Source organism: Rhyacophila brunnea, unplaced genomic scaffold (assembly GCF_057557595.1).
Source record: "Rhyacophila brunnea isolate RB1 unplaced genomic scaffold, BYU_Rbru_1.0 scaffold_24, whole genome shotgun sequence".
NCBI lineage: Eukaryota > Metazoa > Arthropoda > Insecta > Trichoptera > Rhyacophilidae > Rhyacophila > Rhyacophila brunnea.
Window position 1 is genome coordinate 22,516,737 of NW_028232904.1, and position 72,089 is coordinate 22,588,825.

The following is a 72,089-nucleotide window of genomic DNA, read 5'->3' on the forward strand; positions in this document are numbered from 1 at the left end:
GCCTACCTCCACCTTTTACTACCAACACATTCTATTTATTATATAATTATTTCCATCTAAAATACATTTTTTATATAATATTAGCAATTATTTTGACGACAGAAAAAACTTTAAAACTGTACGATTCTTCCAATTATGTATTATAGGTATATAGTCAACATTTATTTTATTTTATAGCTGACAGCGAGTTCTTAGCCAAGCAGAAGAAGGTATATGATCTGTTGAACCATATCACCCAACAAGACTTCAGCGAAGAGCAAGTGAAAATCGAAAAAGCGTGGAAATGGGAAGAACATCCAGAGAGTTACACGGTGAGTTTTCCTACCAGTTTTTACATAAAATATAATTGTTTTACACGCATAGAATATTAATATAGTTTTATTTTTTTTAAACTAATGTTTCATAATTATCTATTACAGAAACCCGAAGTGGTCAAGGACTTCTTTAGATTCTACCAGAAAGGCTTACTGCCGAAACACAAGATCTTCACTCTGACGTACGACCAGTACAGAGAAGAAGCCATCGCTCTTTTCCATATGTTCTACTACGCTAAGGACTTCGAAACCTTCTACAAGACTGCTGCTTGGGCCCGTGGACACGTGAACGAAGGTCTCTACGTCTACGCCCTCACCGTAGCCGTCATCCACCGTACTGACTGCCAAGGAATCGTTCTTCCTGCCCCTTACGAAATTTACCCCTTCTATTTCGTCAGCGCTGACGTCATGGATAAGGTCAATTATGTCAAGACCCAGGGACACCTCATGGACAAGGAATTGGCTCATCAGGAAGGAATCTATGAAACCGACAAACACGTGTACGCTATCCACAACAACTACAGCGTCGGTTACGATTACAACGACGTTGAACAAAAGCTGTCATACTTCACCAACGATATCGGTCTGAACACATACTACTACTATTTCCACATCGATTATCCATTCTGGATGGCAGGTCAAGACTTCGGTCTTAACAAGGACAGACGTGGAGAGCTGTACTACTATGTTCACCAACAGTTGATGGCTCGTTACTACCTCGAGAGATTGTCCAATGGACTTGGAGAGATCCCAACATTCTCATGGTACTTGCCAATCAAGACCGGTTTCAACCCCCACATGAAATACCACAACGGACATGCCATGCCAATGAGGTCTCAGGACTTCGTCTTAGACAACGAATACAACGTTTACCACCTTCAAGAAGTTGATGATTACGAAAGGCGTATCCGTACCGCTATCAACCTTGGATTCATTACTTTGGTAAATATTTTTTTATATCAAAGATGAATTAATTATATGAAATCCATCTGTGAAGAAAGTAAAAACATAATTCGAATATATTTTTTAGTACGATGGCACTAAACTGTCACTGAAGAGCTACGAAGACATCGAGTCTCTGGGTCGCTTCGTTCAAGGAAACAAGGATCTAGGAGACATCAAGTTCTACGACTATCTTTCCGTCATCTCCAAGTTTCTTTTGGGAGGTGGAGTTAACACCTACAAAGAGTAAGTGGATAATTTTTTTTTATTTCAGTTACAGTGATATAAATTATATTAGCTCTCATCACGAACAAAAAAATTGTCGTTGCGTTTTAATTACACAAAAATATATTTTTGTTAAATAAAACTATTCATACTCTCCCACGATCGTTGAGTGGCTAACGTGCCGACTTATAATGTTGTGGGTCCCAGGTTCGAAACCTGGGTCTGGCAAAAACATGCATATTGTTTTTAAATGTGAGATTGGAGTCCAAGTATGGACCTAATAGGTATTGAGCAAGTGGCTAACATTTGTTTCTCGGCCTATAGCATTCTTGGAATCGAGCATGGTAAAAAAATATATATGATAGATTATGTGAACTAATCGATTTATTTTTTTATTTATAGGGCCAACTATGTGCCATCAGCCATTGAGCAGTTCCAGACCACCATGCGTGATCCCATGTTCTACCAGTTGTACACACGCTTCATGAGGTACTTCTTCCACTTCAAGGATCATCTTCCTTCTTACACCAAGAAGGATCTCTTCTTCGAAGGTGTCAAGGTTGAAAATGTTGCCTTCACTCCTCTTACCACCTACATGGAATCATTCGACTTCGACATCACCACCGGCTCCATCCAGAACCAGGAGGAAATCAAAGCCAATAAGGAGAAATACGTGTTCTACGCCCGCCAGTACCGTCTTAATCACAAGACATTCTCAGCCAACTACGATATCACTTCAGCCAAGGACAGTAAAGTGACCGTCAGAGTCTTCTTGGGACCCAAATACGACGAGTTTTGGCGCGCAATCAGCGTGGATGACAACAAGTACAACTTCGTCGAACTTGACTATTTCATCTACAACTTGAAGTCTGGAAAGAACGCCATCACCCGCGACCATACCGATTTCATTAGGACCGTCGATGATAGCACCCACACCCGATACAATTACAAGAAGGTTGTAAGCGCACTTGCCGGAAATGGTGAATTCTACCTCGACCAGAGCGAAGCCCACAACGGATGGCCACGCAGACTTCTCTTGCCCAAGGGCAGAGTTGGAGGTATGAAGTTCCAAGTTTACGTCATCGTCACTCCCTTCGATGAGGCTAAGGTGCCGTATGGAACTGGATACCCTTACCAATACACTGCCGGAATCGGAAGCGGAGCTCGTTATTACGAAAATAAGCCTTTCGGCTTCCCTCTGGATCGTCCTATTGATGAGGCCCATTACTACTACCCCAACATGTTCTGGACCGATGTCACCATCCACCACAGCCACGACTATGCTAAGCACAACGTTGCTGGAGAGTACGTCCACCAGCATTAAGAGTTGATTAGAAAGTTTACCATCATTTTCATTTTAGGATGTGTTAATATTGACAAGAAGGATTTCTTATTTGTTACCTGGCTATTTTTAATGGTTTACGATTGATTTTTATTTAAGTATAATATTTAATAAAATATTCTATGAACAAAGTCCAAGTATTTTTTTTTGAATATTCCCTTTTTAACATAATATATATAATATTTAAAAATATGAATGATATTGGAGGCGCCTTATGTTGTCTATTTTATTTCAAACTGAAAAGCGGATATGAGCAAAGAAGACGAAAATCCATTATATATTATAATATTAGAGTCTATGGTCATAATAATTTCGTTATCATGTGAGATTTTGAATGACTATCTGAAATATGCTAAATACGAGTATTATAATCTACAAACATTGTTTAATATGTAACTACTTTGTTTAAAATATTTGAAGGAGTCATGTATGATATGTCTTCAATCCAAGACAGTGGCTGCAGGGCCGCGCCAATGGTAGTTGCTACCTTGGTGCCAATCCAAAATTGCAGCCGCCATTAAATATAAAAATACTTTTAAAATGGAAATAGTCTAAATCATTATCTTATTTTTGTAAAAATATTTATATTTTGACCAACTATATTGTCATTACTAGGGCCCGGATTTATATGCTAGTGCATGGTTTGTTAGGGAGTATGCACAGCTATGAGAGGTGCACAGATATTTAATTTGAATGACACAGAATCCAAAAATAAAATTTTATTATGCATATAAATGCATATTTGAGACGTTAGAGCATATTTGAGATATTAGTGGATATTTCATAAATAAATGCATATTTTAGAGCTTTTTAATTTATAATTTTAGTTTTTTTTTTTAATTATTTTATCGAAATATAACTAAGATAGGAAAGTAGATAGTTTAGATGCACTTAGATTTTTAATGCCATCTCCGAGCTGTGGATTTATCAGAAAAAGTGAAGTCAACTGGGGCACTTTTATTAAAAGTTGACGTTGAGAGGTCGTTTTCCGCATATAAACAAAATACTGACAGATACATATGCGGAAAAATTTAATGCCAGAGCATATTGAAAAAAATAATGTATTTTTTTTGGGAAAAAAACAGAAAATAGTATTTAGCGATATAGTTAAGTGTGTCGTTTTTGTTTTTTAAGTTATGTTTGGTTTACATTGCATTTATTATTCAATTATTTGTAGGTAGCTACTTGTTAAAAAAAACTATTTTGAATATTGTATTTGATTAACTTTATGTTCATTTTTGTGTTTTTTTTGTTCTGCTATCGTATTATGTTGAAAAATTATGATAATCGAATAAACTAGTTATTCGATTTTTTGTCAGTTTTTGTCAATTTTAAGCATTTTTCATGCATATTGGGTAAAATGGGTATTTATAATGTTTCCTACAAAAATGTCAATTTTTAACTGCATATTTCTTCGGTTTTAGTGCATATTTTATTTATTTTAAGTGCATACATGCATGCATATAATCATGTTTTTTGTTGCATATAAATCTGCTCCCTGGTCATTACTAATTTACTATTAAACTTAAAAACTGGTAATCATTCTGAAGGTCAATGGTATAGAAGTTAATGACCGTATCAAACCACAGCCGCCCTACACCACACCCAGTCTTAATCGGGCGTATCACGGGACCATACGTTTGGATTTTTTGTAATTGTGAATGTCTAAGGAGCAATTTTATTGACAATATAATAAATTAAGTATTTTTTTTAACAAATCTTGCTAATACCTACCTACCTACCTTTGTATTTTTAGAGAAACAGTGATTGACCAAATACATAGCAGTCAATTTACCGTTGTTTATGTTCGCTCCAAAGATGAGTATATGATAATTATTGGGAATCGAAAATTGAAGGCTATATTATTATTATGAGATAATTCTTATTAACCATTCGTACAAGCCACTGTTTTTTTGCATTAGACTAAGCACACACAGTGACGTCCATAGCCAAAATGCCGCCCGTAGGCAGTCCCAAAATGCCACCCCATTTTTTTATACAGTATTTTTTATCATCCTTCCATGACTCCAATATCTAAGAAATGTGTTGTATGGATACATTCAGGGAACTCAGAAATAATGGGAACTGAAATACACAACGGGTAAGGCGATAGCAGGTAACCGACTCGAGTAAGGAAGAATCCGGGTTAAACTTACACACGTGTCAATAATACGCTTTACGTCGAATACTGAAAATTACTTTCGGTTTATGCATTTACGCTCATTTAATGTTGGTGTATTACACACACTATTGCACGTGCATAATGCGTGCTTCATTTTCGTAGGACACTCACACATTCAAAAGCCTGCTTCACCATGCGGCGTATTGAATATAGCCTATCGGTATTCTATTTATTAACTGTTCTGTGGATACATTACTAACAAAATATATACCACTAAATCTATACAAAAATATATACACTTAAATGCCATCTTTACTTCAATAGAGAATATTGTGAGTCCACGGTTTTCAGATACATTTAAATATACACCTGACAACTTTCAAAACTCACGAATGACTGGCAAAAATATTTGGATAAATTAATTAGGTAAGTATAGGAGGGCTCTCGTGGTGCAGTGGGTAAGGCGCTGGCCTTCCATCCGAGAGTTCTGGGTTCAATTCCCGGTCATGACAAAAACATTTATGTGTTTTTCTCAAAACCTGGATGTTTATGATTGTTCAAAATTACTAACAACCACCTTGTACGAAAAAGCAAGGACATGGTTATTAATAATTCTAAAAAAAAAAAAAATAGGTAAGTATGTACCTACCGATAATTCAAATATAATTCTCAAATCTGCACGTGTCATTGCTGGTCATCAAAGATGTGACGTCCATGGACAACGGAAGTAAACTAGACATCGCAAACCCGACAAAGACACACTCCGGTTAAACATTCTATGTTAATTAATACATTTTGTTTCCAACCAGTGAGCTGAATTTTTTATTGAAGAGATTTCCACGATTATTAAGTTTAGGTACCTATTTCTATATATATATATATATATATATAGAATAGAATATAATGATTCTTCTCGATTTGCCGCCCTTCGAGTAACTGCCGCCCCCAAGCGACGCTCAATCTGCCTACCCCCACGGGACGTCACTGAGCACCCATTGAAAAACAATATACCTACTCACTTTATCTGCCCAGATGCAGATTTAATCCCGTGGACAATGGCTTCACAGACTATCCAATAATAACTATTATTAAAAAGAAGCCTATCAATTTGACCTCCACCTTAATTATAACGACTCTAATATTATTATTAATTATCATCTATGTACGTTTTGTGATTTACTCATTATGATAATAATAATTATGATCATGGTTTACAATAATAGTGATAACTGATAATACTGATAACTATTTGAGTGACCAATAACAAAATGATGATTAACAAAAAAAAAATTAACATCGTAATTTCATATTACATAATATATGAGGGGGTCAGAAGCATAGGCAGCTTTCTGCAAAAAAAAATGACTTTTTAACCTATGAAGGCAGAATCATAGAGCTAAAAATTCTACACGTTGTAAGCTGATGTTTTACCAGCAAACTCGGCTTTTTTCAATAGAAAATCGTTGTTAAAAATTAGCTTCAGAAGCAAACCCAGCTTTCTTCACTCGTAATGTTTTGTCCACAGAACAGATGATAAATAGAATACCGATAGCTATATTCAATACGCCGCATCTTGATGCAGGGTTTTGAATGTGTGAGTGTCCTACGAAAATGAAGCACGCATTATGCACGTGAAATAGTGTGTGTAATACACCAACATTAAATGAGCGTAAATGCATAAACCGAGAGCAGTTTTTAGTATTCGACGTAAAACGTATTCTTAACACGTGTGTAAGTTTAACCCGGATTCTTCCTTACTCGAGTCGGTTACCTGCTTCGCCTTACCCGTTATGTATTTCAGTTCCCTGGTTTCGTCCCATAAAAAAGTCACGTGACAAAATGGCGGCTCAGTACATTTTGGCGGTTGCCGTTTGAGTTTTTGCTGCGGCTTATAATCGTGATTATTGTGCTAAAATTGTGAATCTAAGTGTTAAATTACAAAATTTTGAAAGATGGAAAGTCACACTTTGGAAATAGCTTCAAATAAAGCTAGGAAATATTCAAGATGTCCAGAAAACTGGAGGAGAAATATGAGTAAAATTTTGAGCTATAAGACTAAGACAAGCATCAAAACTTTTTTTTGAACAATGTAATTCTTACAATTATTTAACAAACAAAAAATCCTTTCCATTATAAGTAATATTATTAAGTTTATCTTATAATTAGAAATAAATGACTTTACAAAATTTGTTTTTTTTTGTGTGCAGGTAAAGATTTTTTCATTTATTCAAGTAACAATGTTTGTCTTTGAGTATTTTTATAATAAAAAACATGGCTGACAAGTTAAAAACTAAGAAGCAAACATGGCTTTCTTTCAAGTTGTCAAAAGCAAATTCAGACTTCTTGATGGGTGAGAAGCAAATGCACCCTTCTTGAAATTTATTATGCATATATCTTAGTCATGTAATAAAATTAATGAGTTCAAAAAGTTAAATTGACTTTGAAACACAATATTCTACTATATTGTATAGCTCACATAGATTAAATTAAATTGTAAGACTTGTTATCGGTTTTTGACGTTTTTCTCAAAACTACTCACGCGGTAGAAAGCTGCCTTTACTTTTAGGCACCTCATATGTAGGTATTTAATAAATTCTTTGTTTATATTGTTAATGTTCAAAGAAATATAAATCTGTCAGTTTGGAGCCCCTATATGTAACTGGGTACTCCTATATTTCGGTTTTGTTTTGTAAAAAAAATGTCATTCAGTTGCAGATATAACTCTGTTGATCACATATTTCGGAAAAAAATAAAGTTTTAACCAGGGTTACTAGGTAATTATTTGACCAAATCAGGATTTTTACTTTTTCTTATTGCGCCATCCCCTAGCGGAGGTTGGCCACCATCAAGGCGATCTTGCCTTTGTCGTCTGCTACCCGGAACAGTTCAGTGGAGCTGCTCTCGTACAAATTACCGAGGTTCTTAAGCCACGAAATGCGGCGCCGTCCTCTGCTACGCTTCCCATTGATCTTTCCTTGAATGACAAGTTGGTGAATGCTGTATTTTTGTCCTTTCATAATGTGGCCGAGGTACTGTAGTTTCCTGGTTTTGATACAACGTAGAACTTCTCGATCCTTCCCCATTCGATTGAGAACTTCAAAATTTGTCACCCGGTCAGTCCAAGGAATTTTGAGGATGCGTCTTTACAGCCACATCTCGAAAGCTTCAAGTCTCCGTGACATCTCTTGGTTTAGCGTCCATACTTCCATACTATAGAAAAGGATTGAGAGAACATAACAACGTACCATACGCAGTCTCAGACCTAGGTTAAGATCTCGATTGCTAAGGAGGCGTCTCATTTTTGAAAAAGGCGATCCTTGCGATCTTAATTCTAGTTTTTATTTCCTGAGACTGATCCCATTTCTAATTGACCCATGTACCTAAATATTTATAATGGGTCACACGTTTGATTGGTTTGCTGTTAATGACATAAATGTGAAATAAAAAAAAATCGTGATTTAGGAGCAAAAAGCGGGACGACATAAAATTTCAATATTTGTAATGTTTATTTCTATAATTTAAATCATAAACGATAAAACACGAACTACGAAACTCTTTAACTATCGAAATATTAAGATTAAACATTTTTTTTTCCCGACACTCAACCAGATTTTATCAACTCATCAAAACATCCATTTCTTTCATCTTACCATTTTAAATTCATCTGAGAAATTACCCGTTCGGTATATTTAATATAAATAAAAATAGTTTGAAAACATTCTTAGTCTCTTTTTTTCAGGAATCATAGCTGATGCCATTTCTGTGCTGCCAAGTCTTTCAATTTTTTCGCAATCACTTCAATAGAAGGTTTTTGCGAGTTAAATTCTTATTTGTATCTGTTGAATAAGCCTAAATTTAGCTATCCCGCTGAGGACAATCTATTTTACAACGTTTTTATTAGCTCGTATTCTTGTTTGTCCGGTGGTTGTTTGTCCAATACAAATCTTGCAATCGATTTTTAACTAACTTTCCGACTAGCAAAACATTTTAAACTTTTAGAAAATATCAGAACGCGATGCACAATGCATTCTTTTAATACTTTTGGCCATCTTTAAGTAGAATTGAATTCATTTTCAGTTAATTCTGTTTTGCATGAAAAGTTATTTTGGAAGAAATCCGTAATCCAATCCACTATTATTGGTTGCTAAGTAGGTGGACTTGCAACTAAATTATTAATATATACGTACGTTACTATGGAAATCAAAATGATATTTCAGTATTCTATATTTGTTTGTTTGTTGCAAAATAGCAAAAAAATGATTTGTTGCCAATAGTTGCCTTATTTGTCCTAAATTATTAATGCATAGAATTGTCAAGCTTATATGATTCAACGGAAAATTTAAAAACGTGGTATATAAAAGTTCTTTTTATCTTGAACTTATTTCCGTAAAAAACGTGACATCCCGTAAAATTCGGGAGTCTGACAACGCTGGTTTTAACTGACATCGTCTTAGGTACCTCAAAATCTTCTAACCGACTGACACAGTATCAATGCAATGTAATGTATATCAGAGCAATGTATTTTGTCCAGATTGAAAGTCGATAGCTCTATTAATCTCTTCTATCCAACATATTTTTTATGGGATATTTAAGGTTCGTCGAGTTTTTTTGGAAATTAGAGAATTTCCGTTAATTGGTTAGTTTTTATAAAAAAAATATATATTATGAATCACGATCAAGTAAGCTTCAACCAGAATCCCGGAGAAGAGCTTATATTCCGGGATAGTTGGCAACCCTATTGTGAACTGATATCAGTTATTCATTTAATTAAATTAATTAAAAATATTTGATGGAAGAAAGGTTATTATCTATTATAATCAATTAGACAGAGAAGTATGTACCGTCATTCCACCCGAGAGTTCTTGGTTCGATTCCCGATGAGGACACAACAATTTATGTGATTTTCTCAAAGCCTGTGATTGTTCAAAATTACTAACAACCACCTTGTACGAAGAAGCAAGGACATGGTTATTAATAATTCAAAAAAAAACATTACCTAAATACCTACAAAAAGGATGCGGTATAGTGTTAGGTATACTGTGTATGTAATGAATATAATATACTTATCGGGTGCTTTCATACACTTAAATAGCACCCGATACAATAAAATTAGGTTATTATTAATAATAAAGTAATCGTAGTTATCATCATCATCAGGAGCGCGACAACCCGGTGTGGGTCTTGGCTTCCTCCAACAGCTCCCTTCACCTGTCCCTATCCAGTGTGGCTGCTTTCCAATTCGGTACCCCCAGAATACTGCAGTCACTGGCAGCTTCATCCAACCAGCGAATCTTTGGCCTGCATATTCTTCTACGCCCTATTGGATTGCTGGACATCACTTTCTTTGCCGGTTCATTGCCATTCATACGGTGCACATGACCTAGCCATTGCAGTCTCCCAAGCTTACAATATAAGAAGAGAAAGTGTTGAGGTTTTAAAGACCGTACACAGTTTCTGACAGTTGGTACGAAAATCGTAACCGTTAATTGGTCGGCGTTATTGGTATTAGGCGGTATGCAATCAGTAAGGTGTCAACTGAGTAGTATGGAGCGATTTTCAGCCGATGAAATTTTTATATGGCTATAATGCATGTGAGCCCAAACTTAACGCTTTCGCTGCTGAAGAGATAATGAGATTTTAATTGCCCCCTTTAAAATGCACGTTAATTACATCGATCGGCCGCCTGGTCATTACGCGCCGTGTGCGTCTTCCGCGTCCAAAGTATTAACATAACTCTATAAGATTTCCATTCATAAAGGCGTATCCATGAGCGTGGCAACTTTGTACAGAACTAAATGGAGGCGGATGTTGAAGAAGGCCAATACCCACTTTGGATTATAGCGCCAGGCTAGAAAACGATGAAAGTTATTATTAACTGAACTGCGCTGCAATCGTCGAACAGTAGAGGTTAGGATTATATCTTCTCCTCCAATTGGTGCCGTTCCTGATCGGTCCATATATACGGCGGAGAATTTTTATTTCAAAAATATTTAAGGCTCATTCACTTCGCAGAGTTAATGTCCAGGTTTCCGATGCGTAGGTGAGCACTAGCTTTACAAGTGTCTTGTAAAGAGTGCTTTTATTTCGGCGAGATAGTATGCGGGACTTGAAATGTCTTAACACGCCAAAGTAGCATTTACTTTCAGACATGATTCTCTTGTTGATTTCTTCTGTAATATCATTATGCCGAGTTACAAGAGAACCAAGGTATATGAAACTGTCAACCGTGTCAAGTAACCGTAGTTAATTAACAATATTTCATGCCTAGAAAAATACAATTTTGTGTATTAATATTAGATTAGGTAAGGATCTTTTTGTGACGAGGGAAAAACGTAATTCAATTATTTTAAAAACAAATGTGACACTCTATTATAAAGTGACAGATACTTTAATCTGATGTTTGCATCTGACTGTTCTCTATATATACATTATTCCTATAGTTAGTGATAGCGCTTGTCTTTCTCTATGTAGACTACGAATATTTATACAGAATGAAGAATTGGTGGACTGATTTGGTTTCAGCTTTTTTTTTTTTTTAAATCAATGAGGTATAAAGTGTAAGTCGTTCTAATTTCCCATCAATGAAACTGAGAACGAGAATGAGAAATCGGATCAGTCTCAAAAAATAAAAATAATTACAAGATAAAAATAACTTTTTATATACAACGTTATAATTTTTTTTGTTGAATTATTAAGATCGATATGCTCAAACTCCTACTTGATATGAAGTAAATAAAAAACAAACAAATATAGAATACTGAAATGTAATTATGACATTTCATTTTGATTTCCATGGTAACGCACGTATATATTAATAATTTAGTTGCTAGGACCACCCACTTAGCAACCGATAATAGTATTTTACTTTTTACGGATTTTTCTGAAATAACTTTCCATACAAAACAGAATTAACGGAAAATGAATTCAATTCTGCTTAAAAATGGCTAAATGTATTAAGAGAATGCATTGGCATCGTGTTCTGATATATTCTAAAAGTTTCAAATGTCTAGCTAGTTGGGAAGTTAGTTAAAAATCGGTTGCAAGATTTGTACTGGACAAACAACCACTGGACAAACAAGAATACGAGCTAATGAAAACGTTGTAATAAGTATTGAGGTAAGAATGGCTAAAGGCCCAATTACTTAGATTTTCACGCCATTTTGGATCGTTCACTGGAGTCGTGGGTAAAATAGAATAATTACTATTTTTATCCTACAAGGCCATAACCTAACTAAAGATTGAAAATTACCAACAGTATACGGTAATAATAAAATTGTTCATCTAACTATCACTGATCTTCGATTGAGTCGTCTGTGAAGAATAGGAATTTTTGCATTTTTGCGACGACTTCCGTGAACGATCTAAATTGACATTTCATGATCAGCGCATCTATTCTACACAAACCTGCTATCGAAGGTAGTTTATCATATTTTGTATTGAGGTATTATAATTGCTACAATAAGCTAGCCGTCTAAACTGTCCAGTAACGTCCCGTAGGGGTAGGCAGACTGAGCGTCGCTTGGGGGCGGCAGTTACTTGAAGGGCGGCAAATCGAGGAAAATCATTTGGAATATATAAACATATCTACGTAAACTTAGTTATAATGAAAAAATCTAATTAAATTTTCAATTTAATTCTTAATTTATTAATTTGACAAACTACCGTCGATAGCCGCCGATAGCAGCCTTGTTTATAGAATATAATATGCGCAGGAGCCAATGACATATTAATATAAATGTCATTGGCAGGAGCAATCGACGCAGATGAAAGGAGGGACGATCGTGGTAAACGATCGTGTGAGAATATCCCAATATAATTTGAGCTGGAGAGTGGTTTTCTCAAAATAAAACATCTTATTAACAATCGAAACTTCAACCTAGTAGATAGTTTAGTAGTTAGATAGTTAGTTTTAAAAAAAATAATTAAACCTTAAACACTGGACAAAACGGGTGACGGCCAAAAACACAGTCCAAGTGTGACTTCAGTGTTGCATTTTGTAAGATACGTACAAATGTATTCCATGGTGAAATGTTCAACGAAGAACTCGTCATTTGATAAAATGTTATACGAACTCACCTACTGTGGCGCACGAATAAGTGTCCCACGATGAACTGCGTACATACAACTTACATGTAATCCTTTTTGCTTATTTTTTTTTTCCATCATGTCCGATCCTGATAGGATCATATGGGCCTCCACAGAGTGGAGGTTTGTATTGACAGATTTTGTTTTTTTACGAGAAATGGATGTCAGCCACTTGCTCAACCTATTAGATCCATACCCTGACACACACAAATTGAAAAACAATATGTGTACTTGCCAGATCCAGGATTCGAACCTGGGACCCACATAGCTTAGAGCAAAAATGACTAATTAGGACATCCACTCTTCAAGCTCTAAAGTATAAGTGGTCGTTTTAGAAGTAGGTATTTTGAAAACCATATGACATTGGACTCCCAAATTTTCAGCATTAACAAAACGTGAATAAACATTTAAATCTGCATACCTACTTAGCTCAAAAACGATAAAATGTGACTTCCGCACTTTCAGCTCTAAGGTACAGATATTACGTTCTCTTTTTACAACGTTTTATTAGCTCGTATTCTTGTTTGTCCGGTGGTTGTTTGTCCAGTACAAATCTTACAATCGATTTTTAACTAACTTCCCGACTAGCCAGACATTTGAAACTTTTGGATAATATCAGAACACGATGCCAATGCATTTTTTTTAACCATCTTTAAGCAGAATTGAATTAATTTTCAGTTAATTCTGTTTTGTATGGAAAGTTATTTCAGAAAAATCCGTAAAATGTAAAAGACTATTATTAGTTGCTAAGGGGGTGGTCCTAGCAACTAAATTATTAAAGTATACGTGCGTTACTATAGAAATCAAAATGACATTTCAGTATTCTATATTTTTTTGTTTTTTATTTACTTCATTTCAAGTACAAGTTTGAGCATATTGAGCATAATAATTCAACAGAAAATTTAAAAACGTTGTATATAGAAAGTTTTTTTTATCTTGTAATTATTATATTTTAATTTTTATTCCTTTATTACTTTCATTTTCTTTCTTCTTTATAATACCGTTTCATGTAATGTTGTGAACGTATTAAACTTATAATTTGAAATCTCCACAATATTTAAAATAAATAAGCTGAATTGAATAGATTTAAACAAGCTGGTGATGATACACTTAACAAGTCGTTATGTAACATGTTTTTTTTTTAATTTACAGAAATAGTTTTATCGCTAATTTTATTGACTACGAAAAGATAGTTACTAGTCAAAATCTGTACAGTATTTTATTATTGGGGGACAATAAACTGCGATAAGACTTTGATATCACGATGTTATTTTAGTATAAAAGGCGAGAAAATTATCAAATATTCACAGTTGAGTACTGCAAGCTTCGACCATGAAGTTCTTCGCCGTATTCTTTGTTGTGGCCCTGTTTGGCTTTGTGTCGGCAAATGTTTTGAAGACGGAAGAGAGCTACAAAACTGGTAAGAAAACAATTAATTATTATCCTATGTATTACAATATTAATACATTTTTTTTAATTTCCGCCCTGTACAGATAATTAAATTTAAACATAACGACTTTATAAATAAAAAAGGACGTAACCCTCAGTTTTTTTCAAAATAGTTTTTATTCAACGAATAATTCGCAATATTTGAGAATATAACACTCTTTATATCGAATATACATAATTTAAAAAGACCTACTAGATAAAATCTTTTTTTGAAATAAAAAAAAACAACTGAATTAGCGCAATGTGCTTTTATTTGTTATATGAAATTCTTTTTTCAAATTGCGTTAATGTCGTCTATCGATTATTATGTCTTAAATCAAGGTATCAATAATTATTATTAAGTGTATTTTTATCAAATTTTTATCTTTTTCTAGAAGGTAAATTATACATTATATATACCTTACTTATATAGGGAAAAGGCTCTAAATTTCACGATTTTGAATTAATAATGCCATTCGATGTAGAAGGGTAACAAAAAAATACCCTGAAATTTCTTCAATGGGCCATAACATTGAATAAGCCTTTCTGATATTAATCATTAAGTCAGTTGTAAACGAGAATGCCTGTATTGATTATTTGCTAAACTATTAAATGTTATTATGCATTGCTAAGTTCATTTGAAATAAATAAAAAATAAACAAATTTACTTACATCAAGAAATTGAAATGAGAATTTGTGCAAAATTTCTAAGCGTCAATATCTTAGAACACAGTATTTTAAGTCGTTTATCTATAGAAGTAAGGTATAGATATATTAATTGAATAATAACGACGTTGTACATGACTAAATACACGTTGTGTCCAAATGATGTAAGCTGCAAATGCCAATTTATTTTCTAGATTTAGCTGGCATTTAAAAAAAAAAGAAGTGAAGTGAGAAAAATGACTTAATTTTTGTTGATTTTTCTACAATTAACTCAATAATTAATATCAGATTGGGGATATAAAAACCAAATTATTAATTAGCATGCACTTTGTAGTTACTAAATTTGATTTGTGTGGATTACGCCCTTTTTCCTTTCTAGAGTCGTTAATAATTAATTACATATTAATTGAAATATTCTTGGAAAAACGCAATATATATGTAATATATCTATACCTTACTTCTATAGAGAAACGACTTAAAATACTGTGTTCTACGATAATGAAGTTTAGAAATTTTGCACAAATTCTCAATTCAATTTTTTGATGTTTGAAGTAAATGTGTTTATTTTTTTATTAAGTTCAAATGAACTTAGCAATGCATAACAACATTTTATAGTTTAACAAATAATCAATCCAGACATTTTCGTTTATAATTGAATTAATGATTAATCTCAGAAAGGTTCATTCAATTTTATGACCCGTTGAAGAAATTTCAGGTTATTTTTTTTGTTACCCTTCTACATCGAATGGCATTATTAATTCAAAACCTTGAAATTTCGGTTTGTTTCTCTATGTAAGGTATCGATATATAATTTACCTACTAGAAAAAATCTAATTTTGATAAAAATATACTTAATAATTGATACCTTGATTTAAAACACTATAATCGATAGACATTATTAACGCAATTTGAAAAAAGAATAACAAATGAAATCACATTGGCGCAAATTCAATTGTATTTTTTTTTTTTAAAAAAAAAATATTTTTTAGTAGGTGTTTTTAAAATTATATGTTATATTCAATATACAAAGTGTTATATTCTCAAATATTGTTAATAATTATTCGTTGAATAAAATAAATGGTTTATATTGTATTTGTCAGAGCTTATGTCTTCAATGAACCATTTTTACCTATTTTAAATTGTTAGTATTTATATTAATAAGAATCTATTTTTATCAATTGAAATGTCTTTTTTAAACTGATGAAACTAGATATCAAAGTGATTAAATATTTTTGAATATTGTATTTTTTTAAATAACAATTATGATTATCTTTCCACCAATAATAAATTAACAGTGATTTTATACTTCAGTTTATACACATTTCATCCAATTTAAATTGTTAAAATAACGATAAAGAAATATTACTAAAACTATATAGTATTATGTTGCCTAATTCGACATTAATGTTTATAAATACCGTATTTCATTTTAAATAATGATTATAATAAATATTTTTTTATTTTTAAATAATAATTAAAAAATAAAATATGTACCTAAGCAATAATTTGTCTAACTTAACTTGACACCAGAGAGCGGAATATATTAATTGAGATAGAATTTACTTGGGAGAATTATATTTTATATTAGTATAATATAGATAATGTTAAATTTCATTACATAGTTATTATTTGATGTAGTTATTTCGGTTGTAAGAGATTATTAGAACTAACAATATTGCAATGACGAAGGGTGGAGGTAGGCTGTTAAGATCCGATATAAATAGTGAATACTGAAATTTACCAGTCACACATGTTTGTTGTAATTGAACTAAGACCACAATTATTTACAGATAATGTTGGTTAGTTTTTAAAATTCAATTAAAACCTGAGTAACTAAGCCATAATAGATAATAGTCAAAACATTTTCGTCTATCTATAAAGTAATATCTAAAACTGTGCCATTAAATCATACATAATTTTAGATGTTTAATACATAGAAGAATCATTTATGCAATATTGTTTGATTTAGACAGGGCTTAATGTTTTAAAAAACTAAATAAAACAAATTGTAATAATATGTATTCTTAATTCAACGATTACAAAGTATGACTGTAAAAGTTTGCACTATTTATCCTAAACTATTATGGTTTGGTTTAGGAAGAGCTTAATTGATTTTTAAAAACTAACCAGCACTATGTGCAATTTGTATTCTTAGTTCAATGAGAAAAAATGAGTCCCACTGAAACTTTAGTGGGCACCATTCATGTCGGATTTTAAAAGCCTACCTTTACCCTTCGCCACCGCAATATTTTCTCGATAGTTGGTCAACGATTAAAATATCTATTGACTAAAATACTTTCCGGACTATAATATTGTAGTATTGTAAAATATGTTTTAATTGGGAGGAATTTACTATGAACGTATGGAGAATTAATTGGGAAGTTCATTAAAAATTATTTGTGATTATTTATTATTGTAAGTAACGTGTTATTCATTTCTATAGATAATTTTATATTCTAATATATATAACTTTTTTTCTATTCCATTTGAGTCGTTTTTCTGCGACTCGGGTTTTGGCTTTCGGCATCTTCAGGCACTATTTTGTGTACTCACCAAGAGGTAAATACACATGGACTCACTATGTATTTACCTTTTGGTGAATACGCGTACTGCCTGAAGATGCCGAAAGGCGAAACCCGGGTCGCGAAAAACTTCTCAAGTGGAATAGTACAAAACTTAAATCCGTTAGAACTTAAATTCAAATTCTATCAAGTAACTTCGGTCGATAGTATTAATACGATAATTTTATATTAATAATGAATAGTGAATAGTATATCAAGTATGAATAAATTGTAATTTAAAAGTGTAGAAAAAATACTATAGTTCTGTAAATATCAACAAGGGTTCTGAAAAAAATGTCAAATGTTCTCAAAAGTATTAATAACTTAGGACAATATTTGAAATTATTAAGGTTTTGATGGAGCATTTTTAAAGTTAGATTTTAGAATTTTGACTAGTTAATTGCGTGATAGTTATTAAACAAAAGTTATTTTTATATATATAAAAAAAAAATTATAATTAAATTTATTTGAAAATTATAAAAAAAAAATGTTTCATTGTACCTATCAAGGAAACCAGTTGTATAGTGATTTTTAATTTTTCCTATTTATTTTTATGACATTATATTATATTATGACAGCTGGGTATAAGACATTACTGGAGATATTACAAAATACTGAAGGGGTTTCTCTAGACCAAAAGTATTTGAACTTTCTGATATTGTGCAATTGTTATATCTGAAATGTAATAGTGGGCAAGTAGATGACTTAAAAATCCCCCGCGCTTTTAAGTTTACTTTCTCTCACGCTCCTTTTATAAACCTCACCAAAATTTGACTTATTTTTTTAATTTGTAGCTGACAAAGAGTTCCTAGCCAAGCAGAAGAAGGTGTATGATTTGTTGAACCATGTATACCAACAAGACTTCAACGAAGAACAAGTGAAAATCGGAAAGGCATGGAGATGGGAAGAACACTCAGAGAGTTTCTCGGTAAGTTTTACCAATTTTTACATTAACAAATAATTGTTTTACACGCACATAATAATTAAACAGTTTTATTTTTTTAAAACTAATGTTTCCTGACTATTTATTACAGAAACCCGAAGTAGTCAAAGAATTCTTTAGATTCTACCAGAAAGGCTTACTTCCGAAATACAAGATCTTCACTTTGACATACGACCAGTACAGAGAAGAAGCCATCGCTCTCTTCCACATGTTCTATTATGCTAAGGATTTCGAAACCTTCTACAAGACCGCTGCCTGGGCCCGTGGACACGTGAACGAAGGTCTTTACGTCTACGCCCTTACCGTAGCCGTCATCCACCGTACCGACTGCCAAGGAATCGTCCTTCCCGCTCCCTACGAAATTTACCCCTTCTATTTCGTCAGCTCTGACGTTATGGATAAGGTGAATTACGTCAAGACCCAGGGATACCTGGTTGACAAGAAAATGGCTCAACATGAAGGAATCTTTGAAACCGACAAACATACATACACAATCCACAACAACTACAGCGTAGGTTATGATTACAACGACGCAGAACAAAAGCTGTCTTACTTCACCAACGATATCGGTCTGAACACATACTACTACTATTTCCACATCGATTATCCATTCTGGATGGGAGGTCAAGACTTCGGCCTTAGCAAGGATAGACGTGGAGAGCTGTACTATTATGTCCACCAACAGTTGATGGCTCGTTACTACCTCGAGAGATTGTCCAACGGACTCGGAGAAATCCCTACATTCTCATGGTACTTGCCAATCAAGACCGGTTTCAACCCCAACATGAAACACCACAATGGACATGCCATGCCAATGAGGACTCAAGACTTCGTTTTAGACAACGAATACAACGTTTACCACTTGCAAGAAGTTGATGATTATGAAAGGCGTATCCGTACAGCTATCAACCTTGGATTCATCACTTTGGTAAACATTTTTGTTATATTTAACTAGTTATCTAAAATATATGGGAATCATTTAAAATTTAGAAGAAAGTATAAGATCGTTAAAAATTAATTTAAATATTTTTATTTACAGTATGATGGCACAAAGCTTTCCCTGAAGAGCTACGAAGACATCGAATTCTTGGGTCGCTTCGTCCAAGGAAACAAGGACGTAGGAGACATCAAGTTCTACGACTACCTTTCCGTCATCTCCAAGTTTCTTTTGGGAGGGGCAATTAACACCCACAAAGAGTGAGTGATTTCTTTTACAACAATAATACATGCTAATGTAAATTAGACATCTAAAAAGATTTAAATTGAGGGACGATGACTGTCGTTCATGTGACTGCTACACACCTCAAACTCTGTGGCAAGTCATCAACGACTGCCTTATTCTAGAAAGGGAGCGATGGACTCTCAGGACTCTATGTAGACAGCATAAAGATGAAATTGACCTCCGAAAACTTTATGAAATACTATAAAAGAACAATATAACACTACACAAAATATTTAATTCTAGCTATAAAGAAAATTAAAGATATAAATCGAGGAACATTATTAACTACACATCACTGCAACTGACCCTCCCAACCACTTCGTTAAAAAAAGAAAAGACATTGTTATTTTTATATATAAAAAACATAAAATAGTTAATTTTTATTTTCGTTCAGTATTTAATAGACAGAATTTTTGAATGTAATTTTTTCTTATTAAAATTAATAATTATAAAATCGCACAAATCGCAGGTAAGCCAAAAATATAAGGTTTAGAGCAGTCACCCTAATTGTGCAAATATGTTAGGATCGAGTCTCACTTACCCTATTATTTTCCTAAGATATCAAAATTATGTATTTGCAATAAAAAATGTCATTGGATTTCTATAAATCATACATAATATATTTTTATTAAATAATACATGTAATATGATGTTAATATGTAATTTGAGCTAATATATTTATGTATTTATTTAAAGGGCCAACTATGTGCCATCAGCCATCGAGCAGTTCCAGACCACCATGCGTGATCCCATGTTCTACCAGCTGTACACACGCTTCATGAGGTACTTCTTCCACTTCAAGGATCATCTTCCATCTTACACCAAGAAGGATCTCTTCTTCGAAGGCGTCAAGGTCGACAATGTTGCATTTACTCCTCTTACCACATACATGGAACCATTCGACTTCGACATCACCAAAGGCTCCATCATGAACAAAGAAGAAATCGAAGCCAAGGAAGATAAATACATGTTCTACGCCCGCCAGTATCGTCTTAACCACAAGACATTCTCCGTCAACTTCGATGTCACCTCAGACAAAGAAAGCAAGGTGTCCATCAGGATGTTCTTAGGACCCAAATACGACAACTTTGGCCGCAAGATCAGCTTCGATGACAACAAGTACAACTTCTTCGAACTTGACCACTTTATCTACAACTTGAAGTCTGGAAAGAACGTCATCACTCGCAAGAACTTTGAGTTCTCTGATACAGTTACTGACAAAACCAACACTCGTTTCCTTTACGAGAAGGTCATGAATGGACTTTCTGGACAAGGAGAATTCCACATTGACCAAACCGAAGCTCACAACGGACGCCCACTCCGTCTTCTTTTACCCAAGGGAAGAATGGGAGGAATGAAGTTCCAAGTTTACGTCATCGTCACTCCCTTCCAAGAAGCCAAGGTGCCGTTTGGAACTGGATTCCCCTACCAATACACTTCCGGAATTGGAAGCGGAGCACGTTACTTGGAGGATAGGCCTTTCGGCTTCCCTCTGGATCGTCCTATTGATGAGACCCACTTCTTCTACCCCAACATGTACTTGACTGATGTCACCATCTACCATAGCCATGACTACATCAAGAACAATGCTGCTGGAGACCACACCGAGAAGCACTAGTTTCATAATATTATAATATGTAACTATCTCAATTTCATCCCCATATAATATGATTATATAGTGCTTGCATACATCCCTAAGCACTTTTAATTTGTGACCTGGCTATTCTCATATTTTATGATTGACGTTAATATTTAATAAAAAAAAAAAAAATTGCATAATTACATATGAGTCTTTTTCTGTTATAAATTGATACCTATTTTATGACCAAGAAAATTAACATTCTATAATAATAAATTGAATTATTATTTTATTATTCAAAAGTTTACATACACATGATGCAAGTAACTTCGTATATATGTAATACATAAATATATTCAAGAAAATGCACATAAGATATCATAATGGTGTATATTAAAAATTATTTTAGTATAAATTATAAGTTAGAAATACTCCTGATACCACATATAAATCATGATACTTACCTTCAACATAAATAATTTAAAAAAAATATCAGAGAAATATATAACTATTAGAAGAAAACTTTTTGAAAAAACTTAGCTTAATGTACGAACGTTGTACGTTGTAAACGTTGTAAATACTTAGCTTAATGGTAATCAGGACCTGTTCACTCCTCTTCAAATGCTTACTGCCAAAAGTTTCGAAACCATGCTATGGAGTAATTGTAATTTGATGTTTGAAATGCCCTCTAAAATCAGGCATAAAGCTATTTTTTTTGCGCTTTATGTGCATGTTCTATATATCGGATGACCTTGCATTTATTACCTAGCATACACACATATATATATATATACACATAATCCGTCATTAACTCACCACTGAACTTAACTAAACACTTAACTTCCAACTTTTAGCAGCAATCCCACGAATTTACTATTAGTAAATTTATAAAATAATAATTACAAGATAAAAAGAAATTTTTAAATACAATGTTTTTAAATTTTCTGTTAAATTATTATGCTCAATATGCTCAAACTTGTACTTGATGTGAAGTAAATAAAAAACAAACAAACAAACAAAAATATAGAATACTGAAATGTCATTTTGACATTTCATTTTGATTTCCATAGTAACGCACGTATATATTAATAATTTAGTTGCTAGGACCACCCCCTTAGCAACCAATAATAGTGTTTTACTTTTTACGGATTTTTCTGAAATAACTTTCCATACAAAACAGAATTAACTGAAATTGAATTTAATTCTGCTTAAAGATGGCTAAAAGTATTCAAAGAATGCATTGGCATAGTGTTCTGATATATTATGAAAGTTTCAAATGTCTAGCTAGTCTGGAAGTTTGTTAAAAATTGATTGCGAGATTTGTACTGGACAAACAACCACCGGACAAACGAGAATACGAGCTATTAAAAACGTTGTCAAATAGAATTATTTATTGAAGATAAGACATAATTGACATTATTATTTAATAAATTATTCAATGAAAATTTTGGTGGAATTGGATAATTATTATTATATTTTAGAAAATGAGTTTTTGAAATATTAATTCATAATTTTACAATATTTAAGTCAAGTCGATTTATGCATTAGTCAAATAATATATCTGAATTAACGCATAAGAATTGACAGATGGTAATAATATTTAATAGCCAGTGATATATGGTATTCATTGAATGAGCGTCAGTGCATAAACCGAGAGCAGTTATCAGAATGAATGAGAAGAGTATTCTTGATACCAGTGGCGAAGGCTCCATAGTAGGTGATTATTTAAAGCCTACCTTCTAATAAAAATAGATCTTCAAGTTAAATAATTTAATTTGAAAAATAAATAAATACACTGGAAATCCAAGATAATTGAGAGTCATCTATCGTCAGAATTTAGAAGTACATAGTTTTATTTTATATTTTAGTAAGGTTTATAACGATAACTTGCACCGTCTGGATTCAACTATATTATGAAATATTCAATGGGAATTTAATATGTGGTTTGTATGCGTTTTAGTCACGTGACGCCACTGACGCCAGTCACTGTCTGGCGTTTTATTCCGAAATCATAGGTTGTTTAGTGAGCGTTTACATCCGCAAAGGCACATTTATTCAAAATAATTATTAATAAGAAGATAATTTATTGGGATTCAATTACCTATAAATATTAATTGTTATTAAAAATATAAAATAATTTATCTCGCGATTTTTATTTATACCAACGTCTGTGTTTTAAATATATAAGTATTTTAAAATGTCTAGTTTTACGGGTTCATTTATAAATTGTTATGGAACATATTGTACACAACAACGGATATTTTCAAAGATGATAGGTAATATATTTTGAGCGTATGTTACGTTTATAAATGTTTAGGAATACACATAATTTAAAATAATTGCTTATTAAATTTATAAACTAATTATATCAAACTAATTGAATTGATTCATCGGTAGTAATATTGGGTTATCTTCTTATTTCCCGTTAATATATCTGACAAGCGTGGTTACTCTACAGCCTACCTCTTTCCAAATGTCACCCTTCGCCACTGCTTGACACATGTTTAAGTTTATCTCATATTCTTTGACACTCTAAATCGGTTGTATGGTACTCTACACTCGTTAGATATTTCAGTTCCCAATAATTCTGTGTTCTCTGTATTTAACAGAGTCAGAAACTGGTCTCGGCTCAATCCGCGAAAGAATGTCCCTGTCAGTAGGTAGGTAGATTGGAATCTAAATAATTTAAAACTGGTAGATGGACAGTGAGCATTTTAAAATGATGTCATCACATTAATACGATCTGTTGACTTCCTTTTAATTATATATTAATTATTGTTAACGGTACTATATGAAACTAACGTGATTGGCAATAGTACTTTTAACTGTCAATAGTGATCGATAGTAATATATTATTATGTTAATGAAATCTAGAATTCGAAATATGCAATATAAAAAACAGAAGAAATGGTACAATTTTATACCTAATCCCGTGGCTTAAGCTTCGGCCTATAACGTGGTGTGTCACAGGTTAGAAACCTCGGTCTAACAAGTACACAATTGTTTTTCAATTTGTGTATGTGTCAGAGTATGGACCTAATAGGTTGAGCAAGTGGCTGACATCCATTTCTCGTAAAACCAAAAAATCTGTTTATACAAACCTCTACTCCGTAGAGGCCCATCTGATCTTATTGGGATCGGACATGGTCGAATATAATATATAATAATAATTTTCTTAAATTATCTGTAACGCATAAGAGAAAACATGTGACAATGTACAAGGTTTGAGAATGTAAAGCTCTACATATTGGACATACATAACTTGAAAACACCTCAGATAATAATATAAACCTACTAAAAAAATCACATATATCGACAGTCAAAAATAAGCATTTCGTGTAGAACCTACTAGTTTAAATTATCGTAATTAAGTAGGAGGCTCGTAGCTTAATTGGTTAAAGCATATTGGCGCAATACCAGTGAATATACGGGTTCAAATCTCGTCGGACGTCGTATTTTTTTTTTTTTTTTAGTAGGTTATGTTCATGTTATGTACCTATATTCAATGTGAAAATGTATAATAAAAGGTGAGACAGGGAGAAGACATAATAATTTGAAAAATCTAAGGAATCATTTATTTTAATTGGGTCGCAAAAGAAAACGATACTCTCATAATAGTTTGACAGAGGCTTACATTGCGGTAATAGCTATCGAGTTATTAGAGTAAGGATAAAATTATTAATGTGTTATCCAAGATATTTAAGGGTAATTTTAATATTGATAGGGTGCTGTAACCTTCTGAAATATAAGCACTATGGGTAAGGAAAAACCACCAGTGCGTTGTTTACATTGTAAGTGTGCACCAGTGGCGAAGGGTGAAGATAGGCTGTTAAGATCCGACATAAATAGTGGACATTAAATATTGTCAGTCATACGTATTTATTTTTATTGGACTAAGAATACAATTTACAGATGTGTAGGCTAATTAAAACAAAAACAATTAAACCCTACTTTAACCAAACCACAATAGTTTTGGTATGCTTTGGGCGATCCGACAAAATTGTCGACACTCTTTCATGCAAACTATTTTTTTTTTCCGTAAAGAATACTCAGTAGGTACACAAGTTGTTTGTTAGTTTTTTTAAATTCATAAAGCCCTGCTTACCAAACCATAATAGATAAAAATATTATTCTATCTATAAATCATTCAAAATTATAGTATAAATTTAGATATTTTATAGGTAGACTACTATTTTACCACGTTTTTCTTAGCTCGTATTCTTGTTTGTCCGGTGGTTGTTCATCTAGCACAAATCTTGCGATCCATTTTTAACTAACTTCACAACTAGCTAGACATTTGACACTTTTAGAATATATCAGAACGCGATACCAATGCTTTTTTTAATACTATTAGCCATCTTTAAGTAGAATTGAATTCATTTTCAGTTAACACTCCCGTTGCCATGAAGAACTCGCACTTTATTTAGGCCCTTAAATCATGGATACCCCATTTATTATTATATACAAAAAAATCTACTTTTAGCTATTTGTAGATAAAATGCTTATGCGTAAAAATAAAAATGCACAAATAGTTTAATTGAATGTTTTCTATATAAAATTAATCATTTTCCAAAGTCTGATCGATATTTTGATAAGACAGTGATAGGGCTATGTAAAAAGATATACGTTAGAGAAACCCACATAATAATTTTGTAAAGTGAGACACTATTATAAAATGTTATTTGTTAGAACAGCGAGACCAATTTATGTGTTTGTTCAATTTAATTATATGACTGATGGCTCGTATAAATCCTCCCATAATATAACGAACCTTGAAATTTAAAATGTTCCGTGCATCTGACGATAAATGCCAAACTAACCCTTAATGTAATGTTATTAGTGTTTATTTTATCATGTTAACTTTGCTTCATATGACGTTTATTCCTAAACACTTTCCTTAAATTCCCGGTATCTCGGGCATGTCATAAAAACCTTTTTACCCAGATTTAGAAGAATACCAACCCTTATTACAAGGTCTGTAAAGTTTACATCAGTTTGTGGAACATGTGCATTTGAAAATATACCTACCTCGAGTGACCTGCACAAAAACGCACAGCAAGCGGTCGGTTTTCCTTTGTGCATATGAGTACTTGCATATTCTACCTCTATAATAAATTATATTGTAGTTATAAATTACTAATAATAACTTATGCCCGAAAAGAATATTATTTAGTCAGGACATGCATTTCAAATACAACTAGATATTCTTTTGTTTATGAAGTATGTAGGTATACAATAGTCGCAGAAAGTATTTTTAGTATTTTCAATAGTATAGTATACACGACATTCTCGTGGTACGAACCACTATGCTTTCTTTCAGTTGGTTACGTCTAATGAATAAGTGCTTACTGATATTTATTTTTATCTTTTTTATTTAAAAAAAATAATATTAGTGAGTAGGTACATGTCTAAATAATTAATTATATTGAAACTGTTGCATTTACATGTAGTTATTATACTATAACATTAACTCCATGTTATTATGTCCCTGAAATCAGTGAATTTATTTAGGTAGGACTAATACATTTAAGATTACCTACTAATTATTAATTTTGCTTTTAATGTCATAAGTACCAAATAATATTATTTTATTATAAAAATGTTATCATACTCAATCTGATGTAGGTATAAACATAATATAATATTATTTCTCTGCACCCCATGTCTGTAAAATCAATTCATTTTATGTTGGTATACCATTTTGGACATAGTCCGTACATAATGGTATTGACTAAATTTAATGTAAATTGCAAAAAATACCTCTATCACATGTATAAAATGTTTTTATGTATTTTGTATATATTATGTAGGTAATGTTATTCTTAATATTTTGCATTTCAGAAAGTGAGTATTTTTCTTAGAAATATAATAGTAGGTAGTTTTATTATTTCGATTGTTTTATATTATAATATAAAGTTATGAGTCACCATTTAAATTTTAATTAGATAATATTATGTAGATATATTCATTTGTAGTTTGTATAATATGTTATGCTTAGAAAATTAAGTTAAAACGTAGTACAATGAAATAGTCGTAATGGGAAAACCACAGATTTAAAAAAACCCGCAATTTAACTGTACCTCCACGGTGGTGTGGAATTCAGTACAATTTTTGAAGTAAGGGGTCTTTCACACCGTTATCTTCCACCTAAGTAAATCTAATGATTGTTTTATTATATGTAGGTAAGTATAATGTTTAGTATCTACAAAAATACACAAGTATTAAATTACGGTTCCTATCAAATACATCAGTGATTTCCAAACTTAATGTTATTACGCCTCCTTTTAAAAAAAAAATGAAACTTGGCGCCTCCCCCCTTTATTTCATTAAATAATTCAGACACCTTTTTAAATAGTCAAAAATGTAGGCACTAATACAAAAATAAAGAAAACTTAAATATATAAATAATAAACAAGGTTTTACTACTTATATTACTACTTATACTTATTTAAATTAATTTATTTTTCATGCGATGGATGTTTAAAAAAGATTTTGCGAAAAGCGAGCCCCTAGGCCAGGATATTTGTCGGGCCCACCTACCTATCTCTGAGGTTAAGGGCAGTGTGGTACTATAATGTAGTGTTTCCTAAATTATACACATACACGGGAGTTATCATTACATATATCACTCATGATATAGGTATCACATCAAACGTACAACTACCTACATATTTAATATATCATAGTTTTGAAATCAAATGATTTTTTTACTATTAGAGTAAATTTGTGAAATAAATAATGGGGAAAGTGCATTAGCAAACTATCATAACGCTCAGTAAATAGATTTTTGTTTGCTTCAATATATCTGGCGCAAAATCATTTAAAAGTGGAAACATGACGATTTTTTTTTTAAATTTTGATTTCCAAAGCTCCAATTTTTTATGTATGCCTTCACTTTGTCTTTTTAAATCAGTCAATGCATTAGTGGTCCTTGCATTGATTTATTCACTTTTTTTTAATTTTAACTAAATAGACAAATTTAACAACAGTTATCATTCGTTAACAAATTTGCCTCAAATTTCAATATTATGATTTGATCCTTGTATATCATTTTTTCACGAGATAGCCAGCACACTCAACAATAGTATAGAAGTGAGGTATTAAAAAATTAGTCTACATATTATCTTCAGACAGTTTAACAAACAACGTTTTTTAGGACTGTTTTTATGTAGTTTATAACTAACGGCTGTTTTATAAACTTTATTTGCAAACTGCAATCATGACGTGGCTTTATTTGTGTAAAACTTTTCGTGCCTACCTTCGCAACACTGCGCACCTACCAGTTTGGCAATATATAATATGTATGAAAGTACATTTTTATGGAGATACAATATATTTATTTTAACATAGACTAGAAAACCTCTTGTTATGAAATTCTCGAAAGGTGGGTATATTATAGACTTACTACATGCGTATAGGTACACATAGCGTAGTGATTTAATTTTTATTATGTGTAATTATTTCAGCATAATAAACATAACATTAAATAATTTTAGTGGAAACTATAAGATTGAATTATTTTTGTTTTTAATTATTCTTATATAAATATTTAACGTGTTTTGAAATTATATTATAGGTGAGATACCCGGCTTCGCACAGGGTCGCTTAGTGGATACATTTACCTTAGATATTTAAAAAATAATAATGAAATTATCTTTTTAATATTAAAATATCTGTGTAATACAATATGAAAGTAATTCTAATAGGAGTAAAGGTCAAACAAAAGAACTGTAAATTAAAATCGAATCCAAAATATGCAAACGTTATTAATAGTATTAATATGTAGTAAAAAATTCAAAATTGGATGGAACAAACAAACAACAAACTTTGTATTTTATATAATACTAACCATCCCAGGTGTGCGAACAACAACTGAGAAAAATTTCATCGCAATCTGATGAATGTTATAAGAACGCATACGAATAGAAGAAGAAGAAGAAGAAGATAATTGTACTAATTTAGAAACCTTCGCGGGTGTTGGCACAATTACTGACGAAAGTTTTATTAAAATCGGATGAATGGAATAGGTACGCATACGAATAGAAGAAGAAGAAAAATATTGTTGTACTAATTCAGAAACCTTTGTAGGTGTGGGCACAACAATTGACGAAAGTTTCATTCCAATCGGACGAATGGTATAGGAATCATACGAATAAAAGGATATAGAATAAAGACGATGAAGAAGAAGAAGATGGTTGTACTAATTCAGAAACCTTTGCGTGTGTTAGCACAACAACTGACGAAGGTTTCATCGCAATCCGATGAATGGTATAGGAACCATATGAATAAAAGAAGATATAATGAAGAAGAAGAGATAGTTTTTCTAATTCAGAAACCTTTGCGGGTGTGCACACAACAACTCACCAAAATTTAATCGCAATCGGATGAATGGTATAGGAACTATATAAAATAAATGAAGATAGAATGAAGAAGAAAAAGAAAATGGTTGTTCTAATTAAGAAACCTTTTCAGGTGTTAACACAACAACTAACGAAGGTTTTATCGCAATCGGATGAATGGTATAGGAACCATATGAATAAAAGAAGATATGATGAAGAAGAAGAAGATGATTTTTCTAGTTCAGAGATCTTCGCGGGCATGCGCACAACAACTGATCAAAATTTCATCGCATTCGGATGAATGGTATAAGAACGCATATGAATAGAAGAGGAAGAAAATAGTTGTACTAAATCATAAACCTTTGCAGGTGTTACCACAACAACTGACGAAGGTTTCATCGCAATCCGATGAATGGTATGGGAACCATGCGAATAAAAGAAGATATAACGAAGAAGATGGTTTTTCTAATTCAGTAATCTTCGCGGGCATGCGCACAACAACTGATCAAAATTTCATCGCAATCGGATGAATGGTATAAGAACGCATACGAATAGAAGAAGATAGAATAGAAAAAAAGGTTGAAGAAAATTGTTGTACTAATTCAGAAACATTCGCAGGTGTCGGCACAACAACTGACGCAAGTTTCATTGCAATCGGACGAATGGTATAGGAATCATAAGAATAAAAGAATATAGAATGAAGACGACGAAGAAGAAGAAGATGGTTGTACTGATTCAGAAACCTTTGCGGGTGTTGCCACAACAACTGGCGAAGGTTTCATCGCAATCCGATGAATGGTATAGGAACCATATGAATAAAAGAAGATATAATGAAGAAGAAGAAGATAGTTTTTCTAATTCAGAAACCTTTGTGGGTGTGCACACATCTTCTTCTTCTTCGATGACGCTACAGCTCAAGTCGAGCCCTGGCCTCCTCCACCGCTATCCTCCAGCCGGAACGGTCCTCCGCACGTCTTTTCCAGTTCCTGATTTTTAGTATCTGGTTGGCATCTTTTGTAACATTATCACGCCATCGTGTGCGTGGCTTTCCCACTGGCCTTTTTCCTCCTGGGTTTCCTTCGAGGATCTTCTTCGGTATCCGTGACTCAGGCATGCGCTGGACATGGCCTGCCCAGTTTAGCCTCTGGAGTTTTATGAAGTTGGAGAGTTTTGAATCTTGGTATAAGCGGTATAGTTCCGTGTTGTACCTAATTCTCCACTCCCCATCATCATTCATGGGTCCGTATATCCGCCTAAGGATCTTTCTCTCAAAGCAATCCACCATTTCAGCTGCTTTTACATTTAGCGTCTATGACTCGCACCCGTAGTGCACACATCAATTCACCAAAATTTCGTCGCAATCGGATGAATGGTATAGGAACGCATATGTCAGACAGACTTTCATTTGTATGTATAAGATATAGTCTATAATCTGCGCGCAAGTGCAAGCAATAAGTTGACAAAGTTTTATCGCAATCGGATGAACGGTATGGCAGCGCATAAAAAAACGAACAAACAAACTAACAAATATTCATTTTTATATTATAGATTATAATCAGGGAATCGATATTGCAAAATTATAAGTATTTTTTTTATATACTAGAGAAATTATCTAAAAGTAGGTAAGATATATCTAAAGTCTTAGAGGTATAGACTTAATACGTGCGTATAAGTTCAAGTAGCGTAGTTATTTATATTTATTAATGTGTATTATTTCAGCATAAGAAACATGATATTAAAATATATTTAGTGGAAACTATACGATCAATCGGAGTATTTTTCTTGATTAATTGTTCTTATGTAAGTATATTATTTTAATGTGTTTTAAAATACGATTTTTAAAAATACTTAATAACATGATACAATAAGATCACAGTGTTTTAAAATTATATAGGGAATCGATATTGCAAAATTATAACTATTATTTTATGTGGTGAACGTGATAACGCAAGTCCACACAGATGTTATCCTACCTAATAACATCCTTCGTTCGCTTCGGATGAATTAGCCACCCCCACTCTCCGTGAAATGGCAGCGTATGTTGGTTGTTCCATTTAAAACAGACCGAGACACGCCGTGGCTTAGATATGACGTACTTTTATCGATGTCCGATATTATACACGATTATAAGATAATTGCATGTAATATACACAGAATAAAATGTTAAACGATGACTAAACAGTATTTAAAAACATACTTTACCTTTTGAAGCAATCAATTAGCTTTTAAAATGCCTTAAAATGCCAAATTTCTATCGGGACACTGAGTGGACGGCATGGGAACGGGCGTAATTTTTTTATCATGGTAAGGGAAAGGTTAATTCTGTTTTGTATGAAAAGTTATTTTGGAAGAAATCCGTAATCTAATCAACTATTATTGGTTGCTAAGGGGGTGGTCCTAGCATCTAAATTATTTATATATACGTGCGTTACTATGTAAATCAAAATGACATTTCAGTATTCTATATTTGTTTGTTTGTTGCAAAATAGCAATACAATGATTTGTTGTCAATTGCCTTATTTGTCCTAAATTATTAATACATATAATTGTCAAGTTTACATGATTCAGCAGAAAAATTATATAAAGCATTTAAAAAATTGTTTTTATCTTTTAATTATTTTTACTATGAGCTATTATGGCTTGGTTATCGCAGAGTTTAATTGAATTTTAAAAACTAACATCACCATCTGTGAATTTTAGTATTAGTTCAATGAAAAAAAATACGTATAACTGACAAAGTTTTATGTGCACTTTTTATGTCGGATCTTTACAGCCTTCCTCCACCCTTCGCCACTGGTGTGCACTATATAAATATCATACAACTTCAATGTAATAGTGCAATATCTATATACTTAGTGTTTTTCGGTGTAATCTCCAGCAACGTTGTTTTTAGCAAAATCGTTGCTATGATAGATGGTGACGTCATTCATGTACATATTAGGGTAGAAGAACTGGCTATCAAACATATGACGATCCAGTGGAAAGCCGAAAGACTTATCCTCTAAGTAGCGAGCTCCGCTTCCGATGCCAGAAGCGTATTGGTACGAGAATCCGGTTCCATAAGGCACCTTAGCCTGTTGGAAAGGAGTGACGATGACGAATACTTGGAATTTCATGCCTCCAATCTTGCCTCTGGGTAAGAGAAGTCTGAGTGGTCGTCCACTGTGAGCTTCGGTTTGGTCAAGATGGAATTCTCTTTTTTCCCAAAATCCCATTCATTACCTTCTCATAAAGAAAACGAGTATTGGTCTTATCAGAAATAGTATCAGAGAACTCAACATTCTTACGTGTGATGATGTTCTTTCCATACTTCAACTTGTAGACGAAGTGATCAAGTTCAAAGAAATTATTTTTGTTATCATACATGCAGAACTCGCGGCCAAAGTGGTCATATTTTGGTCCCAAAAACATCCTGATGGACACGTCACTTTCTTTGTCTGAGGTGACATCAAAGTTAACCGAAAATGGTTTGTGGTTAAGACGATACTGGCGAGCGTAGAATACGTAGTTCTCTTTCTTGGTTTCGATTTTCTCCTTATTCAGGATAGATCCTGTGGTGATGTCGATATCGAATGGTTCCATGTAGGTGGTGAGAGGAGTAAAGGCAACCTTTTTCAACCTTTACACCTTCAAAGAAGAGTTCCTTCTTGGTGTAAGGTGGAAGTTTATTTTTGAAGTTGAAGAAGTATTTCATGAAACGAGTGTATAGCTGGTAGAACATGGGATCGCGCATGGTGGTCTGGAACTGCTCAATTGCTGATGGTGCATAGTCGTCCCTTTTGATAAATAAATAAATTTATTAGTATAGATGTACCATAATAAATCGCCAGGTGATCAAATTTAAAACTAAACTCATCACAGTATAAAAAGTATTGAAGTATATGTCAAATGTTAGCATAGGGTGCCCTCATTCAGCTGACAGCTTATACTGGTAGGTCTGTACACATATTATTTTGTAAAGCTATCTTAATAACATGTTTTTATCCGAAACTAAAAACTTATAAATTACTGTGCTGTAACAATATCGTTAATAATATTACTGCCAAAAGTTGGGAAGTCTCAAAACTAAAATGTTACTGAGTAATAATTGCAATTTGAAGTTTGACACTAATTCTTTAACTTCTTAAACGCTTTGACAGAAACAAAATAAACCGTTCATAGTAGGCGGGCGTAGACGTCCTTTGGTCATGGTTTTAAAATAGATCGCATCAACACTTTTTTGTCCTATTACCAAATTTATATTAAGATGCGCAGATCCCATGATACAGGTTGCAAAACCCCGATTGGGAATCACTGCCCTATTGTTGGCCTTTACGAGATGAACGAAATAATTTTCACATCAAATCCAAACTACATAACGCATATCATTCACCAAGCAAGAGTGGTATAGTTTCTAATCCCGATATTCTGGAAAATTTGAATTTTTATGCACCCGTCAATTACATGCGTGGTCGCAGCATGACCTATTTTGGGTGAAAGCTGTTTCCTCATGTCAGGCTCACCAGGCACCAAAAGCGAGGGCTGTGCGGCTGATAAATGTACTACCTAAAGATGTAGACACTTTTAATGATGCATTATGTATTTGTTACCAAATTTTATTTTGTTGTTGAATTTGTTTTTTTTTTTTTTTTTAATTATTGTTTTTTTATTTTATTTTATTTCATTTCTATAAATTAATTTTTTTCTCTACTAAGTTGATTTACCTGTACTTTTTATTCTAAATTTCATGTTATGAAGGTCTTGAATTAATAATTTGTTATGTGCTCAATGTGTATTTTTTAAATAAATAAATAAACAATGGATTGATTCAAATGAACAATGATACTTATTTCTATGTCTTACAAATATTACTTACTCTTTGAATGTATTGATTCCAGCTCCCAAAAGAAACTTGGACATGACGGAAAGGTAGTCGTAGAATTTAATGTCTCCCAAATCCTTTTTTTTCTTGTATGAAAAGACCTAATGTTTCAATGTCTTCGTGACTTTTTAGGTTCAGCTTGGTCCCATCATACTAAAAATAAAAACATTTATATTCACTTTAGTTGTATTCGTGAAAGGCAATATTTCTTCCTTGAATTTCTTTTTTAAATATTCTGTTTTAAAAATTGTGGTGGCCGTAATTCTTACTTTCTACCTCCCTCAAAACCTAGTATTATTGACACAAGACCAAGTGACCAGCAGTCACGGGTCATTATAGACCGTGATGCAAATGACATTCAGTTACTTCAAGTAATAGGCAGCAAGCGGACGTGGGCAAGTTGTTAAACTTTACCGTCGTTTCTTACCTACAGCGTGACTCAAAAATAGTGAATTCAAAACCGCCGTCGCGCGTGGATCAGCTCAAAAATACCACTGGTGCATGTTGCCACACAGTATTATTATAAAGACTGATTCAGAAGTAGTACGTGGACCCCGCTGGGTCAGCTCGATATAGTGTAACCGTCGTACAAGCGATTCTTCTGAATACCTACCAAACCGTGATACCGGCTCTCATCATTCATCAACTTCACATATCATCCATAAACAGTGTACCGTCAAGTGCCGCGCACCGGATTACCCAAACAAACAATACCGCGCGAGTGACGGTGCAACCAGACCACAGAGCCATCATCAACATCAAAAAAAGTTTAGTGTCTGACATCTTGTTGAATCACCCCCACCCCTAGATCCGGAATCCTCATCGTCCTTAAAATTACAGTCCACTTGCAAAAAGCACCACCAATATTTACCAAAGTGATGAATCCAAGGTTTATAGCGGCACGAATGCGTCTTTCATAATCATCAACTTCTTGCCGATAGACAACGTTATATTCGTTATCCAGGTCATAGTTTTGAGTTCTCATTGGCATACCATGTCCGTTGTGGTATTTCATGTAGGGATTAAAACCAGTCTTGATCGGCGAGTACCATGAAAATGTTGGAATCTTTCCGAGTCCGTTGGACAATCTCTCGAGATAGTAACGAGCCATCAACTGTTGGTGAACATAAAAGTACAGCTCTCCACGTCTATTCTTGTTTAGGCCAAAGTCTTGACCTACCATCCAGAATGGATAATCGATGTGAAAATAGTAGTAGTATGTGTTCAGACCAATATCATTAGTGAAGTATGACAACTGTTCTTCAGGATCATTATAATCGTACGCGACGCTGAAGTTATTCTGGATTGTGTATACATGTTTGTCTGTTTCAAAGATTCCTTCTTGTTGAGCCAATTTCTTGTCCACAATGTATCCTTGGGTTTTGACGTAATTGACTTTATCCATGACGTCAGCGCTGACGAAATAGAAGGGGTAGATTTCGTAAGGAGCGGGAAGGACGATTCCTTGACAGTCGCTACGGTGGATGACGGCATCGGTAAAGGAATATACGAAAAGACCTTCATTCATGTATTTACGGGCCCAACAAGCAGTCTTGAAAAAAGTTTCGAAGTCCTTAGCATAGTAAAATACATGGAAAAGGGCGATGGCTTCATCTCTATACTGATCGTAAGTTAGAGTAAAGATTTTGTATTTTGGGAAGAAACCCTTCTTGTAGTATCTCATGAAGTCTTCGAAGACATCGACTTTCTGAAAAAACAAATTTTATTTTATATATAAATTGTTTATTTTAATTAAATAATATGGTAAAGTAAAGAATACACACATGCTTAAATGCCCAGCGTTACGATTTTTACATAGATTAAAAACTGAATGACATATTTACAAAACAAATTAATATTTAATTGCTGTCATTCGTATTCAAAATTAATTGCGCACTCTAAAAATAGTTTCACAAATATTTCGGAAATTATATATTTAAATACGGAGCAAGATGTTAAGCTGGGCATCATGGCTCCCACATCCTGAAGCGTACCCCCAGACCAGGGGTTACATGTAAATTATACGTAAAACATTTCACCGTGGCAGAGTTCGCCGTGAGCTTTCTTATTGGAAAGATATGACCGTATACTATACCGTCTCCATTTTGTTGGATTCAATTTGACCATTAATTCGATTTTCATGGCTGATTTTGGCAACATTCATGAAAATTCAATAATGAAAACCTAACCTAACCTAACAAATAATCCAGTATATAGGCTATTTTCAAAATTTGTTTGCTGCTGGCTTCCTGTAAAGTTTAAACCGACAAGAACCGTATTTATATAGAGATGAATTTTATCTCAGTACTATTTATACGATGTGATACGGTAAAATGCATGCGTACAAGTTTTCGGATACGTAGGCCAGGATCTTTTGCGGGCCCCCTTACCTATCCCTAAGCTTTATGACACGCTCTAAAATGGCGTTTTCCAAATGGGTAAAATTGGGTATTCAGTGTATTTTTAGAACGACGGTAAAGTTTAACAACTTGCCCACGTCCGCTTGCTGCCTATTACTTGAGGTAACTGAATGTCATTTGCATCACGGTCTATAATGACCCGTGACTGCTGGTCACTTGGTCTTGTGTCAATAATACTAGGTTTTGAGGGAGGTAGAAAGTAAGAATTACGGCCACCACAATTTTTAAAACAGAATATTTAAAAAAGAAATTCAAGGAAGAAATATTGCCTTTCACGAATACAACTAAAGTGAATATAAATGTTTTTATTTTTAGTATGATGGGACCAAGCTGAACCTAAAAAGTCACGAAGACATTGAAACATTAGGTCTTTTCATACAAGAAAAAAAAGGATTTGGGAGACATTAAATTCTACGACTACCTTTCCGTCATGTCCAAGTTTCTTTTGGGAGCTGGAATCAATACATTCAAAGAGTAAGTAATATTTGTAAGACATAGAAATAAGTATCATTGTTCATTTGAATCAATCCATTGTTTATTTATTTATTTAAAAAATACACATTGAGCACATAACAAATTATTAATTCAAGACCTTCATAACATGAAATTTAGAATAAAAAGTACAGGTAAATCAACTTAGTAGAGAAAAAAATTAATTTATAGAAATGAAATAAAATAAAATAAAAAAACAATAATTAAAAAAAATAAATAAAAACAAATTCAACAACAAAATAAAATTTGGTAACAAATACATAATGCATCATTAAAAGTGTCTACATCTTTAGGTAGTACATTTATCAGCCGCACAGCCCTCGCTTTTGGTGCCTGGTGAGCCTGACATGAGGAAACAGCTTTCACCCAAAATAGGTCATGCTGCGACCACGCATGTAATTGACGGGTGCATAAAAATTCAAATTTTCCAGAATATCGGGATTAGAAACTATACCACTCTTGCTTGGTGAATGATATTCGTTATGTAGTTTGGATTTGATGTGAAAATTATTTCGTTCATCTCGTAAAGGCCAACAATAGGGCAGTGATTCCCAATCGGGGTTTTGCAACCTGTATCATGGGATCTGCGCATCTTAATATAAATTTGGTAATAGGACAAAAAAGTGTTGATGCGATCTATTTTAAAACCATGACCAAAGGACGTCTACGCCCGCCTACTATGAACGGTTTATTTTGTTTCTGTCAAAGCGTTTAAGAAGTTAAAGAATTAGTGTCAAACTTCAAATTGCAATTATTACTCAGTAACATTTTAGTTTTGAGACTTCCCAACTTTTGGCAGTAATATTATTAACGATATTGTTACAGCACAGTAATTTATAAGTTTTTAGTTTCGGATAAAAACATGTTATTAAGATAGCTTTACAAAATAATATGTGTACAGACCTACCAGTATAAGCTGTCAGCTGAATGAGGGCACCCTATGCTAACATTTGACATATACTTCAATACTTTTTATACTGTGATGAGTTTAGTTTTAAATTTGATCACCTGGCGATTTATTATGGTACATCTATACTAATAAATTTATTTATTTATCAAAAGGGACGACTATGCACCATCAGCAATTGAGCAGTTCCAGACCACCATGCGCGATCCCATGTTCTACCAGCTATACACTCGTTTCATGAAATACTTCTTCAACTTCAAAAATAAACTTCCACCTTACACCAAGAAGGAACTCTTCTTTGAAGGTGTAAAGGTTGAAAAAGGTTGCCTCTACTCCTCTCACCACCTACATGGAACCATTCGATATCGACATCACCACAGGATCTATCCTGAATAAGGAGAAAATCGAAACCAAGAAAGAGAACTACGTATTCTACGCTCGCCAGTATCGTCTTAACCACAAACCATTTTCGGTTAACTTTGATGTCACCTCAGACAAAGAAAGTGACGTGGCATACCATGTCCGTTGTGGTATTTCATGTAGGGATTAAAACCAGTCTTGATCGGCGAGTACCATGAAAATGTTGGAATCTTTTCGAGTCCGTTGGACAATCTCTCGAGATAGTAACGAGCCATCAACTGTTGGTGAACATAAAAGTACAGCTCTCCACGTCTATTCTTGTTCAGGCCAAAGTCTTGACCTACCATCCAGAATGGATAATCGATGTGAAAATAGTAGTAGTATGTGTTCAGACCAATATCATTAGTGAAGTATGACAACTGTTCTTCAGGATCATTATAATCGTACGCGACGCTGAAGTTATTCTGGATTGTGTATACATGTTTGTCTGTTTCAAAGATTCCTTCTTGTTGAGCCAATTTCTTGTCCACAATGTATCCTTGGGTTTTGACGTAATTGACTTTATCCATGACATCAGCGCTGACGAAATAGAAGGGGTAGATTTCGTAAGGAGCGGGAAGGACGATTCCTTGACAGTCGCTACGATGGATGACGGCAACGGTAAAGGAATATACGAAAAGACCTTCATTCATGTATTTACGGGCCCAACAAGCAGTCTTGAAAAAAGTTTCGAAGTCCTTAGCATAGTAAAATACATGGAAAAGGGCGATGGCTTCATCTCTATACTGATCGTAAGTTAGAGTAAAGATTTTGTATTTTGGGAAGAAACCCTTCTTGTAGTATCTCATGAAGTCTTCGAAGACATCGACTTTCTGAAAAAACAAATTTTATTTTATATATAAATTGTTTATTTTAATTAAATAATATGGTAAAGTAAAGAATACACACATGCTTAAATGCCCAGCGTTACGATTTTTACATAGATTAAAAACTGAATGACATATTTACAAAACAAATTAATATTTAATTGCTGTCATTCGTATTCAAAATTAATTGCGCACTCTAAAAATAGTTTCACAAATATTTCGGAAATTATATATTTAAATACGGAGCAAGATGTTAAGCTGGGCATCATGGCTCCCACATCCTGAAGCGTACCCCCAGACCAGGGGTTACATGTAAATTATACGTAAAACATTTCACCGTGGCAGAGTTTGCCGTGAGCTTTCTTATTGGAAAGATATGACCGTATACTATACCGTCTCCATTTTGTTGGATTCAATTTGACCATTAATTCGATTTTCATGGCTGATTTTGGCAACATTCATGAAAATTCAATAATGAAAACCTAACCTAACCTAACAAATAATCCAGTATATAGGCTATTTTCAAAATTTGTTTGCTGCTGGCTTCCTGTAAAGTTTAAACCGACAAGAACCGTATTTATATAGAGATGAATTTTATCTCAGTACTATTTATACGATGTGATACGGTAAAATGCATGCGTACAAGTTTTCGGATACGTAGGCCAGGATCTTTTGCGGGCCCCCTTACCTATCCCTAAGCTTTATGACACGCTCTAAAATGGCGTTTTCCAAATGGGTAAAATTGGGTATTCAGTGTATTTTTAGAACGACGGTAAAGTTTAACAACTTGCCCACGTCCGCTTGCTGCCTATTACTTGAGGTAACTGAATGTCATTTGCATCACGGTCTATAATGACCCGTGACTGCTGGTCACTTGGTCTTGTGTCAATAATACTAGGTTTTGAGGGAGGTAGAAAGTAAGAATTACGGCCACCACAATTTTTAAAATAGAATATTTAAAAAAGAAATTCAAGGAAGAAATATTGCCTTTCACGAATACAACTAAAGTGAATATAAATGTTTTTATTTTTAGTATGATGGGACCAAGCTGAACCTAAAAAGTCACGAAGACATTGAAACATTAGGTCTTTTCATACAAGAAAAAAAAGGATTTGGGAGACATTAAATTCTACGACTACCTTTCCGTCATGTCCAAGTTTCTTTTGGGAGCTGGAATCAATACATTCAAAGAGTAAGTAATATTTGTAAGACATAGAAATAAGTATCATTGTTCATTTGAATCAATCCATTGTTTATTTATTTATTTAAAAAATACACATTGAGCACATAACAAATTATTCATTCAAGACCTTCATAACATGAAATTTAGAATAAAAAGTACAGGTAAATCAACTTAGTAGAGAAAAAAATTAATTTATAGAAATGAAATAAAATAAAATAAAAAAACAATAATTAAAAAAAATAAATAAAAACAAATTCAACAACAAAATAAAATTTGGTAACAAATACATAATGCATCATTAAAAGTGTCTACATCTTTAGGTAGTACATTTATCAGCCGCACAGCCCTCGCTTTTGGTGCCTGGTGAGCCTGACATGAGGAAACAGCTTTCACCCAAAATAGGTCATGCTGCGACCACGCATGTAATTGACGGGTGCATAAAAATTCAAATTTTCCAGAATATCGGGATTAGAAACTATACCACTCTTGCTTGGTGAATGATATTCGTTATGTAGTTTGGATTTGATGTGAAAATTATTTCGTTCATCTCGTAAAGGCCAACAATAGGGCAGTGATTCCCAATCGGGGTTTTGCAACCTGTATCATGGGATCTGCGCATCTTAATATAAATTTGGTAATAGGACAAAAAAGTGTTGATGCGATCTATTTTAAAACCATGACCAAAGGACGTCTACGCCCGCCTACTATGAACGGTTTATTTTGTTTCTGTCAAAGCGTTTACAATACCTATCATATATCGTGGGTTGCTGCCAAAAGTTGGTAAGTCGATAATTTAGGTATTTAGAGTCAACAACGAATTATATGTCCATATATAAATATGTATGCTGGAAAAAAACTTCAAGGTCATCCGATATATTATAAAACATGCATATAAAGCACAAAGAATTAGTGTCAAACTTCAAATTGCAATTATTACTCAGTAACATTTTAGTTTTGAGACTTCCCAACTTTTGGCAGTAATATTATTAACGATATTGTTACAGCACAGTAATTTATAAGTTTTTAGTTTCGGATAAAAACATGTTATTAAGATAGCTTTACAAAATAATATGTGTACAGATCTACCAGTATAAGCTGTCAGCTGAATGAGGGCACCCTATGCTAACATTTGACATATACTTCAATACTTTTTATACTGTGATGAGTTTAGTTTTAAATTTGATCACCTGGCGATTTATTATGGTACATCTATACTAATAAATTTATTTATTTATCAAAAGGGACGACTATGCACCATCAGCAATTGAGCAGTTCCAGACCACCATGCGTGATCCCATCTTCTACCAGCTATACACTCGTTTCATGAAATACTTCTTCAACTTCAAAAATAAACTTCCACCTTACACCAAGAAGGAACTCTTCTTTGAAGGTGTTAAGGTTGAAAAAGGTTGCCTTTACTCCTCTCACCACCTACATGGAACCATTCGATTTCGACATCACCACAGGATCTATCCTGAACAAGGAGAAAATCGAAACCAAGAAAGAGAACTACGTATTCTACGCTCGCCAGTATCGTCTTAACCACAAACCATTTTCGGTTAACTTTGATGTCACCTCAGACAAAGAAAGTGACGTGTCCATCAGGATGTTTTTGGGACCAAAATATGACCACTTTGGTCGCGAGTTCTGCATGTATGATAACAAAAATAATTTCTTTGAACTTGATCACTTCGTCTACAAGTTGAAGTATGGAAAGAACATCATCACACGTAAGAATGTTGAGTTCTCTGATACTATTTCTGATAAGACCAATACTCGTTTTCTTTATGAGAAGGTAATGAATGGGATTTTGGGAAAAAAAGAATTCCATCTTGACCAAACCGAAGCTCACAGTGGACGACCACTCAGACTTCTCTTACCCAGAGGCAAGATTGGAGGCATGAAATTCCAAGTATTCGTCATCGTCACTCCTTTCCAACAGGCTAAGGTGCCTTATGGAACCGGATTCTCGTACCAATACGCTTCTGGCATCGGAAGCGGAGCTCGCTACTTAGAGGATAAGTCTTTCGGCTTTCCACTGGATCATCATATGTTTGATAGCCAGTTCTTCTACCCCAATATGTACATGAATGACGTCACCATCTATCATAGCAACGATTTTGCTAAAAACAACGTTGCTGGAGATTACACCGAAAAACACTAAGTATATAGATATTGCACTATTACATTGAAGTTGTATGATATTTATATAGTGCACACCAGTGGCGAAGGGTGGAGGAAGGTTGTAAAGATCCGACATAAAAAGTGCACATAAAACTTTGTCAGTTATACGTATTTTTTATCTTTGAACTAATACTAAAATTCACAGATGGTGATGTTAGTTTTTAAAATTCAATTAAACTCTGCGATAACCAAGCCATAATAGCTCATAGTAAAAATAATTACAAGATAAAAACAATTTTTTAAATACTTTATATTATTTTTCTGCTGAATCATGTAAACTTGACAATTATATGTATTAATAATTTAGGACAAATAAGGCAATTGTCAACAAATCATTGTATTGCTTTTTTGCAACAAACAAACAAATATAGAATACTGAAATGTCATTTTGATGTACATAGTAACGCACGTATATATAAATAATTTAGATGCTAGGACCACCCCCTTAGCAACCAATAATAGTTGATTGGATTACGGATTTCTTCCAAAATAACTTTTCATACAAAACAGAATTAACTTAAAATGAATTCAATTCTACTTAAAGATGGCTAATAGTATTAAAAAAAGCATTGGTATCGCGTTCTGATATATTCTAAAAGTGTCAAATGTCTAGCTAGTTGTGAAGTTAGTTAAAAATGGATCGCAAGATTTGTACTAGATGAACAACCACCGGACAAACAAGAATACGAGCTAAGAAAAACGTGGTAAAATAGTAGTCTACCTATAAAATATCTAAATGTATACTATAATTTTGAATGATTTATAGATAGAATAATATTTTTATCTATTATGGTTTGGTAAGCAGGGCTTTATGAATTTAAAAAAACTAACAAACAACTTGTGTACCTATTGAGTATTCTTTACGGAAAAAAAAATAGTATACATGAAAGTGTGTCTACAATTTTGTCGGATCGCCCAAAGCATACCAAAACTATTGTGGTTTGGTTTAAGTAGGGTTTAATTGTTTTTGTTTTAATTAGCCTACACATCTGTAAATTGTATTCTTAGTCCAATAAAAATAAATACGTATGACTGACAATATTTAATGTCCACTATTTATGTCGGATCTTAACAGCCTATCTTCACCCTTCGCCACTGGTGCACGCTTACAATGTAAACAACGCACTGGTGGTTTTTCCTTACCCATAGTGAGTAGGTTACAGCACCCTATAAATATTAAAATTACCCTTAAATCTCTTGGATAACACATTAATAATTTTATCCTTACTCTAATAACTCGATAGCTATTACCGCAATGTAAGCCTCTGTCAAACTATTATGAGAGTATCGTTTTCTTTTGCGACCCAATTAAAATAAATGATTCCTTAGATTTTTCAAATTATTATGTCTTCTCCCTGTCTCACCTTTTATTATACATTTTCACATTGAATATAGGTACATAACATGAAAACACCTCAGATACCTACTATAAAAAAAAATAAAAAAATACGACGTCCGACGAGATTTGAACCCGTATATTCACTGGTATCGCGCCAATATGCTTTAACCAATTAAGCTACGAGCCTCCTACTTAATTGAGATAATTTAAACTAGTAGGTTCTACACGAAATGCTTATTTTTGACTGTCGATATATGTGATTTTTTTAGTAGGTTTATATTATTATCTGAGGTGTTTTCAAGTTATGTATGTCCAATATGTAGAGCTTTACATTCTCAAACCTTGTACATTGTCACATGTTTTCTCTTATGCGTTACAGATAATTTAAGAAAATTATTATTATATATTATATTCGACCATGTCCGATCCCAATAAGATCAGATGGGCCTCTACGGAGTAGAGGTTTGTATAAACAGATTTTTTGGTTTTACGAGAAATGGATGTCAGCCACTTGCTCAACCTATTAGGTCCATACTCTGACACATACACAAATTGAAAAACAATTGTGTACTTGTTAGACCGAGGTTTCTAACCTGTGACACACCACGTTATAGGCCGATGCTTAAGCCACGGTATTATGTATAAAATTGTACCATTTCTTCTGTTTTTTATATTGCATATTTCGAATTCTAGATTTCATTAACATAATAATATATTACTATCGATCACTATTGACAGTTAAAAGTACTATTGCCAATCACGTTAGTTTCATATAGTACCGTTACAATAATTAATATATAATTAAAAGGAAGTCAACAAATCGTATTAATGTGATGAAATCATTTTAAAATGCTCACTGTCCATCTACCAGTTTTAAATTATTTAGATTCCAATCTACCTACCTACTGACAGGGACATTCTTTCGCGGATTGAGCCGAGACCAGTTTCGGACTCTGTTAAATACAGAGAACACAGAATTATTGGGAACTGAAATATCTAACGAGTGTAGAGTACCATACAACCGATTTAGAGTGTCAAAGAATATGAGATAAACTTAAACATGTGTCAAGCAGTGGCGAAGAGTGACATTTGGAAAGAGGTAGGCTGTAGAGTAACCACGCTTGTCAGATATATTTACGGGAAATAAGAAGATAACCCAATATTACTACCGATGAATCAATTCAATTAGTTTGATATAATTAGTTTATAAATTTAATAAGCAATTATTTTAAATTATGTGTTTTCCTAAACATTTATAAACGTAACATACGCTCAAAATATATTACCTATCATCTTTGAAAATATCCGTTGTTGTGTACAATATGTTCCATAACAATTTATAAATGAGCCCGTAAAACTAGACATTTTAAAATACTTATATATTTAAAACACAGACGTTGGTATAAATAAAAATCGCGAGATAAATTATTTTATATTTTTAATAACAATTAATATTTATAGGTAATTGAATCCCAATAAATTATCTTCTTATTAATAATTATTTTGAATAAATGTGCCTTTGCGGATGTAAACGCTCACTAAACAACCCATGATTTCGGAATAAAACGCCAGACAGTGACTGGCGTCAGTGGCGTCACGTGACTAAAACGCATACAAACCACATATTAAATTCCCATTGAATATTTCATAATATAGTTGAATCCAGACGGTGCAAGTTATCGTTATAAACCTTACTAAAATATAAAATAAAACTATGTACTTCTAAATTCTGACGATAGATGACTCTCAATTATCTTGGATTTCAAGTGTATTTATTTATTTTTCAAATTAAATTATTTAACTTGAAGATCTATTTTTATTAGAAGGTAGGCTTTAAATAATCACCTACTATGGAGCCTTCGCCACTGGTATCAAGAATACTCTTCTCATTCATTCTGATAACTGCTCTCGGTTTATGCACTGACGCTCATTCAATGAATACCATATATCACTGGCTATTAAATATTATTACCATCTGTCAATTCTTATGCGTTAATTCAGATATATTATTTGACTAATGCATAAATCGACTTGACTTAAATATTGTAAAATTATGAATAAATATTTCAAAAACTCATTTTCTAAAATATATTAATAATTATCCAATTCCACCAAAATTTTCATTGAATAATTTATTAAATAATAATGTCAATTATGTCTAATCTTCAATAAATAATTCTATTTGACAACGTTTTTAATAGCTCGTATTCTCGTTTGTCCGGTGGTTGTTTGTCCAGTACAAATCTCGCAATCAATTTTTAACAAATTTCCAGACTAGCTAGACATTTGAAACTTTCATAATATATCAGAACACTATGCCAATGCATTCTTTGAATACTTTTAGCCATCTTTAAGCAGAATTAAATTCAATTTCAGTTAATTCTGTTTTGTATGGAAAGTTATTTCAGAAAAATCCGTAAAAAGTAAAAGACTATTATTGGTTGCTAAGGGGGTGGTCCTAGCAACTAAATTATTAATATATACGTGCGTTACTATGGAAATCAAAATGAAATGTCAAAATGACATTTCAGAATTCTATATTTTTGTTTGTTTGTTTGTTTTTTATTTACTTCACATCAAGTACAAGTTTGAGCATATTGAGCATAATAATTTAACAGAAAATTTAAAAACATTGTATTTAAAAATTTCTTTTTATCGTGTAATTATTATTTTATAAATTTACTAATAGTAAATTCGTGGGATTGCTGCTAAAAGTTGGAAGTTAAGTGTTTAGTTAAGTTCAGTGGTGAGTTATTGACGGATTATGTGTCTATATATGTGTATGCTAGGTAATAAATCCAAGGTCATCCGATATATAGAACATGCACATAAAGCGCAAAAAAATTAGCTTTATGCCTGATTTTAGAGGGCATTTCAAACATCAAATTACAATTACTCCATAGCATGGTTACGAGACTTTTGGCAGTAAGCATTTGAAGAGGAGTGAACAAGTCCTGATTACCATTAAGCTAAGTAAAATTAGTACAAAATATTGTGTTTTATTTCAATACATACAACGTATTTCCACCAAGAATTGACACTTGACAAACCACAAAAGAAAGTAATATTATTATATCACAATATTACAATTAAACAGAAGTACTTGATGTCATGGTTTCATAAAAACTTCCTTTCTGTATTTTGCAACGTTTAATATTATCTTTAATGTTCATGGTAATGATGTTCGTGATGTCCATGGTGTTGGTGTTCGTAATGCCAATGGTTAAGGTTGTAGTCACCATTACCTTTAAATTCGTCACAATTGTGATAGATGGTAACGTCTCCTAAGAACATATTGTCGCAGAAGAAGTCGTTCTCAACAATTGGACGATCCAAAGGAAAGCCGAAGGTCACGTCATCAAAGTAACGAGCTCCGCTTCCAACACCTGAAGCGTATTTGTAAGGGTATCCAGTTCCGTAAGGTATCTTGGGAGGTTTGTACGGAGTCACAATAGCAAATATTTGGAACTTCATTCCTCCCACTGCGCCCTTGGGCAAGATAAGTCTGAGTGGCCATCCACTGTTAGCTTCGGTCTGGTCAAGAATGAATTGTCCTCTACCTGCAAGCGCATCTACAACTGATTGATACATATCACGGGTCTGGGCGCGGTCGAATGCAGTACCACTAAACTCTATGTGCTCATGGGTGATGGAGTTCTTTCCAGATTTCAAGGAATACTTGAAGGTGTCTAGTTCAATGAAGTTGTACTTGTTTTCATTCATGGTCATCGTGTAACCAAAGCTGTCGTATTTTGGTCCCAAATACAACCTGATTGTGACATCAGCAACTTTGTCTGAGGTGATACTATAGGTCACTGAGAAAGGTTTGTGGTTGAGACGCTTCTGGCGAGCGTAGAACAGATGATTCTCGGTCGCAGAGTCAATTTCTTCTTCATCTAAGACGGATGCAGTAGTGATGTCGTAGTCGTAGTCTTCTAGGTAAGTGATAAGAGGAGTAAAACGAACATCGTCGAGTTTGAATCCTTGATAGCAGATTTCGTCCTTGGTGTATGGTGGAAGGAATTCCTTGAAACGGTAGAAGTACTTCAAGTAGCGAGTGAACAACTGGTAGAACATGGGGTCACGCATGGTGGTCTGATATTGTTCCAATGCTGCAGCCACATAGTCACCCCTATAGAAAAGAATGTAAATATTTAATTGTCTACAAATAATGCTACTATACAGTGGCGAAAGATGGAGGTAGGCTGTTAAGATCCGACACAAATAGAGCACAAAAAACTTTCTCAGTCATTCGTATTTGTTTTCATTGAACTAAGACCAAAAATTGCATTATATTGTTTATTCATTTCTAAAATTCAATTAAACTTTGCCATATTAGATGGTCCATCTACAATAGACAGATACCTACTATAGCCGCGTGGCTTAAGCGCTGGTCTATACTGTCGAGGGTCCCAGGTTCGAATCCTGGGCCTGAAAAGTACACATATTGTTTTTCAATATGTGTATGAGTCAGAGTATGGACCTAATAGGTCGAGCAAGTGGCTGACATGCATTTCTCGTAAAAATTAAATCTGTTAATATAAACCTCCACTCTGTGGAGGCCCATATGATCCTATTAGGATCGGACATGGTCGAAAGAAAAAGAAAAGAATAATAGACAATAGTCAAAAAATATTCGTCTTTTTGCGGGTATCGTTGGTGGGGAGCGAGCCCGCTGTGTTTGGGGATGACCAGGAGGTGTAGATGGAGAGTCGTCAGGAGAAGAGATGAAAAGTCGAGATTTGGTGAAGGTTGCTCCAATGGATGCAGGAGCGAGTTTTATTTGCAGCGTAAACAGAGCTTATGTTACAATACTTATGATACCCATTGTCCCGAGGTCCAAACTCGTGGGACAGGAGCGACTTACACGAAACTCACTTATCAGACGGAGATTATGATTGATACTAGTATATACGAGTATTTAGACATCAACTACGACCTGCTATTTATATGCACGAGTATTCGGTAAATTGCGAGTCATTGTTGATGAAGTTTGCAATTGAGAAATCTGCTGGCTTCTGCATTATTGCACTTCGATGTCACGCGTGTATAATATGCTGACTATAGATACGACGAAATAATGCCGAGAAGGCACGAAGTCATTGACCACTACACTGCCTTTCTAAGGAAGAAGGCAGTAACTGACTCTCACACACTTTCGAGATAAATGACATAATGTGGTTTTTTTCCAACTTTAGTACTGTGAATTAATAAAAAACGGTGATAATTTTTATAAGTAGGGTGTTAAAATACAAATAAAGTAATAATAAACAAGCGGTAAATGCAATAAATAGGTGCAATTACTGGCTTTTTGCTAAGAAATTTGTATTATTTTAGCAGATGTCCATTTTTTCACTAAGGATTTTAACGGTATTTTAGTGATAATTCTGATTTTAAAAAGAACAGAATATGTAGCTTTCAAAATTACCTAACGGGTGGCATTCATAACTCAATTTCATAAATTTTGCGAGTTACTGCCTTCTTCCTTAGTAGAACAGTACAGTTTATAAATGAAATATCTAAAATTATGCAATTAAATCATACATAACTTTAGATATTTTACAAATCGAATATTATTTTTTATCTATTATGGTTTAATTAGGTAGGGCATGTTAAGACTGATTGGTTATCTATATTGGGTGTAAATAATGTTGACAAAAAGTGCCAGAGCGCGTTATAGCTTGAAAAAATTGAAGGTCAACTAACTAATTAGATTTTTTTAAAAATCGTTTAGGTACTTACTGATCACTTGCATCTACTCCAGCTCCCAAAATAAAGAAAGAGAGGGTAGCAAGGTAGTCGTAGAACCTGAAGTCTCCCAAGTCCTTACTTCCTTCGATGAAGCGACCCAATGATTCAAGATCTTCGAAGCTCTTAAGATTGATTTTGGTTCCATCATACTATGAATAAAAAAGTAACTGACATTAGTACCTATGTATTGAAAATACGTTAAATATTTATAAAAAATAACTTTTTGACTTAAAATAATTGTATGATAATAATGCTTAAAGCCTCGTATTATAGATGGCGCGGCCCATTGACTAGACGCCGCAAGCGATATGTAGATAGCTTAGGATTTAACCCTATAATATATAGCGGCGTGACTTCAAAAAGAGACCCATAGATGGCACTGCTCATTGACTGGAAGTCGCAAGCACTATGCAAACGGATTAGGATATAACTCTATGTTGGCTACGTAATTGATATCTCTCAGTCAGTTTGTTTAGCTCTGATCCTTTTTTTTCAAACAGGTCCGCTATTTTAAAACTAAGGGCCTTATGCTATCGAAATTTGTTTCTAGTGACGAGTATGGTATCTAGTTATCAATTGTGATACCTACCTGAACTAAATACTAAGCTAAAAGTGTTTCCATTTTATAAATACTGTAACATACTAGATATGGGAAATGAGTCACTTAATGAGGACTCCGACCGAATAGGTTAATTACGGATAGGGATTTGTTCGGACAGATTAGGTCAATTGTGTCTTTTGTTGCCGTAATAAAATGTATAGTACTAGCCGGGCAGCGTATCCTTCGCACCCACGTTTCTTCCTATACTGCGCGCGCACTCTCGCGAATCTCGTTCGCCCCGAACGACATAATCCGTTCGCCGGGCAGCGTATCCTTCACACCCACGTTTCTTCCTATACTGCGCGCGCACTCTCGCGTATCTCGTTCGCCCCGAACGACATAATCCGTTCGCCGGGCAGCGTATCCTTCGCACCCACGTTTCTTCCTATACTGCGCGCGCACTCTCGCGAATCTCGTTCGCCCCGAACGACATAATCCGTTCGCCGGGCAGCGTATCCTTCGCACCCACGTTTCTTCCTATACTGCGCGCGCACTCTCGCGAATCTCGTTCGCCTCGAACGACAAAAGCGCCAGGTGACACGGGACCGATTTGTTCGCTGGCTAAAGATTAGTTTTAAAAGATTCGTTCGTTCGAGAACGACGCATGTCTATAACATACTATAACTGGCGACCATAGATAATATCTGGCGACCAACGTGGGCCCAAAGTATTAACCATCCTATAGACAGAGCATCATAATGTCCAATGTGTATAACTGCAGTGACGTCCCAAGACAAAATGCCATCATATTTTTTTTATACAGTACTTTTTATCATCCTTTCATGACTCAAATACCTAAGAAATGTGTTGTATGGATACATTACCAACAAGATAAGTACAGTTAAGCCACTAAAATGCCATTTCTGCTTCAATAAACAATATTGCCAGTCCATGGTTTCAGATAGGTACCTACATTTAAAACTACACCTGACAACTTCCGAAACTCGCGAGCGAATGGAAAAAAATATTTGGATACATTTTAAATTAGGTATGCACGTGTCATTGCTGTTCACCAGGAACGTGACGTCCAAGGATAATGGAAGTAAACAAGACATCGCGAACCCGACAAAAAATGAAGTCCATTTAAAACTTCTATAGTACCTAATTAATATATTTTGTTTCCAACCAGTGAGCTGATTTTTTATTTACTATTAAGTTTAGGTAGCTTTTTATGTATACCTAACGATTCTCCTCGATTTGCCACTCTTTGAGTAACTGCCGCCACCAAGCGACGTTCAATCTGCCTACCCTAACAGGACGACACTAGATAACTGACTTCGTGCAATGGATCAACGGGATTTTTCTATTGGTATTGTTTATTGTTATAATTTTTTTCAAAATATTATGTTTTAATATTAAATTTGTGGCATACTCACCAAAGTGATAAACCCCTGGTCGATGGCTGTGCGGACATTTCTTTCATAATCTCTAATCTCTTCGATATAGAATATATTTTGTTTGATGTTAACCTTATAGTTATCAGGCCTATTTGGCATGGGATATCCATTGTGGTGTTTCACGCTGGGGTTGTAACCGATTTTGATTGGCATCCATGAAAAACTTTCTACCTCTCCGAGTTCGTTGGACAATCTCTCGAGATAGTAACGAGCTATTAATTGCTGGTGAACATAATAGTGCAGCTCTCCACGCCTATCTTTGTTTAATCCAAAGTCATCACCAACCATCCAGTAAGGATAATCATGGTGAAAGTAATAATAGAATGTGTTCAGACCAACATCATCGGTGAAATACGACATCCTCCGTTCCTCGCTGTAGTCCTCATAACCGGAACTGTAATTGTTGTAGATTATGAATACGTTTGGATCTTTAAACTCTGTTCCATATATATCTTTATCTTCTTTATTATAAATATATCCTTGGGTCTTGAAATGGTTTACTTTTTCCGTGACATCAGCTTTGACGAAAAAAAAGGGGTAGATTTCATAAGGCGCAGGGAGTCGGAGTCCTTGGCAGTCTGGACGGTGGAGGACAGCGATGGTGAATGAGTAAACGAAGAGACCTTCGTTCATGTTTTCACGGGCCCAGCAAGCAGTCTTGTAGAAAGTATCGAAATCTTTAGCGTAGAAGAACAGGTTGAAAAGAGCGATAGCTTCAAATCTGTACTTGTCATAACTCATAGAGAAGATCTTGAATTTTGGAAGGAAGCCTCCCTCTAGAAATCTCATGAATTCTGTGAAAACTTCAGGTTTCTGTAATAAATAAAATAAAGCTATTGTAATATATTTTATGCAATTATTTCATCATTGTGATAAGGTTTGGAACAGGATCATATTTATTAGCATGCATAGGTCAGGAAACTGCAGTGGGGTGGGTTTCAATACCCCAGAGTTATTGCAGAGAACGGTTTTTATTCGAAAATAACAGTAACGAAGTAACATAAGATGTACTTATTAGCCAACCCCGTGGTGGAATTTAAGAGCTAAATACCTTTAGGCAGACACGCTCTAAACAGGAGATTAGTTTTAGCCTTAAAGCTACATAATTATATTAAATTTGTTTGTTTGGACGCCAAATGTTTGTTTTGGCTTGTTTTCGGAGGACTCAAATATTAAGACATCAGTAGAATGAATAAATGTAATTAATCTGTTAAAGGTGACTATTTTTAAGTTGCCCAGAGTCATAACTCACATATTCCAAAAATCGAGTTTTGAGATAATCGGAAAAACTACTAGAGCACTTTCAGTTTTTTGTAATTAGCTTTAATTTGATACTATAATTTTTAATATTGCCTCTACGTGCTCATCTCTCCCATGGGTACCTTAACTTAAGGTCATGTTAATTCAGTCAAAACACATTTGAGTGCATGGCGAACATAATCTTGGGTAATTGCTCTTGAGACATTCCCAGTCATAAAAAAATTATGCTTCACACCCGGGTTGCCAGATTTCCAAAGTCACAGATCAGGACATTAATTTTTCCAAACGATCAAAAAAAGTTAAAGAGAAGGAAGAAATTAAGAAAAAATACATAATTTTAATTAAATAATTATAATATATGTAAATAAGTACATATTATGTATACAGAAGAGAACATATAAAAAATAACCACATAATAATCCGCAGGAATCACAGTTATTAAACTGTTGATTAGATACAATCATGTATAGGAATTACATTTAATTAATGCAGTCAATTTTTTTAGCTTCTACGGTTTTTAATATTAATCTGTTTCTCTCTTTTCCAGTATGTGAGCCAGGGTCCCCTGATACGCCCGATTAAGACCGGGTATTATAAGAGGCTAGTGTGGTTTCGTGGGGCCATTAAATTCGATGTCCTTCTAATATTATACTAGATTTAAAAAAAGAAAATTATCCTACCACAAAATTGTCCTTGTTGGCAAGGAAGTCGTACTCCATGGCAATTTGCCTCTGCTCATTAATTAGGGTATGTTGTATAATATGGTTCAATATGTCAAACACCCTCTTTTGCTTCTCTAAGAACACGTTGTTGGCTATAAATTATAAGATATTTAGTCAGTATTATGGAATTGAAAGAATATTCACAGTTGATTGACTATAGATATGGAGGGCGGTAAATTTAAATAATATGGTTACCATGGTAACAGGACAAACCAGTCAATCATCCAGATACTGCAGATAAAGCAGCTGCGTCTCGACAATATGTCTGAGACGCAGCTGCAGTTTTTTGGACATATTGTCCGGCGCGGACTGGACAACCTGGAGAGACTGGCGGTTTTGGGTGGCCTCCAGGTAAGGCGAAGCACAGGAAGAGCGTCTGCGCACTAGAGCGACCAAGTAAAATAGGTGACTAGGGGCACCATTCATTCTACCCTGAGAGAAGCGGAAGATCGAGAAGGATGGAAAGTCTCAGTCGCTTAAAGGATGGCAACATTAAAAAGTGGTCACGATCCTCAACCATGAGCATACCAAGAAGAAGACATTAAACTATGTGTTACGTGTAAAAGTTTATCTTGATAATTTGGAAAATGACTTAGTGGGCTTGTAGCCTCTACATATATTGAAGGTCTCTAGACAACTATCATTTCCGACATGCTATTGTCTATGCTCTAAACATAAGGGTAGATAATAGCGCGTCAGTTATAGAGTTGGGTAGAACCTCTACAAAGGCATGGCATATATTTTTCATCGAATACATATTTTCAGGCGAGTGGACAACCGCTGGATAAATGCCGTCTTAACAGTGGTATCCGCGGGGTACTGAACGCCCACAGAGACGCCCTTAAACCCACTGTATAAACGAACTCATAAAGTTCGGTGGATGTATGACGCAACAAAGAACTAGGGACCGAGAAGAGTGAAGGAAGGTTGGGAAGGCCTTTATCTAGCAGTGATACGCGTGATTCGGCCAGTGAAAGTGTGTACAGATATTCAAAAGCCGAACAACGTATCAATATTTTAATATGTAGTTGTGTTACCGGATGTCAACGCAATAGGTACCCGCATTTTAGGTACCCGCATCTTAGGTACCCGCATCTTAGGTACCCGCATCTTAGGTATCCGCATCTTAGGTACCCGCATCTTAGGTACCCGCATCTTAGGCCTTGTCGAGATGATACGTATCTCACCGCGATACGTCGTGAGTGCATGTGGACAGCTCAATGAGGTCACCTGTACCTCGACCGCGCGCGAGTTTTTACGCGCAAATCGCGCCATCTGTACAAGGCCATACAAGTATTGCAGGCGCGAGTGTTGGTGATGGACTGAGGGAAGTGGCGCGAACTTGTGCTTGCCCTATGTCTTAATGCTGGATCGTGACACAGTGAAGTAAGTAAGTTACAATTTAATTAAATGTGGCGATTCTAGCAACATGTTCTTTGACTAAAAAAACAAGACCCGAATAAAAGTGTAGGTATTTTAGAGATTTTTTGTAAGTGTTGTTTTTATTTAGGAAGAAATGGTCAAATATATCTCATCTACAATATTTGGACAAAGTAAAGATGTGGACTAAATACCGGTGGCGAAGGGTGGATGTAGGCTGTTAAAATCCGACATAAATAGTGTACACTCCACATTGTCAGTCAAACGTATATGTTTTCGTTGTTTTTATTTAATAAAGCGCAATTTTTTTTGTAGTACTTATTCCACTTTTAATCAATAGATTAGGACCGGTTTCGTCCGCCTTAGAGGGACATTTTCAACTCTGTTTATTCAAAAATGTTGAAAATGTCCCTCTGAGGCGGACGAAACCGGTCCTAATCTATTGATTAAAAGTGGAATAAGTACTACAAAAAAAAAATGCGTTTTATTAAATAAAAACAACAATACAATGCAGTTCCACCATGAATTGACAGTTAACAAAATAAAAGGTAAATGTTTTCATTGAATTAAGACTACACATTGCATATAGTATTGATTAGGTTTTAAAATAATTCAATTAAGCCCTGCGTATCCAAGCCTTAATAGATACTAGTCAACAAATATTTGTCTATCTATAAAATTTCTAAAATTATGCCATTAAACCATACAAAATTTTAGATATTTTTAAACAGTTAACCGTCTGTACCTGATTATGTATTCTTAATTCAACGAAAACAAATAAGTATGACTGAAAAAGTGTGCACTATTTTTGTCGGAGTCCCATAGCATACATAAACTACTATGATTTAATTCAGGCAGGCGTTAATAAAATTTTAAAATCTAACCAGCACCATCTCCAAATTTTATTATTAGTTCAATGAAAGCACTTTTTATATCAAATATTAACCGCCTACCTCCACCACTCACCACTGTTAAATACTTCCTTACATATTATATTAATACTTTCGACCGAAGGTACTTGATGGAATTTGAATTTAAATACTAAATTCGTCAAACCTAATAATAGGTCATTATTGTTTATAAACAATAAAAATACTACACTTAAGAGGTGAGAAGTACTATTATTAGGTTTGACGATTTATTATTATAATATGCTATCCAGTGTATTGTAAGATCCAGATCCAGATAAGGTTTTTACTAATTAGATTTTTTACTGACACTTCAACTATTCATAATTTGTTTAATGTATTTTTTCTTTTTTTTTGTAACCTCTGACTAGATAGGTAGGTAATGGAGTTTTTACCTACTTTATTGTATTGATTTACTATTTAAGGTAGAGTTAAGAGTGTTCGTTGTCAGTGTGTGTTTGCCTTTAGTGAGTGTATACAACGCCTGACAATGCCGAAAGGTGAAACCCGGGTCGCGAGAAACGACTTGAATGGAATAGTAGAGCTTGAATCCGTTAGAATTCCTTACATATTAGCTCAATATTCACCGAAATGGGCATACTATGTTTATAATATCGATATCATAGTTTTGTGCGTAAATAAACTGATGAAACTAAAAACTACAATTATTAATATGTGTAATGATTTTACTTACCAATTTCAAATTCAACAATTGGCTTTTTAAGAACATCTGCCCACACAAAACCTAACAAGGTCACCATAAAGAAGAAGAAAAAGAACTTCATGTTGGAAGTATGCAGTGGGTACTAATAAACTGTGTCATTTCGAGATGTCCGTAGCTTTTTATACTAAAATAAATAATGCGAGATTCGTTATCATGGATTTGATAATAAATAGATAATTAAAAAATACAAAAAAAACAGGATTGACTTCTTCACAGTATTGTACAAACTCCCGTTTTTGCTGATGTCGGCTAACAACTTAATAATATGTATATATTCCCATCTTCGTACAAATATCTGTGATCGAAAACTGGTGATTTAACCAAAATAACTGTGAAAAATATATGTTTTTTTTTAATATTACGTTATTAATCTAGTAGTGACGGATATTCCCGTTGGTGCCAGCGTTGCCAAGTTAGCGTTCTTCTTACTAAATCTAGCATTTATGAATGGCGTCTGACTTTTAAAATTTGCATCTGCGCATCTATTCTATAATACACAAGACTGCTATCGGCCGTTATCGAGGGTAGTTTTTATATTTTTGTATTGATGTACCTATTATAATATTTACAATAAGTTCGTTGTAATTGTTACAATAAGTGTTATGTTTTAACAGCATCTCTCTTGGCTGTGTTAACTTTTATAGCGAGATAGGCAGTTTTTACTGTTTAACTGCCGTATTCATACACTTTTGAACCGCATTCAACGCAGTAAGCGGTTTATCGGCTAAATAAGAAAACTATAAAAAATGCATACGTCACGAAGATGCGTACAGGAATGCGCACCAAACTTAAAATGGCAGCGATCTGCGCGAGCTGTCAGTGTCACTTTAATATACGTCTAAAATGAGTTCATCACAACAAGCGTTTAGTAGGAGACTTGAAACGTGCCGTTGTGCTATAATCGGATTCATGATGATGCTAAATGCTTGTAAAAATGTATACAGATCGTGGATCGATGGAGATGTATGTAATATTGTCAACGAGTCCGCGAAGCTGTATTGCCATTCCATTATGGAAATATTTACTGGGTATACTTTATCATTTTGTGCATTAAGAAGTATAAAATAAATATGATTTTATAACAAATAAATTATTTAAAGTTCATGATAATTATTCATTTATATTATTAAATTTATATGGTAAAGTTTGCACATTTTTACACCTATTCACAATTTCAAAATAATTATCGGGAAATTTAAATTTCAAAGTTGGTAACATTAGCCAGGGCATGACGCGTATTACGTCAGCGACGTGACGTTACTATTTGACAGATTCAAATTAGGTTTATACATGCAAATTTGCAGTAAATAGCTTGAATGCAGTTTGCTGTTATATGCATACGCCAGTACACGGCTAACTTATTGTTACAAAAATTATAACACTCCAATGCGAACATATTATGATAAACCATCCTCAATAGCTGCCGATAATGGCCTTGTGTATAGAATAGATGCGCTAGCCCATATTATTATGATCTCAGGATTGAACGTGTTAATTTTTTTTTTTGTGATTATGACTATTTTTTTAAACGGTTGTTTTTAAATTTTTTGTTTGTTTTTTAGCCAACTAGCATACTTTTTAAAAATCTATCTTGAATTTTTTGAATAACGACAGTTGGCAACACTAATCGGCGCTTCGTACGAGAAAAAGAGTGACTGAACTCTTTATGGTGTTTTTTGCCGAAAAATAATAATATATATTATTTATGTTATGTTAAATTTTACATTTAATATTATTTATTTGTTTAATGATATACATGGTGTTTTCTTAAGCCCGATAGAACTTTAAGTTATAAAAAAACACAAAAATTAACTTTCAATAAAAAAAAACGTGTCGAAAGATACATAGGTACATGCAATGACATTAATATGGACGAAGCATCTAGAAAAAAATGACACTCACTCTTTTGTCAAGTCTGCCGAATGGCATAATCTGTTCTAACGCCATTACAATAAAGGTGATATTGCTGTAAATTCCCGATGATTTTTGTTGGGTCTGCCGAATGGCTCCGTTCGAACGGGTTCGTTCAAATGAACATTAACATTAGAAACACTGTTCTAACGCCATTACAATAAAGGTGATATTGCAATAATTTCCCGATGCGTGATATCGCATAATGGAAATTTCGTGACGTCTACCTATACATGTGAAAATGTCGCTATGCGCGAATTTACTTGCTAGCTACTGTATTGAGTGCGTTGTCCATTAATAATGTCATTGAGTACATGGCATTAACATTTGAAAATGATTTCAAGCATATGGCCACCGCGGCTGTTCTTGGCTAATCGCATTCTGGACGTCAAATTTTGGGCCATTTTTTCGAGTACTTTAGTGATTTTATATCACGAATTGTTTGTTAATAAATAGTATCTAATAAATAATCCAGAAGTGTAAAATAGCACGACTGCCAATTCAGATTACTAGATCCATTTCTCGAAATCAACTTAAATAGGTCGATGGTTGCGGTCGCCGCACATAGAACCATCCTGTTGAAAACAAACCTCCTCCGGATCAATGTCATCCATATTTAAAAAAAAAATCATTGTTCAAGGTCGGGTAACAATATCCATTGACACAAAGGCGAGCTCTGGCCTCATTTTATAATACATAGATACGGTCCGATGATACCACCAGCATATAAACCGCACCAAACGGTGTAATTTTGTGAATGTAATGGAGTTTGTAAGGTCTATTCTCAATTATTGGTCTTATTTAATTGAAGGCGTCCCCGGAAAAGGGGTCTAGATGCGAAAACAAAATGGTTCAGGAGAGGAAAAAAACGTTTTATTCGATCATGCGGACTTTTTGGAATATATCTGTGATAATATTTATGTTCATGAAAACACTCTTTATCATTGACAATTTTTTTATTTTGGATAATAAAATAATCGGTACAGTTCGGTTATGAGGAATACAGCGGAAAACACATTTTGAAAATAGTCGATATACTGGATTATTTGTTAGTTTGGGTTAGTTTAGGTCAGGTTAGGTTGGGTCAGGTTAGGTTGGGTTAGGTTAGGTTAGGTTAGGTTAGGTTAGGTTAGGTTAGGTTAGGTTAGGTTAGGTTTGGTTAGGTTAACCTAACAAATAATCCAGTGTATCGGCTATTTGAAAAGTGTTTACCGTTGTATTCCTCATAACCTAACTGTACCAAATAATCATATTCGCTTATAGAACGCTTTTCTACGGTAATCATTTTAGTGTTGCTAATATTTCAAAAATTGTGGCTGTTAAAATAATAAAACTTTCCAATATCGTGAGCAATGCTATCTATATAGACCCGTTTTAGTCAATAAAATCACTTTTTGACACGATGTATTATAATATAGATAGACCCCTTTTCCGGGGACGCCTTCAATTATCGACAAACTCGTTAGACCAAAAATGAGACTCATAGCTGGACGCAATTTTGCGGTAAAGTTACTGATTTTAAAAGTAAATTTGGACTCTATTTATGCTGATTTGCCAGATTATACTGATTATAAATCGCAAAAAGTGAGCGCAGTATCAAAGCTTAGTTTGACAGTAAACCTTTTCGTAAGTTATATCTAAGCAAATAAAACATCCATAATTTTGAAAACACTTCTGAGAAAATATATTAGGTATAACCAATAGAAAAAATCTTTTTTGAAAAAGTAAGACACCCCGCAGGAATCGAGCCTGCATCTTTTCGGTTTACGCCCCATGCGCATAGGTGCATGATAAAGGCGCCATACTTAATTGCGACAAATTTTAACTAATGGCTCGTAATACTCTCTGAAGCGCTTTCCAAATTGAGCTTCTATTGGCGATCGGCTTTTGTATTTTAAATCAAAGTATCACTTTAATTACTAATCGACGTCACGGATCACTTCAAGATTTTTTGTTGTATCTTACTCTTGTGAAGAATTAAAAATTTAATTTGTCAACAAATCTTGTGAATTATTCGTTGAATAAAAAAATAGTTAATTAAAAAATAAAACACCCTTTATAATTGAGCCCCTGTTTGAAAAAGTACCGTTATGTTAAAAGCGTCGTTTAAATCAAAATCATCACTTTAATACTTCCAGTATCGTGATTAAATAACGAGTTTTCTTTGATATGCAGAAATTCGCTACCTGAAAGCAACAGTGAGTTAAGTAGGCCAATCGATTGCTGAAGGCTATACTTTGTAATGATTTTACCCCTATAAATTGTCCTATTACTTCAAAGCAACAGTGGAACAACTCAGATAAACCACTGTTATTGAGAATCGCAATATAGCAAGTTATGATTTCATTGATGATATTGAAGACCCATGGTGACCGCGCGGCTTAAGCGTTTCACTATAACGCTGTGGGTCCCAGGTTCGAATCCTGGGTCTGGCAAGTACACATATTATTTTTCAATTTGTGTCTGTCAGGGTATGGACCTAATAGGTTGAGCAAGTGGCTGACATCCATTTCTCGTAAAAAACAAAATCTGTTAATGCAAACCTCTACTCTGTGGAGGCCCATATGATCCTATTAGGATCAAACATGGTCGAAAGAAAAAGAAAAGAATAATAGATAATAGTCCAAAAATATTCGTCTATTTGCGGGTCTCATTGGTGGGGGATGAGCCCGCTGTGTTTGGGGATGACCAGGAAGTGTAGGTGGAGAGTCGTCAGTAGGAGAGATGCGAAGTCGAGATTTGGTGGAGGTTGCTCCGATGGATGCAAGACAATATTACAAGTTTTAAAAGAATTGAGTATCACCGTTGCCGCTAATAAAAGGCTTAACCAATATTCCGTCGTGATATTTGATCAGCTCGAAGGTTGGAGAGAACAAGGAAGAGTTCCTTCTAGGTGGAGACCATATCAAGAATGTCACAGTTTTCCACTTGCGTAACGCTGAATGCTGAGAGGCATGCAGCTAAGTTATTATATTCTTTACTTTTGTGGTGATGAAGAAGAATATGAGTCATAACTCACATTTTGCAATTTGGTAATTTTTGAGTTAAATATACTCGTACCAAGTGATTCTAAAGGAATTAATCTATATAAAGAAAAATAGTTAGGTATAAAAAGTCACTTTAAACCATATGTAAATCGTTGATAAAGTTGACTGTGGGTGTCGTAACTCACATGTTTCAATGGATAATGTGAGTTCTGTCACTGAGGCTGTTCTAACTAATCAGGAAGCACTATTTCTCATAGTATGTTTTGTGTCTGCAGCCATAGGAGTATTATATATTAAATTATAAGTTTAATACTTTTCTTCTATTTACAAAAAAATAGTGCTCTGGTGGTTTTTTTGTGCTTATCTCAGAACTCGATTGTTGGAATATGTGAGTTTTGACTCTAGGCAACTCATATACACATATTATTAATACGTACTTCAGTTTATCATTATTTTAGACCAAAAGAGATTCGTGGTCATTCTGTGTTTTATATAAAAATATAATAACAATGGGATGACGACGCTGAATTTCCTGAATTTCGATTTTAGACGAATTGTTTATTTAATTTCTAATAACAACGCCCTCGATGACTAAGCGGCTTACGCGTTGTACGTGCTCAAATCCTGGGTGTGGCAAATACACAATATAATATTGTTTTTAAATTTGTGCTTGGAATCAGAGAATGGACCTAATAGGTAGAGCAAGTGGCTTACATCCATTTCTCGTAAAAACAAAAATCTGTTAATACAAATCTCTAGACTTTGGAGGCCCATAATATATTATGATATTAAGATCTACATGTTGTAAAAAAAACAATTTATTATTGAAATATTAATATTCACTTTATTTAGCTTATGTACCGTAATTTGATTAAATTGATATTTTAACGACAAGCTAATGATAAGCTAATTAATATTTTTTTGTTTCTTTTTAAATTGGTTAGTATTAATATCTGTATTGTTATATATGCTTTACTACTTGATAATGTCCCTCTGATGCAGATGAAACTGGTCCAAAATATTAAATACCTAAATCGAATAAAATTCTTTCACACGCCTTAGACACCTTGGTTCTATAGGGAAACAACTCAAAATACCTTATTCTAAGTATATTTTACAACGTGTTTCTTAGCTTGTATTCTTATTTGTCCGGTACAAATCTTGCAATCGATTTTTAACTAACTTCTAGACTAGCTAGACATTTGAAACTTTTAGAATATATCAGAACACGATGCCAATGCAAATTTTAAATATCATCTTTTAGCCATCTTTAAGTACAATTGAATTCATTTTCAGTTAATTCTGTTTTCTATGAAAAGTTATTTCGACACCATTATTGGTTGCTAGGGGTCTGGGGTCCTAGTAACTAAATTAATAATATATACGTGCGTTACTATGGAAATCAGTATGACATGTCAACTACAAATGTTTTTGATCGCTTAAGCTAGTCAAGTCAAGTTTATATGATTCAACATAAAATTTAAAAACGTTGTATATAAAAAAAAATCTTTTAATCTTGTAATTATTTTATTGTAATTTTTGTACACGAATTATAAACTATTATTGAATATTATTTAATCATAAATATTTGTTTGGTAATTATATTGAAATGTGTTATTGTAATTAGTGTTTATTGCTTCATATTTTGTTCTATGTTAATAATTTTAGAATATACTTTGGTTTAGTGTCCTGATGTATTATGAAATATTAACACAATGCTTATGGGCCCTTTTAATTATTTTGTAATTAACGTGTTAATTTGCATTTGAAAAGTAATTAGCAAAAACACAATTTTGTGCGGCCCGTAAGCATTGGGGTAATAGCCAATTTCTTAATTTAAATTTAATTTTTATTGACAAACTATTATTGGATGGATAGTTTAATGCATTGGTAGATTATTTGTGTCACCTTTTGAATTTGTTTTGATAAATTTCTGTTTTTTTTTTAAAATGCGTTTACTAAAATAATTTCAGAGTAACATCTCACTTCTTTTCAAACCTTACAAATTTATGGCCGGAAAGTCGCAAATGGTGATTTTTTAAAAAAATAGTTTTCCTGGACCTATTCCTTAATATAATTTTTAATAAAGATAATTTTTCTAAAATATCATTTTATATACATGGCCTTATATACATAGCCCCCACAAGGGGGAGGGGCTGATAGGGCTCTAGCCTAGGGGCCCGGTGTAGCGTATCGACCAGCCAAGTGAAATAGTCACACATCACAAAGTTGCACTAATAGTAAAAAAATTTGCCTGCGGCGCTCTTACACTTTAGGAATACTTACTAACATTAAAAGTATGTAGTTATGTGATGCAATTTCTGATTATTATTTCTCCATAAATCAACTAGGTGTATTAAAAAATACAAAAAATTGCTATAAAACTAAATTTTACCTCGAACACTATTTGGAATACACAACTGTAGATCGTCATTCTGCCTTTAACCTTAGCGATAGATAGGGAGGCCCGCCGAAGATTCCAGCCTGAAGGCCCGCTTCAAGATGTGGAGGCCATGCTTATATAGTATTATAAAACTACCATTATGAATAAAAAAGTATCTTGAGTTTCAATGCAACAGTGAAATATCTCGAATGTATGAAGAGGTTGTTTTTACCAACAAATAAGGTTTGATAAAACAAAATTATAAGTATCATAAACCGCAGAAACTATTAAACTTTTTTTTATTGTTCAACGAATAATACGCAACATTTGGGAATGTAACAGTCTTTATTTGAACATACGTACTTTGAAAATATAATATTATAATCAACCACTAGGAAAAATCATTTGAAAAAATACGACGTACAGATAGATATGACATAGCACACAGCTTAATTGGTAGAGGACATTAAAGCACACCCGCTGGGCATAAAAAGACAAAAACATATAAGAGGAATTAGGCTGCATTGATAAGCCAGCCATTTGTGTAAGCGACAAATAATTGCAGACCAGCTGTTTATTACACGGACAGTATTTATAATAATATGGGAAATGGATGCAAGGGCGCAATATAAGGCATTTACTCTACGAGTTAGTTAATATTGACGTGGTAGATGGTAACATCTCCTAAGAACATGTTGTCGCAGAAAAAGTCGTTTTCAACGATTGTACGATCCAGAGGGAAGCCGAAGGGCAAGTCTTCTGAGTAACGTGCTCCACTTCCTACTCCTGAAGCGTATATGTAAGGGAAGTTAGTTCCGTAAGGTACATTGGCTGGTTGGAAGGGAGTAACAATAGCGTATAATTGGAACTTCATACCTCCCCTTCTACCCTTGGGCATTATAAGTCTGAATGGAAATCCATTATGAGCTTCGGTCTGGTCAAGATGGAATTCTCTTTTACCGGCAAGCGCATCGGTAACTGCCTTGTACACATCACGGGTATGGGTTCTGTCGAAAGCGTTTCCACTGAAGTGTATGTTCTCGTGGTTGATGGAGTTTTTTCCAGATTTTAAAGAGTACTTGAAGCGGTTTAGCTCAATGAAGTTGTATTTGTTGTCATTCATGCTGATCTCGTTACCAAAGCTGTCGTATTTTGGTCCCAAATACAATCTGATTGAGACATTGGCATCTTCGTCTGAGGTAATACTGTAGGTCACTGAGAAAGGCTTGTGGTTGAGACGTCTCTGGCGGGCGTAGAACACATAATTCTCTGTCTTAGAGTCAAGTTCTTGCTTATTTAAGATGCATCCACAGGTGATGTCGTAATCGTAGTCTTCCATAAAAGTGGTGATGGGAGTCAAATGAATGTTGTCGACCTTGAATTCCTGATAGCAGATATCGTCCTTGGTGTATGGTGGAAGGAATTTCTTGAAACGAAAGAAGTATCTCATGATGCGAGTGAACAACTGGTAGAACATGGGGTCACGCATGGCGGTTTGGAATTGTTCCATTGCACCAGGCAAATAGTCGGCCCTGTAATTAAGATAATTTACACATTATTTAGTTTTATGTTCATAAATTTAGTGACGTATATTATACAAAACGATTTCAGTGACATTTTCTAGTCACAGCTAGCTTAATATATTGACATGTTAAGGCAATGAGCGTTAGTAATGTCATGTAATAATTAAAATTAGTTATTAAAGAAATGCATCAGTAGCCTGATGCTGAGTATCTCCGCTACACGGAAGTACATTGGAACATGTCTGAGAGCGATTGAAGACACATATCCATATTCCAATGTACTTCGATGTAGTAGAGGTACTCAGCATTTACCCACTAACCAAATATTTTTTTCAAAATTGATTTTTTTACCCAGTCTCTCAAAAGGTTACCGACCACTGATGAAGATAGTGTTTGTTACTTTTAAAAATTAAATTAAACCTTAAATCCAAGTCATAAATATTTATTTAATTATTAAATGTATCTAAAATTATGCCATTAAACCATACACAATTTTAAATATTTTGTAGATATAAGATATTTTTTATCATCAATTGTTTAGTCTAAGCAGGTCTTGAAAATGCCAAAAATGTCAAAATGTTATTTTGCATATAACAATACGTATTCACTTACGTATATTTGTCTTAATAAGGTTAAAAAAATTAATTAATAATATAATTAATAATAAAATAAAATATAAAACTATTTGTCAGCTATGGGATTCGAACGTTCGCAGTTAATATTATTTATACCATAAACAAGCGGCCACCCATCCAACAAGTATCCGCACGCAATGTTGCTTAACTGCAGTGATCGGACGAGAAACGTCAGGTGCCCGGCTGGTAACATTCTGCGTTACGTTTGAAATTTGTGCACATAATTTTATTGTATTCGTCACGGCGAGCGGTAAAACATTTATACATGTTAAAAAACTATTGATTATAATATAACAAATTATTATTTCAAGATGTTCACAACATTCAAGGGGTTTAGAATACAAAGAACAGGTAAATCATATTGTAATAAAAATACAAAGAAAAAAATAATTGAAAGGGAAAACAAATAACTATGCACCAATTTTTATTATTAAGTTTTCCATATATGTGTCTACTCCAAAATCACTTGTCTTGTAAGAATCTTCGATTTTATATCGTGCTCACAGCATTTTTTTCATTTATTCGGAGTGTAATTATTAAGGAATAGCCGATCAAAAATTTTATGTTACGTCATATCTATAGATTTTTCGCTCTCCCGCATTACTCTTTAAATGATGCTAATAGGTACGCCAGTTGCTTCGTTTGCCGATTTAACAATATTATATTTAAAATCGTACTGTCTTTTCATAACTTTTAAATATTCGGTAACATTAAAAACAATAATTTCCCGTGCTTGTCTTTGTAATTTTTTTTGTAAAGCTTCAATTACATTGAGCTATTTTACGAACTGTTTGTTGGCAAATTTAAAAGCGGGCGATTCAGCTACCACGATTGTGATGATAACAAACAAAACTTTCCATTCGCTGAGAAGCCACAAGCCGGCGACTATTTTGACATAACGTAGTTCGCTTTTTTACCGGGAGGTTGCTAATACGCTCTACTGCGCAGACGCAGTAGGCCCACACGCCGAAGTGTAGCGTGTAAAGTTCACCGGCTTTCAACTTTTCTCTGTAGATTGTTTACAAACTGCTTGTTAGATTTTTCAATGATTACACTGGGCGACTTAACAGGCAAATTGTAAATTTGCCAAAAAACAGCTCGTAAAGTAGCTTAATGTAATTGACGCATAATACACCGATCGAGATGAGGACCTGGTATTCATTATAAAACTATAAATATCAATGGCGAAGGGTAAATTTTGGAAAGAGGTAGGCTGTGTAGATCTGAGAAAAAGAGCACACTTGTCAAGTATACTTACCAGAAATAAGAAGATAATACGATATTAATACTAATGAATAAAAACTATTTTCTTTATTTTTAAAAACAATCTATATTTATTAATATGCAATTAAACGCCATAGAATAAGAGCCTACCAACCTACCATATTTCATACATTTCAATAGACTGACTGAGGTTACGTGACGTAAAGTCCATACAAAAAATATCACAATTCATTGAGAAATAATCCGACATTTATTTACGTCAAGACAGATGGCGCACTGTGGTATATTTTTTTTTAAACCTTTGCAAATTGTTTTGTAATATGTGTAATAGATTCCAACATATTATACGACATCTGTCGTTGGTAAATTTAATTGTTTTTATAGAATGTAAAATAATCAAGTGATTATATAAATATGTCAATATGAAATTACAAAATATTTTTAATAAGAAGGTAGGCTTTCAATAATCGCCTGGTATGGAGTCTTCACTCCTGATAAAAATATACTATTATATCGTGTAAAATAGACTTTTCACTCACCTACTATAATATGCGCATGAAAATAAGTGTGCTTCTGCGCAGGTTCGTGCTTAAGTTGTTTAGCTATAGTCTTAAATCGTTTACTCACTTATTAAGTGTAGAGACTCCGGCTCCCAAAAGAAATCTAGTGAGGACAGTAAGGTAGTCGAAGAACTTGATGTCTTCTAAGTTCTTATTTCCTTCAATGAAGCGGCCCAAGTAATCAATATCTTTGTAGCTCTTAAGATTTATTTTCGTTCCATTAATCTATGATTAAAATATTTTCTAACATTAATATTATTACCATTGAATATACGTAGGAAAATAAAATAAAATAAAATATATCTTACTAACATTAATTATAGATTCACCAGTATAAGTTGTCTTGTAGAGGTATTACCCAACTCTACGACTGCCACGCCATTGTCTATGCTCATGTTTGGGGCATAGACAGCGGCGAAGCGGAAATAAGAATTTGACAGTTGTCTAGAGACCTCGTTCCTGTGTAGAAGTTATAAGGACACTCCAGTCCTTCGCTGAATTATCAACTTAAAAGATACATGTTAAACCTTAGCGATTTAATATAACCTACCACCATGTTATTTGCTGTGTAATAACAAACAAGTTATAATTAACTATCTATTTTATTCAAACGAATAATTCACAAGATTTAAGAATATATCATTCTGATTATTGAACATTATATAATTTAGAAAAACACTTTCTGAGAGAGTATATTATAACTAATAGAAAAAACTTTTTTTGAAAAAAGTAAGCCAACCGGCCGGAAATCGAAGCCGGCATCTCCACGGGTAAACGCCCCAATCGTCGCATTCATCCATTATGCTACGGTATGACATACTAATAGCGACAAATATTTAACTATTGGTCATTAAACACCTACTCATCAGCATTCTTCGAAATCACGCTACTTTGGCAATCGATTTTTGTTTATTAAATCAAAGTAGGTAACTATTTTACTATTACTTTGATTACTAACCGACGTCGTGGAATTTCTCCAATATTTTTTAAGTAACTACTTGCACTTGATAATAATTTATAATTAGCTATTTTTTTTATTCAAACGAATAATTCACAAGATTTAAGAATATATCATTCTGATTATTGAACATTATATAATTTAGAAAAACACTTTCGAGTCGAAGTCCTCCTGTATACCGATATATTTGGTATTGACAGTTGAAACAAAGTTTAAACAAGGTTTAACAGGAGTGTATTTTTTTGTCGGCTTACTCGATGTCTAGTTTACTTTTGTTGCCTTTCGATGTTCTTCATGAACAGAAATGACACGTGAAGATTTGCATTTTAGGTAGTTATTTCCTTAATTTTAAATTTATCCTGATGTTTCGCCAGTCACTTGCTGGTTTTAGAAGTTGTTTTGTGTATTTTTAGATGTCGGTATCTAAAATCACAGAAATAGAGGCCAAAGCATTCACCCGGAAAGTGAAAGACGTAAGTTTGATAATGTTTTAATAGAATTATTAAAAAGGTTTTTCCGCTGTCTGAAACCTGCCGCGTGGATGCTGGGGACTTCCAACACCTCTGCTCGACATGGTCATCGGCAAATGTATATTAGTCTGGTTGAGACCTTAATTTAAGGGGGAGATGCACGCCAGCAGAGAACCTAGCGGAAAAATAGGAAGCTTGCAATTTGAGATTTTTTTTGATAATTTACAATTTCAAATGTAATAATTAATAAATATGTATCTGAAAACATTAAAAAATTATTTTTTTTAATTTTAAGATAAACTTACAATTGTAAAAAAATTAATAAAATGTGAATTTGTTGCAGGGTCACATCTTATTATTAAATTATATTTTATGGTCATATTTATTATTAAAATTTAGGTTATCAAGTCGTAGATTTTTTGTCATTTAGATTTTTGACTAACTCATCGTTTTATATTTATTTGAAAAAACATTGATTTTTATAAAAATATAAATGTGTATAACTTTAAATTCTTTTTATTTATATCGAATTGAGCTTCAATATTGGGACCATGCCTAAAATAAATATAAATAAAAAGGATTTCAAGTTATACACATTTATATTTTTATAAAAATCGATGATTAGAAGAAGAAGAAGAAGAAGAAGTCAAAAATATAAACAACAAAAAATCTAAAATTTAATAAACTAAATTTTAATAATATATATGACCATAAAATATAATGTAATAATAAGATGTTACCCTGCAGCGAATTCACATTTTAGTACATTTTTTTACAATTGTAAGTTTATCTTTAAATTTAAAAAAAAAATAAAAAATCTTTTTAATGTTTTCAGATACATATTTATTAATTAATACAGTTGAAATTGTAAATTATCAAAAAAAATTCAAATTGCAAGCTTCTTATTTTCCGCTAGGTTCTCTGCTGGCATGCCTCTCCCCCTTAAACAGGTAAATTTTGAAATTCATTTTTGAAACAAAGAAGTGTGTTCTTCGTTATTGTTTTGAAAAATGTTTTAGTTATATTGTCTGCAATGTATTCTTTTTTATTTCCAGAGATATATAAAAAATGACTAGCAAGTTTTTTTTCTTTTGGAGGGTGTGTACACGCCCCTCTACGCTACTGTAAAATTTCAGAGATAGTCTTCATTTTATTATGATAAAGGTATTTGAATGTCGTGAATACGGTTACATATGTCGTAATATAGATAGTAATGTCGTGACTTGTGATACAGGTGAACATGTCGTGATAATTATTAAATTTTAATAGAAAACTCGGAAATGGTTTTATCACTTCGGGCAATCATAAATTATTTTGTGGTCATGTTTATTATTCAAATTTAATTTTATCTTATATAATATAGAAACGACTTTCGATTAATTCATAGTTTTAATGTTTTTTTTTTATATTTACTTAACGGCCCACATGCTCAGCGTAGATCAAAATGGAGATTTTATGCTATTTTAAAAGCATGATCCTGGACATTCCTTAAATGTTGTAGATAATCTATTTACATAATTTTGAAGCCTTATGATCCTTTATATTTATTTTAAACATTTGATGACTGTATAAAATAGTATTCTTTTAAACCTCTCGCTCTAATGTTTTAGAATATAGTCATATTTCAGTACCTCCATGTGAAATGGTGTTAAGATTTTTTATATTTATTAATTTTTAAAAGCATTAATAAAACTATCAGTAAAATTTATGTTGACATTATTATAGTGAAATATTTACAATAAAAAAATATATTGATAATCTCTGTGATCCCAACTTTGACAAGAATTTGGCATTTTATTATTCAAAAAATCGGCAAGATTACACATTTAAAGATAATTTTAAAGATACTGATTATAAGCTATGTTTTTGACCATTCAAATGTAATAAACATTCTACGAATAATGTTTGATTTATAATAATTATTGACTTAAGAATAAGATAGTATTTTTTTGAAATACGCCATTTCTATTGGCATTTCCCAGTGGCTAAGCTACAACATACGGCCGTAGCCATAAATTGACAAACGATAAATTAAGTAGGGAGTAAGATTGTATTAACGCGCGTGTTTGAACATGTACCTAACCGATTTTTTTTAAAACGGTACATATAACGATAATAATTGTCAGCATTACCTCAATCATAACTAGATTAGTAGGGTCTGTTATGATTGGTTAATCGTGACAATATCTCTTGTAATATACCTAATGTGTACTGCATTATTTGTATAAACTGGAAGGACGATGCAAGAATCCTCACTCAATTCCACGAGTCTGTCACGAGACGCACTACTATTGTCATGAATCCTTCACTCGACA

The 72,089-nt window shown here is 33.6% G+C and overlaps 5 protein-coding genes and 1 pseudogene across 5 annotated transcripts in view; 3 read left to right on the forward strand and 3 right to left on the reverse strand.

Moving 5' to 3' along the window:
• Positions 1 to 2,898, forward strand: part of LOC147069214 (basic juvenile hormone-suppressible protein 2-like) — a 4,971-nt gene extending 2,073 nt beyond the window's left edge. Inside the window, exons 2-5 of the mRNA XM_085951176.1 lie at positions 178 to 311; positions 420 to 1,256; positions 1,345 to 1,502; positions 1,884 to 2,898. Coding sequence (XP_085807302.1) covers positions 178 to 311; positions 420 to 1,256; positions 1,345 to 1,502; positions 1,884 to 2,805 — 2,051 coding nt within the window. The 3' untranslated portion in view covers positions 2,806 to 2,898. The remainder of the gene's footprint in view (positions 1 to 177; positions 312 to 419; positions 1,257 to 1,344; positions 1,503 to 1,883) is intronic.
• An 11,438-nt stretch (positions 2,899 to 14,336) lies between these two features.
• Positions 14,337 to 21,807, forward strand: LOC147069215 (basic juvenile hormone-suppressible protein 2-like). The gene is made up of 5 exons (XM_085951275.1): positions 14,337 to 14,450; positions 18,480 to 18,613; positions 18,720 to 19,556; positions 19,668 to 19,825; positions 20,547 to 21,807. The coding sequence occupies exons 1-5, from the start codon at positions 14,363 to 14,365 to the stop codon at positions 21,466 to 21,468; spliced, it is 2,139 nt and encodes a 712-aa protein (XP_085807401.1). The 5' UTR covers positions 14,337 to 14,362; the 3' UTR covers positions 21,469 to 21,807.
• Positions 21,808 to 32,620: 10,813 nt separating this feature from the next.
• Positions 32,621 to 36,733, reverse strand: LOC147069216 (basic juvenile hormone-suppressible protein 2-like). Its single transcript, XM_085951631.1, is given in 7 exon segments — positions 32,621 to 32,968; positions 32,970 to 33,380; positions 33,382 to 33,544; positions 34,624 to 34,715; positions 34,717 to 34,782; positions 35,501 to 36,337; positions 36,725 to 36,733. Coding segments are annotated over 7 exon segments (1,926 nt in total).
• Positions 36,734 to 37,479: 746 nt separating this feature from the next.
• Positions 37,480 to 43,021, forward strand: LOC147069217 (larval serum protein 1 alpha chain-like; annotated as a pseudogene).
• Positions 43,022 to 46,948: 3,927 nt separating this feature from the next.
• LOC147069218 (basic juvenile hormone-suppressible protein 2-like) lies at positions 46,949 to 57,220 on the reverse strand. The gene is made up of 5 exons (XM_085951152.1): positions 57,094 to 57,220; positions 54,070 to 54,203; positions 52,109 to 52,942; positions 50,123 to 50,280; positions 46,949 to 48,512 (listed from the first exon to the last, which is right to left on the reverse strand). The coding sequence occupies exons 1-5, from the start codon at positions 57,182 to 57,184 to the stop codon at positions 47,543 to 47,545; spliced, it is 2,187 nt and encodes a 728-aa protein (XP_085807278.1). The 5' UTR covers positions 57,185 to 57,220; the 3' UTR covers positions 46,949 to 47,542.
• A 7,833-nt stretch (positions 57,221 to 65,053) lies between these two features.
• The window catches only part of LOC147069219 (basic juvenile hormone-suppressible protein 2-like), a 9,816-nt gene continuing 2,780 nt past the window's right edge, over positions 65,054 to 72,089 (reverse strand). The window contains exons 3-4 of the mRNA XM_085951632.1: positions 68,414 to 68,571; positions 65,054 to 65,936 (exon numbers count right to left, since the gene is read on the reverse strand). Coding sequence (XP_085807758.1) covers positions 65,054 to 65,936; positions 68,414 to 68,571 — 1,041 coding nt within the window. The remainder of the gene's footprint in view (positions 65,937 to 68,413; positions 68,572 to 72,089) is intronic.

Bases quoted from the DNA above. Each gene is read 5' to 3' on its own strand.
- LOC147069218 (XM_085951152.1), bottom strand. From the start codon at position 57,184: ATGAAGTTCTTTTTCTTCTTCTTTATGGTGACCTTGTTAGGTTTTGTG. The intron at 52,943-54,069 runs GTAGGATAATTT...TATTTATTACAG, and splicing joins CCAACAAGGACAATTTTGTG to AAACCTGAAGTTTTCACAGA. The intron at 48,513-50,122 runs GTAAGTACCTAA...TCTTTTCTATAG, and splicing joins GGAGTAGATGCAAGTGATCA to GGGTGACTATGTGGCTGCAG.
- LOC147069215 (XM_085951275.1), top strand. From the start codon at position 14,363: ATGAAGTTCTTCGCCGTATTCTTTGTTGTGGCCCTGTTTGGCTTTGTG. The intron at 14,451-18,479 runs GTAAGAAAACAA...TTTAATTTGTAG, and splicing joins GGAAGAGAGCTACAAAACTG to CTGACAAAGAGTTCCTAGCC. The intron at 18,614-18,719 runs GTAAGTTTTACC...TATTTATTACAG, and splicing joins AACACTCAGAGAGTTTCTCG to AAACCCGAAGTAGTCAAAGA.